The following is a 72,089-nucleotide window of genomic DNA, read 5'->3' on the forward strand; positions in this document are numbered from 1 at the left end:
ACATTAATCACATTATGCTTTGCCATCAATTTTGTATTTACATATAAGTACAATGCACATAGCCATTTTCTTTTGAATGAATTTTAGGTGCATTTAAAAAATACATTATGCTTATGGACCCTGACATTTTTAAAAGCTGTTCAAGTTGAAATCAAATTAGAACAAACCAGTTGATACTCATTTTAATCGGAACACAAATGGCTCAATGTAGGAGAAGCCAGTATTGAGTTGTTCTACTTTGTCACTGTAATGTGCATTAAATGTGCTGTCCTTCACACAGCAACACAATGCTACCATTAACAGAACATCTGCTTTGTGCTGTTTTTCAAATGTGACAGTGAGGTTTTTCTGAAGCACATACACCATAGAACTTAATTTCACCCAGTTCTCTAGATACCTTAACTAGAGGTACTGGGTATATAAGTTAAACTCTTCACAGAATGTATTTATTCATTACTTTATTATGCTTGTAGTTTCACAATATTCTGAGTGAATTAATGTATTCATTACCACCAAATGAGAACTTACTATCCCTGCTAATTAAGAGTAAAAATGTTTATTGGGTATTCATAGGAAGGGTAAGCTCCGGTACCAAAATGGTAACAATTTTTATGTATATTAAATAGAATTATGGGTGCTTAAATTCTTTTCTAGATACTCTAAGTCTTCTCTAATGGGTAAACTTCTCTACCCATTCTTTAAACGCTGGCTTGCCTTCATATTTCTTATCTCACCCTGTACTCTTTTCCTTCTCATTCATGTTCATTGCTTCCATTTTCAAATACCTGCTCGTGACTTCAGATGTGCATGTCAAGGCCAGACCTCTCCTCTAACATTCAACTTCACATATTTCTGCTTACCTGATATCTTGCCTTGAATATTTACCAAAGGTGCTTCAAACAGAACCTTTTTAAAATTGAACTCGAATTCATACTTTGAAATTACATACATTCTTATTCCAAGTTTTGGTAAATTGTACACTGGTAGAATCCCCAATCTCAGCAGGTGACGCAAGTGTGCACGCACGTGCACCTGCCAGGGATAGAAGCAGGCATTTTTGACACCATTTTCTCCTATACCATCCATCTGCAAACTGGCACGTAAGTCCTGCAAATTCTGTTCATATGTGGCCTTCTCATCTAGGCACAGTTCTCCATCTTGCAATACTGTACAAGTATCCAGAATTCTTTCTCCTACATGTTTATTTAAAGTTTATTTGAGAGGGAGGGAGGGGGGGGAGAGAGAGAGAGAGAGAGAGAGAGAATGAATGAATGAATGAGAATGAATCCCAAGCAGCCTCCAGGCTGTCAGCAGGTGCCTGACAATGGGGCTCGAACTCATGAACCATGAGATCATGACCTGAGCCGAAGTCAAGAGTCAGAGGCTTAAGTGAGTGAGCCACCCAGGTGCCCCTTCCTACATGTTTTTGTTTATTTGGTTTGTTTTGTTTTTGTCTTGTTTCTGTTAATCTGTTTTCTACATTGCAGCCACATCGATCTTTAGAAAAAGCATATCTGATCAGGTCATGCCCCCGCTTTAATACCTTCAATGGTTTTATTGTCACCTGACAAAAAACCTAGACTCCTTACTGCTCTTGCCTTTGATTTCCACACTCCAACCAAAGTGGTCTTCTTCCAGTCTGTTATGAGTGCAGCAAGCTTATTGTTCAATCAGACCCTTGAACAGGCAGGTCCCTTATGGAACAGTCTTCAAAACTTCACTTTTGTTATTCTAACTCACATTTATCCTTTTCCTAGACAAAATACTAATTCTTCAGGACAGGCTTCCCAAACTTATTGAATCAAATAATATCTTACTATTTTTATCTCCCGGTCCTTTACCTTCATAACCTTGAACAGTTTGTAATGTCTCTCTCTCTCTCTCTCTCTCTCTCTCTCTCTACTGGATTTATACTTGTCTCTGCCACTAAATGATAAGCTTCGTGAAGGCAAAGTCTGCCCATATTTTGTTCATCATTTTCAGCTCCCAGCACAACCCATAGCCTAATTCTTTACAATAAATAACTGTTGAATTAAGGATTGTGATATTTTATATTCAGAAAATATTAAAATGGGGACGAAATATATGAAGTCTGGTTGGTACTCAAAGTGCATAGAATCAGATCATATTCATTTGCTATAAGAATGCATAAATCTGACTTTGAGATTCCACTTCTGATTTGAGTAAAAAAGCAACTAATTACCTATCTGATAAAAACAACATAGTTTCTCCTAAATAAGACAGCTAAGCTAAAAGCATATTTCCTAAGGGTCTTTTCAACTGCATGCTCAAGGTAGTCCTGTCATGAAAAATGTCCTTATAATAAATATCACATTAATTGTTTTCTTATAACGACTGTAAGCCTACTTTAGAGTTGAGACCACTTTTTTAACCCTCATTTTGATTATCAGAATTTTGAATGTTACAAAGAGAAAACAAAATAAAAGGTAAAAAGAGAAAAGTATTGGATAAGGTTGATTACATACAGCACACGAAACTGAAGAAGGTAGCTTATCCACTATCAGGGAGTCTTTGCCTCTTCTGACCAGAAAAGGAACTCTTTTGACAACCCTCTCTGTCTCTCATTCATTCTAAACCTTTGCTCTTTTTATGACTTTGGTCAAGTTCCTCACTATAGTAAACAGGAACTAAATACACAAATGAAAGGGTTTTTTTTTTTTTTTTAATCTTGCAAGCTTCCCTGTCTTCGCCTGTATAATCTTATTACTAAAACCAACACCACAGGCTATGTACGATGATGCACAGAGCACATTTCCTTGCATGTCGAGGTTCCACAGTAAATAAGTAGTTCTGATTACTTTCATTTAAAAATATTTGTCTTGCTTCCCTACACTTGCCCCTCATATCTCTGTGACTCAATAGTAGACAGATGCTTTAGAGAATGGGTGGGGACACCTATGTACCCCATCCCATAACTCAGTGACACCTTAGATGTAAAAAGTAGTCTGGGAAACTAAGCTATTTACATTTTTCCAGTCACAACCACTTCTTTCTTAGGACACATCTCATTTGTCTGGTGGTAGTTGGTCATTTGTTTTTCCATCTCTTCTTCCCTGACCCCTGAGTGTATGTGCATGCACTGAGAGCCTTAGTTCTAACATGCCGCTAAGAGTGAAAATATAAAGAAAACAAATGAAAAACAAACCCCAACCTCTTAACCCATCAGATTTTAAATGCTCTAGATACCCTGGTATCCATTCAGAACTTTCAAACAGTATTTTCTTTGCAGGTAAAAATACACTCTTTTGACATACAACCAGAATAAACAAATAACCAAACTTTTATCTTTGCTTGGCAGGCATTCTTGTTTTCCTTAATTTCAAAAAGATATTTCCAATAATCCTTCTTTTAAAGATAAAATATACAGGCTTGTAGTGTTTAAACGAGCTGAACTTACATCTTTGGTAGGCATCCTTTTTTTTTTTCCTCCTTAAATCCCTATAATTTTCCATTATCAGCCAAGGAACATTTTAGCAACTACCTGGTCAGAACTTTGATGGTGATGATGATGATGATGATGATGTTGTTGTTATTTCTTTGGTAAATTACTCCTTTCCACGTGAATTAATGGCATTTCACTTTGAAATTCCTTCTATAGTACTTATGTACTTTCTGTAAATTGTAAATTTCTTTTCCCTGGGGCAATGGGGTGGCTCATTCAGTTAAGTGTCCAACTCTTAATTTGGGCTCAGGTCATATCATGGTTATGAAATTGAGCTTCTAGTCGGGCTCTGCACTGGGTATGGAGCCTGATTAAGAGTCTCTCTTTCCCTCTCTGCCCCTCCCCCACTCACATTCCCTCATGAATGAATAAATGAATACATAAACATATAAATAAAAATACATATAAATCCATAAATAAATAAAGTCATTTTCCCTTTGTAGTAAGCACCAGACACTGACAGTAAATACTTAAAACAGGCTAGTCCACCAACCTCTCAGAATAGATTCTGAAGCCTTAACAGACAAGGGTATGGTCATGTTGAGAGACATGATGAAGGTGAACTGTCATCAAAGCCCAGGTGTCCCTGTTCCAGTTAGTTTTCCATGCATCACTCCTCATTTTGTTATATGACTGCTGCTATACCTTTGAATAGTAGGATGGAAGGGTAATTTATTGCTTCTTACATTTAAAGTTACTGTGATGGAGTGAAGAATGAATGAGTTGTAAACCTTGTGGATTTGCACTTAGTGCACTGAAGACATACAAGAGGGCTTATTCATTACTGCATACTCCATTATTGGCATGGTGCTTAGCCTTATACATATTTGTTAAATAAATGACAAGCAGAAAGAGGGTAGCTGCTGAGTTGATAACACATGAGGACATTAATGATGAAACAACAGACAGCTTAAGTTCAGTGTCTGAATGCAGCCTTTCACTTAGGGAATTAGAAGCCTCAATTTTGGCTATTGTGCCACATATCCCATTTAAGCAGTTGCCTGATGGATGCTAACAGCCATCAGGCACCATTGTTCCAAAGAAAGTAAAAAAACAAAACAAAACAAAACAAACTATAGCATTAGAGACTCGAAAACCTTTTCTTCTAAATTTAGTACAGTATATGCAACTTGGGACTTCCAGCTACTGTTATGGTCAGAAATTCTATAATCATTAATTGTTCTGGGTGTGACAGGCAGAATTTTATGATTACCCCCAATAGTTCACACTCCTATATAATTTCCTTTGAATATGATTGGATGTCACTCCCATGATTAAGTTATGTCACATGGCACAGTTGACTTTAAGAAAGGAAGATTATTCTTGGTGGACCAAACCTAATTAGGTGAGCCCTCAAAAGGAGCAAGATTCCTTCTTCCTGGGGAAAGGGGTTCAAGTGCTGGGGATTCTACATAAGGGAGATTCTCTACTGATGGCTTTGAAAATGCAGAGATACCTAAGACCCATGGGCAATGAATGCAGTCGACTTCTAGGAGCTAAGAGTGGCCCCTGACAGCAGGCAAAGAAACAGAGACCCCAGCCTATAGTGACAGATTAACGCGGTTCTGCCAACAACCTGAATCTTGAAAATGGATCCTTCCCAAGAGATCTCCTGATAAGAATGCAGCCCAGCCAAGACACTTTGAGAGTGAGGATCTGAGCAGAGAACACAAATGAGCTGCACCTACACTATTGACCCATAGATCTGTGACCTAATAGATGGGCGTTATTTTAAGCCACTGACTTTGACATAGTTCGTTATGCAGCAATGAAAAACTAAGGTACTGCATATCTCAAAGGACGGATCAATACTGATTTTTAAGACTTTCTCAAAGTTTGAATCCAATAAATATTTCTAAACAACTAGTCAGTTGTAAAACTTAGAAAGTATTTTCTTATATATACTTTTATTTCATCATTCCACCAACTCAGTAAAAAGAATATCCTTCTCCACTGTATATCTCTTTTAACATAATCTCATATAGAGTAATTTTATAGCTCAAGATCACAAAGGCAGACTATGGAATAATGCCTAGAATTTAAAGGCGAAGTAGGTGAGGAGTTAAGATGGCAGAGAAATAGGGGGATCAGATTTCCCTGGTCCCTCAAACACAAATGTATTGAGGTCAGATCACTTGGAACACCCAGGAAATCAATCTGCAGAGTGGCAGAAGGATCTCCACAGGTGGAGGGAGAAAGCTTGGTGGGATCGATGGTTGGTTCAACGAACAAATCAAAGCACACCTGGTTGAAAGTCCAAATGCTCCACCACTACAAGCAAGGAGGAGCTCTGCAGAGGAATGACCAGTAGGATAGAGTGGCCAAAACACAACAACAGAGTACACACAACATACTCCAAAAACACTTTCTGAAGTGCCAGGTCTTGGAGAGTCTATGACCCCTTTTTAATATAGTAGTACTGGCAGGTGCAGGACATATAAAAGCTATTAAAACATGTAAGAGAAACCTAGCCAAAATAACAAAATAGAAGAATCCTCAAAAGAAAATTCAAGAAGAAATGACAGCCAAAGAATTGCTCAAAACAGATAAAACAATATATCTGAACAAGATAGAATAACAGTCATAAAACTAATACCTGGGCTTGAAAACATACAAGACAGCAGAGAATCTATTGCTACAGAGATCAAAGACCCAAGAAATAGTCACAATAAATTCAGAAATGCTATAAATGAGATGCAAAATAAACTAGATACAGTGACAGCAAGGATGGAAGAAGCAGAAGAGAGAATAGGTGAAACAGAAGATAAAATTATGGAAAGTGATGAAACTGATAAAAAAGAGGGAAAGGAAATTACTAGATCATAAGAGAATTAGCTAAGACTGCATAAAATGAAACAATATCCATATCATAGGAGTTCCAGAAGAACAGGAGAAAAGGTCAGAAGGTTTATTTGAACAAATTATAACTGAGAACTACCCTCATGTGGGGAAGGAAACGGGCATCCAAGTCCCAGAGGCACAGAGAACTCCCTTCAAAATCAACAAAAATAGGTCAACACCATGACATATCATAGTGAAACTGGCAAAATACAAAGGTGAAGAGAGAATTCTGAAAGTAGCTAGGGACAAAGGGGTCTTAACCTACAAGGGTAGACACATAAGGGTAGTAGCATACCTGTCCACTGAAACTTGGCAGGCCAGAAGGGAGTGGCAGGAAATATTCAATATGCTAAATAGGAAAAATAGGCAACCAAGAATATTTTATCCACCAAGGCTGTCATTTAGAATAGAAGGAGAGATAAAGGCTTTTCCAGACAAACAAAAACTAAAGGAGTTTATGACCACTAAACCAGCCCTGAAGGAGATTCTAAGGGGGGCTTTGTGAGTGGAAAGCAGTAAAGACTACAAAAGACCAGAGACATCACCACAAACGTGAAACCTACATATAACACGATGGTAATAAATCCAAATCTTTCAATAATCACTCTGAATGTAAACAGACTAAATGGCCCAATCAAAAGACATAGGGTACCAGAATGGATAAACAAACAAGATCCATCTGTATTCTGCCTACAAGAGACTCATTTTAGACCCAAGGACATCTGCAGACTGAAAGTTAGGGGGTAGAGAACCATCCATCATGTTACTGGATGGCAAAAGAAAGCCAGAGTAGGTATACTTACATCAGACAAACTAGATTTTATAACAAAGACTGTAACAAGATGAAGAAGGGCATTATATAATAATTAAGGGGTCTATCCATCAAGAAGAGCTAACAATTGTAGGGGCGCCTGAGTGGCTCAGTTGGGTAAGTGTCCAAGTTTAGCTCAGGTCATGATCTGACAGTTCTTGGGTATGAGCCCCATGTAGGGCTCTGTGCTGATAGTTCTGAGCCTGGAGCCTGCTTCACATTCTATGTTGCCCTGTGTCTCTGCCCCTCTCCTGCTCCACTCTGTCTCTCTCTCAAAAATAAATAAACATTTTTTAGAAGGTTAAAAAAATAATAAATAAAAAGAAGAGCTAACAATTGTAAATGTGTATGCCTCCAAAGTGAAAGCACCCAAATATATAAATCAATTAATCACAAACATAAACAAATGTATAGATAATAATACCATGATTGTAGGGGACTTTAATATTCCACTTACAGCATGGGCAGATCACCCAGGCAGAAAATCCATAAGAAAACAACAGCTCTAAATGATATATTGGACCAGGTGGACTTAACAGATATAATCAGAACTTTTCATACTAAAGCAGCAGAATACACATTCTTCTCGAGTACACATGGAACATTCTCCAAAATGGATCACATAATGGGTTACAAAACAAGTATAAAAAGTATAAAAAGATTCAGATTATACCATGCATATTTTCAGATGACAACACTAAGAAACTTGAAATCAACCACAAGAAAAAATTTGGAAAGCCCCCAAATACACGGAGTTTAAAGAACATCCTATTAAAGAATGAATGGTTCAACCAGGAAATTAAAGAACAAATTAAAAAATATATGGAAGCAAAGAAAAATGAAAACATGACAGTCCAAATCCTTTGGGATGCAGCAAAGGCAGGCCGAAGAGGAGAATACATTGCAATTCGTCCCTATGTCAAGCAAGAAAGGTCTCAAATATACAACCTAACTTTACACCTAAAGGAGCTAGAAAGGCAGTAGCAAAGAAAACCCAAAGCCAGCAGAAGAAGAGAAATAAACAAGATTAGAGCAGAAATAAACAATATAGAATCCACAAAACCAGTAGAACAGATCAGTGAATCCAAGAGCTGTTTTTTTAAACAATAAACAAAATTGATGAACCCCTAGCTAGACTTCTCAAAAAGAAAAGAGAGAGGATCCAAATACATAAAATCACAAATTAAAGAGGAGAGATCACAACCAACACCAAAGAAATACAAACAATTATTAGAGAATACTATGAAAAACTACATGCCAACAAACTGGACAACCTGGAAAAAATGGAAAAATTACTGTACACTCACACACTACCAAAACTCAAGCGGGAAGAAATACAAAATTTGGACAGACACATAACCAGCAAAAAATTGAATTCATTATCAAAAATCTCCCAATAAATAAGAGTCCTGGGCCAGATGGCTTCCCAGGGGAATTCTACCATATATTTAAAGCAGAGTTAACACCTATTCTTCTCAAACTGTTGCAAAAAATAGAAACAGAAGGAAAGCTTCCAGACTCATTCCATGAAGCCAGCAGTACCTTGATTTCAAAACCAGACAAAGATGGCAGTAAAATGGGGAATTACAGGCCAATATCCATGATGAACATGGATGAAAAAATTCTCAACAAGATACTAGCAAATGGAATTCAACAGTACATTAAAAGAATTATTCGCCATGATCAAGTGGGATTCATTCCTAGGCTGCAGGGATGGTTTAGTATTCAAAAATCAATCAGTGTGATACATCACCTTAATAGAAGAAAGGATAAGAACCATATGATCCTGTCCATAGATGCAGAAAAAGCATTTGACAAGATACAGCATCATTTCTAAATAAAAATCCTCAAGAAAGGCTAGACAGAACATACCTTAACATCATAAAAGCCATATATGAAAACCCCACAGCTAACATCATCCTCAGTGGGGAAAAACTGAGAGCTTTCCCCATGAGATCAAGAACACATCAAGGATGTCTACTCTCACCACTGTTGTTTAACATGGTGTTGGAAGTCCTAGCCTCAGCAGTCAGAAAACAAAGTGAAATAAAAGGCATCCAAAATGGCAAAAGAATAAGTCAGACTTCACTGTTCACAGATGACATCATACTCTACATGGAAGATCTGGAAGACTCCACCAAAAAACTGCTAGAGCTGATACAGGAATTCAGCAAAGTCATAGGATATAAAATCAATGTACAGAAATCAGTTGCATTTCTATACACCAATAAGGAAGCAACAGAAAGAGATAACAGAGAATTGATCCCATTTACAATTGCATCAAAAACCATAAGATACCTAGTAATAAACCTAACCAAAGAGGTAAAAGATCTGTATGCTGAGAACTATAGAAAGCTTATGAAAGAAATTGAAGAAGACCCAAAGGAATGGAAAAACATTGCATGCTCATGGATTGGAAGAACAAATATTGTTAAAATGTCAATACTACCCCCAAAAATCGACACATTCAGTGGAATCCCAATCAAAATAGCATCAGCATTCTTCACAGAGATAGAATAAACAATCCTAAAATTTGCGTGGAACCATAAAAGAGCACGAATAGCCAAAGTAATGTTGAAAAAGAAAACCAAAGCTGGAGGCATCACAATCCCAGACTTTAACCTGTATTACAAAGCTGTAATCATTGAGGCAGTATGGTATTGGCACAAAACCAGACCCATAGATCAATGGAATAGAACAGAGAACCCAGAAATGGCCCCACAAATGTATGGCTAACTAATCTTCAACACAGCAGGAAAGAGTATCCAACGGAGAAGACAGTCTCTTTAGCAAATGGTGCTGGGAGAACTGGACAGCCACATGAAAAAGAATGAAACTGGACCACTTTCCTACACCATACACAAAAATAAATTAAAAATGGATGAAAGACCTAAATGTGAGACAGGAAACCATCAAAATCCTAGAGGAGAAAGCAAGTAGCAACCTCTTTGACCTTGGCCACGGCAACTTCTTACTGGACATGTCTCTGAAGGCAAGGGAAATAAAAGCAAACATGAACTATTGGGACCTCCCCAAGATAAAAAGCTTCTGCACAGCAAAGGAAACAGTCAACAAAACTAAAAGGCAACCAACGGAATGGGAGAAAGTATTTGCAAAAGAAATATCAGATAAAGGGTTAGTGTCCACAATGTATAAAGAACTTCCCAACCTCTGCACCTGAAAAACAAATAATCTAGTGTAGAAATGGACAGAAGACATGAACACTTTTCCAAAGAAGACATCCAGATGGCAAACAGACACATGAAAAGATGCTCAACATTGCTCACCATCAGGGAAATACAAATCAAAACCACAGTGAGATACCACCTCACACCAGTTAGAGTAGCTAAAAATTAAGAACTCAAGCAACAACAGATGTTGGTGAGGATGTGGAGAAAGGGGAACCATCTTGCACTGTTGGTGGGAATGCAAACTTGTACAGCCCTCTGGAAAACAGTATGTAGGTTCCTCAAAAAATTAAAAATAGAATTACCCTACAACCTAGCAATTGCACTACTAGGAATTTTTCCAAAGGATACAGGAATGCTGATTCGAAGGGGCACATGCACCCCAATGTTTATAGCAGCTCTATCAACCATAGTCAAATAATGGAAAGAGTCCATCAACTGATGAATGGATTAAGAAGATGTGATATACACACACACCACATCTTCATACATATATATGTATATATGGGTATACACACAAACACACACACACACACCACATCTTCATACGTATATATGTATATATGTATACCCATATATACCCATGTACATACGTACATATGTATACCCATGTATGAAGGTGTGGTGTGTGTGTGTGTTTGTGTGTATACCACACATACACACATACAATGGAATACTACTCAGCAATGAAAGAATGAAATCTTGCCATTTGCTACAATGTGGATGGAACTGGAGGGTATTGTGTTAACCTAAATAAGTCAGTCAGAGAAACACAGATATCACATGGTTTCATTCAAATGTGGAATTTGAGAAACTTAACAGATGATCATCGGGGAAGGGAAGGAAAAATAAATAAAAACAGACTGAGGTAAACCATAAGAGACTCTTAAATACAGAAACCAAACTGAGGGTTGATGGGGGTGCAGAATATGGGTGATGGGAATTGAGGAGGGCACTCGTTGTGATGAGCACTGGGTGTTGTGTGTAAGTGATGAATCACTGGATTCTATTCCTGAAGCCAAGACTACACTGTATGTTCTCTAATGTGAATTAAAAAAAGAAAAGAAAAAATAAAATTAAATAAATACATAAATAAATAAATAAATAAATAAATAAATAAAAACAAGGCAAAGTATAATTAAATATTAATGCTCTTAGTGTGTGAGGCCAGGATCAGTATTAAACACTGAAGACTTACCAGCACTGGGGCTAGGTTAAGGCAAGTGAGGCATTTACCCTGAGCTCAAAATTTAAGCTCTGGGGTAGACCAAATTAGAATTAGTCTAAGCAGCCAACCTGGTAAAATCTTTGGAGAAGGGTATGTGCTGACTTGATCAGAGGCGCAAAAGAAAAGAATCTCATGGTGAAAAGGACCAGTTTGGATGACTACGAAAACTCTAAGACTCATACAAGTAAAACTCCTTGCGGTGAAGGTTCCAAGACTTGGGATCCTTTTCAGATGAGGATCTATAAGTGACTCATTGATTTGCACAGTCCTTCTGAGATTGTTAAACAGATTACTTCCACCAGCATTCAGCCAGGATTGAGGTTGAAGTCACCATTGCAGATGATTAAATCAACCTTTTTAATAAATTATTAGTTGTTAAAAAGAAAAAAAAAAGTAAACTGGCACACTGACAGATTAGCTACATAGAAAGAACACAGAAAGTATATTCCTGCAAAGAAAACTAGCTTTGAATAAATTACAGTAAAATTTTCTGTTTTCTAAAATTAGAACTATCTGTAGGCACAAGTATTATGTCATGTGACAAAGACTAGGGCCTGAACATGGATTATTCCAGTGCTACTCATTAATAATTATTAACTGATTAATTATTCAGCCGTTATTAATGGATGGAGTTCTCAAGCAAGATTTTTTTGTTATTTAAAATGACAAAAAATTACAATTCTGAGCTAAAGAGTTTACTGGAATTAAACAAAGAGATCTAGCTTTCTTTATCCATATATCTGTCTCGCTAGGCAGTAAAATGGGCCAACTATAAAGGCTTGCCTCAAGAAAACAAAATGGAAGATAACAGAAGGTTCTACCTTTAGATATATTTCAGCTTATCTCAGAAGAAATGACAGAATTCAAGAATTACAATTCAGCAGCCCCTAATGGATTAATGGATGACACTGACCATCCTCAGTGACTGCCAACAACACTACAAAGGAAACAACAGATGTTACGTGCCTCCTAATGGAATTAACACATTGTCACTTCAGGAGTGATTTTGCCAACAGAGACAAATCAATAAAACTTAATCTGAACAAGCTTCTCATTATAACTATTGAACATTATTGATGCTGACTGTCAAGTATATTGAGTTATTTTATCCCTTGTAATGTTGTATGTGATTGGCAATTTCTATTATAAATATCATTTCTTTACATTTGAAAACCCAAGTAAAATGAAACAATTTTTAGCAAAATATAAATCACTAAATAGGTCCATAAAGAAATAGAAAACTTTCATTGAACAATACAACCTGAAATTGTAGTCCTGATACATTTTCAGGGCAAATTTTGCTCTCAAAATGTACCATGACCAGCCAGGTTGAAAGGTCATCACACCAAATGATGAAGGAAAAGCTAATCACCACATTAGGTAAGCTCTTACAAGCCATACAAGAAGATGGGAAATTACTCAACCACTTTAACAGGCTAACTGTCCTTGATACAAAGACTAGATGGGTATGCCCCAAGGCGGGTGGGGGGCGGGGGGGAGGGAAACTCGAGTGAAGCTCACTCATATACATATTCTAAATAAATTCATAGCATATCCAATGCAGCAGCAAATTAAATGAAATAGGCTGTGTCCAAGGAATGCAAAGATCATATCACATTGAAAAAAACCTGTGAATTGGAATTCACTATGTTAACAGAAAAGAGAAAGCATTTTATCCTGTTCTGAAAGTAAAAAACCTTTGATAAAAATTCAACCCTAGTTCATGCTAGTAACTTTTAGCAAACATATTAGAATGGAATTTCCATATTGTAAAATCAACAGCACATATATGTAAAGGATGAAATGTTCAAACATTCCCAGTATGGTCAGGACAAGACAGAGAGGTGTGGTACCATTTCTACTGTTCAAGTTGAGACTCTATTGCATAGCTAATATATAGCCATATGTAGCAATACCAAAATAAGTTATGGATTATGAAAAGAGATTATCAGATATCCTAATTAAAAACTCCAAAGAAATTGGCTGTCCAATATTTAAATGTATAAGGAACTTTAGGAAGCTGATATAGATCACTACAGCAAAATCAGAAGCCGGGGTGCCTGGGTGGCTCAGTCAGTTAAGCATCCAACTCTTGACTTTGGCTCAGGTCATGATCCGAAAGTTTGTGGGTTTGAGTCCCCCATTTGGCTGTGCACTGAAAGAGTGGAGCCTACTTGGGATTCTCTTGCTCTCCCTCACCCTGCCCCCCCCCTTTCTCAAATAAATAAACTTAAAAAAATAAGTCTAGCCACACAAAATAAATAACAGGTTATGTAATGGAAAATATACCATTCAAAAGAGTAGCAATATCCAAAATATACCTAAAAAAAAAGAACTAGGAAATATATACATGATCTTTATGGAAGCAAATATAAAAAAATTTATTAACAGACTTAGGTAAAAGAAGTCTCAAATAGAGCAATATACCATGCTTATTTATGGTGAACAGAATATCCTACAGATGTCAGTTCTTCTTATTTACAGATTCCTGCCTTATAGATTTCTGCTGGCCTCCAGTTAGCAGAAGAGAGGTATCCCAGCACCAACAAGGAATCAGGGTATGACAGTGAGGAATGAGGGGAGAACCTACCAGAAAAGAAGGGGCAACAAAGAGGTTCCCCTCACACAACCTCCTCCACACCCCCCTTCAACCCACCCTCTACCTCCTCCCCAACACCCCCCCACCTCCTGCTGTCATTCTAGGAAGGTCCCTATGACAACTGCTAGGCTCTGCTCCTGCCTTACTTGTTACTGGGGGTTTCTGATGGAAATGAAAGGCTTGGTCTGAGGTGGGCTTACTAAATTCACCAGAGGGAGAAGTCCCGGCCCCTCCCTGTCAGAAGTCAGGAAAGACCCATGTCTGAGTTCAGCATAATTCCCTTGACACCAGAACTCAGGGAAGGCCCCCAACCCAGAAACCTACCCGGGCTTTTATGCTAGGGAGCCCCATGTGGGCGTGGCCGGAAGTGCTCACCCTGACTTCCGCTACACCCCGCTGCTATGGAACTTGAGGCCTAGTCTGAGCGGTGTGGTCTCACGGGTGGCCGAGGGAGGAGGCCCACGACCTGGCAGGTGTTGAGGTGAGTAACTTGTTGGAACTGAAGGGTTGCACTCCTTTCAGACCCTAGGTGCCCCAAAGAGGGCCCCGTTCTCCTCTGGTATGCCCCACCCCCACTGCCACCAACTCGTGGCACAAGCTGTTAAGACTAATGCCCTCTTACTTTCACGTTGGGAACGGTTGGGATGGGAGGACTATTCTTGAAGGGGCCACAGAGAAACAAAGGACCGGTCAGGAGCCAAGTTTAGTATTCTGAATTAGAACTGAGGTTACAAGACCCCGAGGAAGAGTGGAGATCCAGAGTCCTGCCCGCCCGTGTTTTGTGGGTTCCTAAAACAGTACCCACAAAACAGTAAGCGGAGGCAGCTTACCTCGGAGAGCAGGTAGAATATCCCTACCAATGCACTCCATCTCTTCCTCCATATTCTAGGGTGACCTCTTCATTAGCCTGCTTGCACTCCCGCCTGCTATCACCATGCCTAGAGGTCAGAAGAGTAAGCTCCGTGCCCGTGAGAGACGCCGCCAGTCCCGTGGTGAGACCCAGGGGCTGGAAGGCCCTGAGACTACTGCAGAAGCACCAGCAGGCGCAGCAGCCGTAGCAGCAGGAGAGTCCCCCTCCCCTGCCTGCCCTCTCTCTGGGGATAGAGCTCAGACTTTGTCTGCCGCTGCGACATCCAGCAGTCCTCAGGCAGCCAAGGGGCGCTCCCCTCCCGCCAGTGCTGGTGCAGCTGTTTCATGCGCCAATTCAGATGAAAGTGCCAAAAGCCAAGATGAGGGAAGCCAACAATCCTCTAAGGGCACTGAGTTCTCACGCAGAGATCCATTAAACAAGAAGGTGGTGTTGTTGGTACAGTTCCTGCTGCAGAAGTATCAAAAGAAAGAGCCAGTTACGAGGGCAGACATGCTAAAGTATGTCATCAAAAAGTACAAGTATCATTTCAGTGAGATCCTCAAGAGAGCCTCTGAGCACATGGAGCTGGCCTTTGGTATTGATGTGAAGGAAGTGGATCCCATCCGGCACTGCTATGCCCTCCTCAGCAAACTAGACCTCAGCGTCGATGGCACGATGCGTGAAGAAGAGAACACGCCCAAGACCGGCATCCTGATGATCGTGCTGGGGGTAATCTTCATGAAAGGCAACTGCGCCCGGGAGGAGGAGGTCTGGGAAGTCCTGAATCTGATGGGCGTATATTCGGATAAGAAGCACTTCATCTATGGGGAGCCAAAGAAGATCATCACTGAAGATTTGGTGCAGCTCAAGTACCTGGAGTACCGGCAGGTGCCCAACAGCGACCCTCCGCGCTATGAGTTCCTGTGGGGCCCCAGAGCCCACGCCGAGACCAGCAAGATGAGAGTCCTGGAGTTTCTAGCCAAAGTTCACGATACCATCCCCAGTGCTTTCCCAGCCTGGTATGAAGAGGCTTTGAGAGATGAGGAAGAGCGAGCCCGAGCCCGAGCCGCAGCCAGGGCTCGTATCACTGCCATGGCCAGTGCACGTGCCAGGGCCATGGCCTCCAGCTCATCCCACACAAAGTGAAGTCTCAGGCTGGTCCAAAAGGTATGTCACCATTGTAACAGTGGAGGGGCAGGGTGGGGCCGGAGAAGTGTGTATCATCTGTGTTCCTGTTGTGTATTGGTAACTTGGAATTTCACCTTCTTTTTTTTCAGGTTGTATTTCATATGTTGAAGTTTGAAGCAGTTCGTTTTCTTTGTGGAAAAAAACAGTCAACGTTCTAAATAGTGGATGGCAGTGGCCAGGGTAGGTCTGGAAAGAACACAGTGAATATCATCTTGGTGTTCTTGTTCTATATGGTAAACTTAAGAGTCCTTTATTTTTTTTTCTTTCTTTTTTTTTCCTCTTTCTTTCACTCTTTTTTTTCTTTTTATTTCAAGTGTTATTTCTTTAATAGAAAGTTTACATTATTTTCATATCTAAATTAATGATTTTGGTTGCATATTTGTTGCGGTTTAATAGGCTTCAGGGAAGGAGTTTTATTATTTAGTAAAACACATTGGGAAACCTTTCACGCTTACCAAAAAAGAACGGTAAAAGATGGTATTGTCACAGGCATTTCCTTGGAAATGCAAAACACTTTAGCAGTAAAATTACTAGGATCAAAAAATGGAGAGGATAGGAGTGAAAGCCATTTGTTCTTGGTTTTCCGCATACATTTTAGTCTCTTGTTCTGTAAGAATACAAGATGGCGTGCTTGGATTTGCTTATTAAAGAATGTAGGAGAAATAAAACGTTGAAACACTAGAATTCATGCTTGCTGGCTCATTTATTTTCCAAATACTAATTAAGCGTCTGGTCTTTGAAAGTCACAGTGCTAGAAATGGGGAAGCTGGGATATAAATATAACACTCCTGTCCTTAGAATGTGACAGTCCAGGAACAGTAATCGCATATGGAGGATGGTGAAAGACCCTCTAAGGCCTAAAGGACCACTAAGAAGGAGGAAAGAGGTTAAGAGACAGGGAGGGGTTGGGAGAGGTGGGATGGGGAGGGTGTCTAGCTAAGAGCAGTAAGACACACATTCCCTGAGGAAAGGCAGTTTGGGGCTTTAGGAAACTACAAGTTCCTTGGTGGGCCAGGCTGTTAATTTAAGCTGCCTGGTGGGCCACGGGAGGCTGTGGGGCTGGTGAGCGGGGGGCCAGCCAGCCAGATGGTTTCTCGGTGTTGAAGGACAAAACCCAGGAATGCAAAGCTGCTGTTGAGTTACTTTGGTATCATCAGTATCCCGGAGGAAAACCTCCTTCATGGGCAGAAATGGAAGGTAGCCGGTGTTCTTCCTCATGGGCAGTTGGACACACAGCACAATCTCATTGTCTTAGGCACAGCATCTCCAGGGAATATCTAATAAGGGTGGTATTACTCCGAGGTGGGATGTTGAGAACTTACTATGTTGTCTGTCTCTGCTCTGAACTGGGTGGGGAACCAGGTCCAAACGCATTTAAATGGCCTTTTAATTGGATTATCAGGAGTGTGATTTTGCCAATTCTATGGGAGGATTAGATTTTTGGTGGTGGTGTAATGAATGAAAATAGGGGTCGTTTGGATGGAAAGGCCCCTGGGTGCGAAGGCGTTGGTCCTTGACACATTCTAGGACATCTAAGTCGCATCTGGCTGGGGGAGACTCTTCCACACCCAAGTTAAGTAACACATCCTGAACCTGGGAAAAATTTTCTTTAGTTGTACTTGCTAAGCAGCATTATGGATGAATTTGATGTTATTTGTCTGAGAAAGCTGCATATTCTTTGATAACTCCTGAATTTAAAAACCTCATAAAAATAAAAATAAATTAAAAATAAAAATAAAATAGGGGTGCCTGGGTGGCTCATTTGGTCAAGCGCCCGACCTCAGCTCAGGTCTTGATCTCACAGTTTTGTGAGTTCGAGCCCCACATTGCGCTCTGTGATGACAGTGCAGAGCCTGCTTGGGATCCTCTGTCTCCCTCGCTTTCTGCCCTTCCCCTGCTTCCTCTTTCTCTCTCTCTCTCAAAAATAAATAAACATTGAAATAAATCTCCCCAGGGGGACGGTGGTATTGTCTGCAGTTCAAAAAAATTAAATCCCGTGATAATTACCATTCATTGAAGACCTCCTGTTTTCCAATTACTCTGCCAAGTGCTTCCTAAGCATTACATTTAGTCCAACAGTCCTACGAGATAGAGCTTATCAGGCATACTTTGCAGTTAAAGAACTTGTCATTTTCTCCAGTTCACATGGGTGATACTGGCAGAGCCGGGACTAGATCCCTGGTCAATTTTATTTGGAGCCCATACTTTTGGATTCCTCCAGCCTGAGGCAACCTTCCGTCCCTTCTTGTTCTATTCTTCTCACTACTCCAAGATGTATCACAGGTAATGAAAAACCAGGACACTGGCCTAAGTGCTAAAAGCAGTCCTCGTGAAGGATGGTGAATATGAGAATAAAGCACGGTTGGGGTGTTGTTTGTGGGCCTCGTTTACTGAGTCGCCTCTTGTCCCAGCCCTTTCCAGCCTTACAACATCTGTCCCCTGACTATTCCCCAGTGTGTCCTGCTGTCCTAATTGGAACCTCCTTTGCTGACCAGCTCTTCACTGTGTCTGCTCTAGGGTGCACCCAGCTTCCTGTGATACAGACAGTCCCGAATCACCTGCCCTCCACCTTAGAGCCTTCCACCTCTCTGCAGGTGTACCTGGGAGGTCCTGTCCCTCAGTGGAGCCATAGACCGTGAAGTTTATATACCTGATTACTACAGCACCGCCACCCATCCCTACAACAGTATCAAAGTATGTTCCAAATGAGCTGGTCACTACAGTCCTATTTTGTAAGAAAATACAAAGAAAATACGGGTTCTTGGGATTTAAATGAAGTTAGATTGGGGGGGGGAGGTCGGTATAAAGGACACAGATATTGTCAGTAGGATTTTGCAGGAGTGTGTTATTTTGCTGGCCACTGAACACATAAACCAATGACTGAGCTTACTTAAATGGTCAGTTACCAAAGCTTCCCCTTGTAATTTTTTAAGCATGGAAATCACTCTGCAGCAAACATCTACTGACGCTGAATTCCTCAGAACCTAGAGTTCTTCTAGCAGGAGAAAAAATGGTTTCTTGACAGACACACTAACTTTCAACAGCAAAGGCTAAAATAATTGGCCCTCTTTCTGCTGCCTCTTATCTCAGTACTTGCCCCAGAGGCAAATGCTGGGTTGTCTTTGTGCCTCACGGCATCCGTAAAAGTGTCCTGCATGTTCAGTCATGCTGAGGGTTGCCCAGACTCACAAGTGAAAGTTTTGACCATGCTGCAATAGAAAGAGAACGTTCTCATCCTACGGAGATTCTAGAATTCATTTAAAAGGTGAGTTCAGAAAGGTGCTATTGAGTGCAAAAGGTGAGCCTTCCTTACTGCGATTTTACGGGATCCTTTTGAAAATTAAATGTGATCCAGTGTTTCAAAGAACGTGCCACATAGCAGGATTGGAAAAAATTGCAGAATTGCGAGGCAAACTGGCCTCCTTAGAAACTCCAAGAGGAGGGTTGTTTTCACAACAAACTTTGATAATTGCTCTTTATCTCTTTGTTGAGCACCTACTAAGTTACAGTTTATGGGAAAGGCTGCAAGCGCTCCTGGACACCATGTCTCACTCTTCTTCCTGGGCTGACAGGGAGACTGCATCCTCACTTAGGGAGAGTCATGTGACTACTGCTGCCACTGAAATAGGACCAGAAACAGTATTTGTCACCTCCAGGCCAAGGTATTTGAGAGCCAGTGTGTCTCATCCATGCTTTCTGTTTCATTCAGCAGCCAACCTTGAGACCCTTGTTGATAAGTGGAATCATGGGAGCAGCCTGGACACCTGCCAACTCACATCAGAGTTTATGTGTATGAGAAACAAACTTTTGTTGTTGCTATGATTTTTAATTTTATTTATTAATTTAAAAAAAATTAATGTTTGTTTTTGAGAGAGAGAGACAGCATGAGCAGGAGAAGAGAGGGGCAGAGAGAGGGGGAGACACAGAATCCGAAGCAGACTCCAGGCTCAGAGCTGTCAGCACAGAGCCTGCCCCAGGGCTCAAACTCATGAACCGCGAGATCATGACCTGAGCCGAAGTCGGATGCTCAATCGACTGAGCTGCCCAGGCGCCCCTAATTTTTATTTATTTATTTATTTATGTTTATTTATTTTTGAGAGAGAGTGCGCGCACAAGCCGGGGAGAGTCAGCGAGTGGGGGTACAGAATATCTGAAGCCGGCTCTGTGCCGACAGCAGAGAGCACAATGCGGGGCTGGAACTCACGAACTGAAACGTGAGGTCATGACCTGAGCCAAAGTCGCTTCTGACTGAGCCGTTCCCAAACTTTTGTTGTTTTAAGCCCTGGCAGGTTTGCTGTTTTATCACCTATCAGTCACTTTATCTGATTAATGCACAGCTACTATCTTCGTGGTTCGGTATATTTAAATATTTTAATAACAAAGACAATAGTACATATGTTTTTGTAAAAAATTTTGACGATACAGATAAATTACAATATCCTCTTTCCTCAAAATTCAGTCCCCTCTTCAGAGGCATTCACAGTTAACAATCTGATGCGTGTCAGGTTAAAGCTCATCTGAGACTTTTTCATATGTAGATGTGCTATAAAAATACATTGAATTTTTAAGATTTGCAATTAACAGTGTACATGTCGTTTTGCCTCTTGACTTTGACTTAATAAAATGAATGCAAGATATTTCCATGACAGCAGATACAGATCCATCACCCTCTTTTCATGACTCTCTCGAATTCTTTTTTCTTTTGAAGTAGGTTTATTGGGGGGCGCCTGGGTGGGTCAGTTGGTTAAGCGTCCGACTTTGGCTCAGGTCATGATCTCACGGTTCATGGGTTCGAGCCCCACATCAGGCTCTGTGCTGACAGCTCAGAGTCTGGATCCTGCTTTGAATTCTGTGTCTTCCTCTCTCTCTGCCCCTCCCCAGCTTGTGCTCTGTCTGTCTGTCTCTCTCTCATAAATAAACATTAAAAAACTAATGAGATAGGCTTATTAGGATATACTATACAAAAACCAGCTCATACTTAAAATGTACGGTTTGATGAGGTTGGACATATGTATACAACTGTGAAATCATCATGATCAAGATAATAGACATGTCACCTCCAAAAGGTTCCTTGTGTCCCTTTGGTTGTTTTTCTAAAAGCGCTTCACATGAAATGTCTCAAAATTTTAAGTGCATAATACAGTACACCAGATCTTTAGGACTAATTCAGCCTGCGTATCTGAAACTTTGTATCAACAGAACAACTCCCCCTTAACCCTTTCTCTTGGTCCCTGGTAACCACAGTTCTATTTTCTGATTCTACAAGTATGATGATTTTAGGTACCTCGTGTAAGTGGAACCATGCAGTATTTGTCCTTCTGTGGCTGGCTTATTTCACTTAGCATAATGTCCTTCAGGTTTACCTATGTTGTTGCAAATGGCAGGATTTCCCGTTTATTTATTTATTTTTTACTTGTTAAAATGTTTGTTTATATATTCTGATCAAGAGAGAGAACGAGCGAGAGCTGGAGAGAGCACGTGAGTGAACAGGGGAGGGGCAGAAAGAGAGGGACGGAGAGAATCCCAAGCAGGCTCTGTGCTGTTGGCTCAGGGCCCTACTTGGGGCTCCATCTTACAAACCAAACCGTGAGATCATGATCTGAGCTGAAATAGTCAGATGCTTAACCAGCTGAGCCACCCAGGTGCCCCAGGATTTGCCCTTTAAAGCAGAATAAGACACTACTGTGTTGATGCAAAATGAACAAACCTTTTTTTTCTTTTTTAAGTTTCAAAGGAACAGACTTTTTTATTCAAGCCCCAGTTTGGACAGCTGCCCCAGATACACAATCTTCACGAAGAAGAGATCATTCCAGGGAAGGAACATTTGGTGCAGGGTTATATGTTTTGTTTTGTTTTGTTTTGTTTTGTTTTGTGTTGTTTTGTGTTGTTTTGTTTTACATACTTACACATCATCATGACAAAGGACATTATAGAAAGAGACTTTACCTATGTTTTCAGTACGTGCAAGGCTGTGTGAATTTAATCTTGTGGGAACCAGGGAGGTTTTTTTTTTTTTTTCTTATCTTTATGTTTGGAATGTTCTTTTCATTGTTTTAGTGAAGCAGATGTATAGTGTTCTGGCCAGAAATAGAGCTCATGCTTCAAGATTTTGCCAAGTCATTTTGACCTTGGTAAATGTTAATGTTCCTTTATTTCATCAACTCTGTGATGCATGTATATATATTTATTAAAATATATATATTTATCATATTTTCTTTATCCATTTCTCTTCAATGGACATTTAGGTTATTTCCATAACTTGGCTCTTGTGGATAGTGCTACAAGGAGCATAAGAATGCAGATAGGTCTTTGAGATCCTGATTTCCATTCTTTTGAGTCTCTATACCCAGGAATGAGATTGTTGGATCATATGATAGTTCTAGTTTTAATTTTTTGAGGAAGTTTCATGCTGTTTTCTATAGCGGCTTGCCATTTTACATTCCTGTCAACAGTGTGCAAGGGTCCAATTTCGCCACATTCTTGCCAACACTTACTTTTTTTTTTTTTTTTTAAATAACCATCGTAACTGGTATGAGGTGATATTTCATTGTGGTTTTGATTTGAATTGCCCTCATAATTAGTGATGTTGAGAATCTTTTCTTAGACTTTTTGGCCTCTTAAAGGAGAGATCGTCAGGAAGAAGATAGGAGCAATCAGGGCATTGCAAGTCTTGATTATACAAAGACATTAATCATGGGAACTCAAATCCTCATGTTCCAAGCCCTCCCCCAAAAAGAAAGAACAGGTAAGGATCATCCTACTTATGTTTGTGCAATAATTAATTTGACCATTCTCCTCCTAATGGCCGTATAAATTGTTTCCTCACGGACATATAATTGTTTCATTCGTTGCTATGATTTACAGGACTGAAATCAACATCTTTGAACGTGAAATCTGGGGCAAGTGTGCAGGCTTTCTCATAGGAAAGATGTAGCAAAGTACAAGCTTGATTAAAGCAGGTGAGTGTAAAGATTGGGACTTTTTATAAGTAATGTTGAACTTCTGTTCCAAAAATGCCATACCACTTCCTAGTCTGGCCAGTTAATGTGTGTGAATGCCTTACGTCCTCAGAGGCATTTTACTTCATCGGACTTTGCAATTGTGGTCAAACTTTGGGATAAAAGATAGTGTCTCATGATTGTTCTACTTCCTTTTTTCCAAACAGGTTGAATATAAAATTTAATTAATACAGACTGGGATTTCTGCATTAATGTCTTGAGTGCCTAGATTTTTCTAGGCATACTTTATATTTTGAAATACCAGTAAAACATTCCTCCTTTACTTTGAAAAGCAAGAACTTGACAGAATGATCAGCTGCTGAGCAGTGGAGCCAGGCAGGACACTCTTAGCTAGTGAAGGTCAGAGGTCCTAGCAATTGCCTGAGTCCATGAGACAGAGACCACGGGTAAAATCTCATTTGGAGAGCCCAGGGCAGGCTGGAGGTCAGCATTTTGGATCTGGAGTGGAGCTGAAAGTGCACAAAGAACCATAAGGAGTGGAGGTGGGAAATCTGGCTAGAGGGTCCAAGAACTTCCGTTAACAGGTTTGGCCGGTCTCTGAAATGCCACCACCAGCTGAAGTTGTGAGGTGGTCTCGATGGGCAGGTCTACATGAAAGGACTAAAGGCATGCCACACACCCCACCCTGCCTCTGAAGTCTCCTGGCCCAAAGTCAGGCAGAATATAGATGGCTTTTTCACATCACCCAGTGATGCTGCACATGCTGGATACCGGGAGGACTCCATCTCTTGGCTACTGTGGTGGTCCACTGCATCCTAGCCGGTGCTGCAGGAGACGGGCGTCTCTCCCGGTCTGCAGTGCCCTGTCCACTGAGTTTGGGGCAGTATGAGTGGGCAGGTTTGGTAAGTGCTGACAGTTGAAACAGGCCAGGAGTACCAGTGGGCAGAGGAAGGCGCCTCCCACTGCAAGGAGATGGAGATTGAGGGGAGGTGTTCTTAGGCCATTTGCCTCCATGATCCCACAGATAAAGGGCTGAGTGTGGACACGTCTGGAAAAGATGCTCCAGGAGGTATCTCCAAGTCCGTGTCCTCCGAGTGTCCTCCGTGGTTCCTGAGGTCCTGGCACACCAGAGGCCAGACGCCCCATGGCTGTATTCGGCAGCCTCTATCGCCACCAGGTATCTCTTAGGGTAAGAGGTTGACTCAGAATGCAGACACGAGTAGGGCGGATGGAGGATCTGTCACATTGGCACGGTTTATTAAATTGACCATGGGTGACAGGGATACGTGGAATCCGGAGCTCTGTCTTTATGGTTGTAATAACCTAGAGTTGATGTACTTGAAAAAAATATTTGGTGCTAGCCGTCCCCGGGTTATCACATGATCTGTAGCACAGTGCAAATCACTACCCACTGGTGTAGCATGGGGAGGATTTGTGTTTCTAAGTTGCATGTCTAGCCTAAGTGGCAACTGAGAGTAATGTACAGTGAAGGGGACAAGAAATTAGGTTTACTTGCCTGTATTAGAAATTTAATAGATGTTGTATATTCTCCTGTTAACAGTTTTTCCCCTTTTGTGACTGCTGCTTCGTCTTTTTCCACCAATTGTAACACACGTTATTCCTTGCCTCTCCTTCCACATTTGCATAAGTCTCATATCCACAGTCTTTATAGAGCTCTGCATTTTATTTTCAGTCACTGCATCTGTCAGAAGCATATTATTACCAGTTGGCCCAACCAACTGCAATCGACCCCAGAAATTGTGTCCTTTAAGGACAGAAAACTGGACACTGGTGGTCACGAATAATTGTAGAAGTTACAGCCTCCCTATTTAAAAGCTTTTCTTTTGAAATAATGTAAGGCTTACATAAAAATTGTGCAGGGAGTTCCTGTGGCTCTTACAGCAAAGTTCAGTCGAACAAAACTGTTTACATTGTGATAGTTCATTTACCAGAATTCATAAATTTACATTGATAGAGTAGTATTTAACTGCAGTCAAATCCGGATTTCACCAGACTCAAACAGGCAGTCGCTCCTTTTTGTTAGGTTTTGTTTTCTTTGGTATGGTACATAACTAAAGACACTTTTTTCACTTGTATAAATCTGTATGAATCCTACCAGAATACAGACACAGAAATTCCTAAGAAACCCAGAGAAACTCCCTATGTTCCTTCTTTTGGGGATTTATTTTGTTTATATTTTTTTTTATCATGATAAGTGTACTCTTTAATCCCCATCCTCTATTTCGTCCATCCCCCCACCCACCTCCCCTCTGGTAACCATGTGTGTTCTCTATGGTTAAGAGGCTATTTCTTGGTTTGTCTCTTTTTTTCCTTTGCTCATTTGTTTTGTTTCTAAATTCTACATGAGTGAGATCATATGGTATTTGTCTTTCTCTGACTTATTTCACTTAGCATGATACTCTAGCTCCGTCTGTGTCATTAGAGACGCAGGATTTAATTCCTTTTTATGACTGAATAATGTTCCTGTGTGTGTGTCCCACATCTTCACTTATCAGCCGACGGATGCTTGGGCTGCTTCCATAGTTTGGCTATTGTAAATAATGCTGCAGTAAACATCGGGGTGCGTGTATCCCTTTGATTTAGTATATTTATATTTTGGGGGTAAATATCCAGTAGGCTGATTATTGGACAATAGGGTAGTTCTGTTTTTTAATGTTCCTTCTTTATAATCCTTGGCAACCGCTGACCTATTCTATGTTAGTATCATTTTTTTTTAAAGTGTTAGACAAATGGAATTAAAAACTACATAATGTTATGAAATGAGCTTTTTCAGTTGGCATAATGTACTGGAGATACACCCAAGTGGAGAGGAGAAATACTATATCCCTTTTGCTTGCTGAATAGGATTCCCAGTACAACAGTTTATCCCTTTAGCCATTGAAGGAAACTGGAGTTCTCTGTAGTTGGGGCTATTACAAATACAGTTGTTATGTTCATTTGTGTATGGTGTCTTGTGTGAACATTTTATTTCTCTAGGGTAAATTTTCAGAAAGGGCTTGTTCTGTCATACAGTAAATATATGTTTAATTTTTTTCTTTAATGACCATTATATTTTTGAGAGAGAGACAGAGCACAGAATCCGAAGCAGACTCCAGGCTCTGAGCTGTCAGCACAGAGCTCTACGTGGGACTCAAACTCACGAGCCATGAGATCATGGCCTCAGCTGAAGTCAGATGATTAACCGATTGAGCCACCCAGGTGCCCCAGTCTATGTTTAACTTTATAAGAAACTAGTAAATCGATTTCCAGAGATCCTAGACCATTTTACTTTCTCACCATCAGTGAGTGACAAATCTAGGTAACTGTTCCATATCCTCATCAGCACTTGAGATTTTCAGTAATTTCTATTTTACCTATTCAAGTAGGTATGTAGTAGTATGTCATCGTGGTTTAAGATTACATTCTACCAATGGATAATGATATGTGTTTTTTCATCTCCTTGTTTACAATCCATATATTCTCTTTGGTGAATGGTGTGTTTAAGCCTTAGGCCCATTTTCTTTCTTAAGTTCATTTATTCATCTTGAAAGAGAGAGCAAGCACAGGGGAGGGGAGGAGAGAGCTGGAAAGAGAATCCCAAGGAGGCTCTGCTCTGTCAGTGCAGAGCCCAAAGCAGAGCTCGAACTCACAAATACACCTAATTTCTAATTAGATTGTTTCTTACTGTTAAATATAGAGCCCTTTTGGGAGGCGGGCGGAGGTGTGTGCGGGAAGATGCAAGTATTTGATCACGTAGGTGATTTGCAAATATTTTCCCCCGCTATGCGGCGGATGTGAGCTGTGTGTCTTAAAGATGTTCGGTTCCGTAGCCTGCAATAAATGCATATGACAACATCAACAGAGGAAAAAATTTTTAAAGCTCTGCCCCTCTATCTTCCCAGTGTGTCCGGGGATAACCAGTTCCGACTGCTTCATTGTGTGAAGGTGAGAGAGCGCCAGCGACCACTGGTATCAGTATCCACGGGGTTATGTACGCACATCTGAAACCTCCTTAGAGGTAAGTACGGCCCTTTATTATTATTTCCATGTGGTGTAAATCACGCTTAGTAAGGCTAGTATTTTCTCAGCAAACTCGTGAGATGGTGTATATATACAGATGCATGCATTCTCACTAACACACAGAATTGGTAGATACTTGTGTGTGCCGTCGCGGTGAGACTTTATAACCAAGAAGGTAGCTCTGTCGGTGTGGTTCCTGTTGCTCAAATGCAAAGCCAGTGTGCATTACCAAGTCAGACACGATGAAAATAATACAAGGAACGCTTCCTGGTGACCTTATGGGCTGTTTCTGCACACATGGAGCTAGGCTTTTGCCTGGACTTCAGAGAAGTGTATTCTGTCGAGCACTTCTATGGCCCTGTCAGCAAACTAGATGTCACTACGGGTGGCAGGTTCCATGGTGGCAGCAGTTGCCTGAGCCTGGTCTCCGGATGACTCGCCTGGCTGTGAGCTTCATGAAGGGCAGCTACTACCCCACTGAGGAGCAGATCTAGAATTCCTGAATGTAATGGGGGCGTAGGCTGGGAGGAGGCATTTCTTTGGGAGCCCAGGAAGCTCACTACCAGAGATTTGGTGCCGCAGAAGTACCTGGGGTACCGCCAGGTGCCGGCTAGAGATCCACCATGCCCCGAGCTCCTGTGGGGCCCGAGAGCCCATTTGGAGACCGGAAAGAGTCAAGTCCTGGAGGTTTGAGGAAGGCCACTTACAATGTCCACTGTTCCTTCCCACATCAATATCATGAGGCTTTCCAAAGTGGTTTCTTTAGTTTTGTAGTTTGTGGTTGAACACCGCAGTCTCGGGGTTCCCTTCCCCACACACACCCCTTCCCTTCTCTAGCAACACACCACACCACACTACCCTTTCCCTTCTGTGTCCACACACCCACAGGGCTCTGCTCTCCTTTCCCATCTTCTCCCTGCCCCTTCCTTCCGTGCACGTGCTGCAATATCCCCTCCTGTCTCTCTCCTTTCCCTCGTGTCCACACACTGACTGCACTTTCCCCTCTTTCCCACCCTCCACACACGAGCTACAGTATCCGTTCCCATCCTCCTTATCCCGTCACCACCTACACTACACATTTCCTTCTCTTCCCTTATCACACACACTGCACTCTCCCTTTTCATCTCTTCCCTTCCCTGCCTTGCCACATACACACTACCCCTGTCATTCCTTTCCTTCTCTTCCTGCACACACACAATGCACTGCCCTTTCCCTTCTCCACACAGAGATACTACATTGTACTATAGTTTCGTGTTTTCCCTCCCCTTCCCTCCCCACCAACACCACAGTGTCCCTCTCAGCACACAAACAATAGACTACCTCTCTTCTTCTCTCTTGCCATTCTCTTTGTGGTCTTTTGTTATGCAGAAGACGTTCAGTCAACTCTTAGTTCTGCCTAGGAAGGAACTGTTCTATAAATAGGTGTAGATTAGGTGTCTCCAAGGAGAAGGTGAGTTCAGAGTCTTTCTGTGTTGCCATCTTGGGCCAGAACTCTCATTGCTGGGTGTCGGGTTTAAGAGTAGGAGATCGGTAATTTCAAAAGAAACTTGGGAACTCTTCCCCCTTATTTTAGGATCTCAAACAGGATATTGCCTGCATTGAGTAGGTGTTTCTCTGGAAATTTGTTCCGCTTGAAAGGTCGCTGACTCATGGCTTCCTAATACTTTCAGTCCCTCGCTCTGTAAAATTAAAAGATGCATATGTGAATTGGCTTAGCTTATCTAAGAAAGTAGGAGAAATTAAAACTTGAATTAGTTAACATGTTCATTGGCTCATTTATTCTCTAAACAGTCACTGAACATGTGCTCTTTGGAAGACATGTAGGTATTCTTGGGTCGCTATGGATTTTGTGTCCAAGAGCAGTTGGAAGCTGTGTCAGGGTAGTATAAAAAGGATGGAAGAGATTCAATTCCAGGTGAGAGCAGCTAAGTGTCCTTCTGGACATTTGGGAAACCAGTTTTTCAGTGGAAGGGATGTTTCAACCTTAGCTATGTGGTAGGTGAGGTCAGGCTGTGGGAGACCCTCAGATTGTGTGGCTCAGCGTGGAGAGATTTAAAGAATAAAATGTAGAATGGCTCTTCATACTCTGTTTTTAAAATGTTTTTAAATGTTTATTTTGAGAGAAAGAGATAGGGACAGAGAGAATTGTAAGCAGGCTCCACTCTCAGGGCAGAGCCCAATGTAGGGCTCCATCCCACGACCATGAGATCATGACCTGAACCAAAATCAAAAGTCAGATGCTTAACTGACTGAGCTACTCAGGGACCCGCCCCCCCACCAGTTACTCTTGAATTCCGGATAAACTAGAAAGAAAGTTTCCATTGAGGGAAGAAGCAAGGTAGGTGCTATAAGTACTTGTCTCATGCATTTGATCACGGTGAGTGAAGTAATTGTTTTATATTCTCAACTGCAAATACATGCTATCTTTCATAAAAAAAGGAAAGATAAGGGGCGCCTGGCTGGTTCAGGTGGTAGAGTATGTGACTCTGGACCTCACGGTTGTGAGTTAGAGCCCCATGTTGGGCATAGAGATTACTTAGCTCCAAGGGTGGATGCAAGAACCCACAAGATGGAGGTGACAGCCAGGGAAATTATCCGTAGGCTTTGAAATCTAATAAGGAACTGACAATATTTACTCAATGGTATTTCAGAAGTGCTACTGTCCACTGCCTCTTGTACCTCCCATTTGCTTATTTCTGAACAAGAGTGTCTCCGATCCTGCCATTGCACATTGATGTGTCAGGACAGATGACCTGTCTCCTTGCTTCCTAGGTCCACAAATAGGGTTTTACTCTGCTTAATAAACTTCCTCCCAAGAGCCTCTTCATCTACAGCTACACTTAGAGATTTAGATGATGAGACTTGGATTTCGAGCTGATGTAACGGGATAAGACATTTGGGGATCTTGGGCAAGTTTCGCATAAAGTAGGGACATGAGATGTTGGGCCCCACAGGGTGGACTGTGGCAGACACAATCCCCTTATAACGAAGGCGATCAGATGTCATCCCCATGATTACATCACATTCCAAGTGTTGGGTAAATAATTAGAAACACACTATTATGCGGACTCAAAAATTTGTCTCCACAAAGTATATATAAAATAAAAGCCAATTGGACTTAGTAGGGAGAGACCTTTCTTCATAAAGAATTAACGCAAAGGTGGACAGGGAACTACAGTGGGGAGAATGTCAAGCAATAGTTAGGCAAAAAGAGTTTTCCTTTTGGAGAGAGGAGTGCACAAAGCTAGAGAGAACTGGATACAGGGAAGCAGGACAGAGGGTGGTGTGAATGGATGGAAGATCGGAGAATACTTTACCCTGAGGCCAGCCTGTTCACAAGAAGGGTTGTAGCTGGCTCTGGTGAGGGTGGGCACGGAGGGGAAGAGAAGCTTAACCAATGTTGGGCTAATAAGCATTTTGTTTCGATGGGATCAGTGTCGACAAGCACTTGAGCTAACTATTTATGAGGCCAACAACGGGATTTTTGAGGATCTGTGTCTGGCCTTGTCATAGGTAAACAAAGGAGCGCCCTGAGTCTTACCTAAGTGATATGGAGGATGGATCTTTGAAGCAAGCGGTTTCCTGGAACACAAAGAACGTGCGAACTGCCTCAATTTGACTGTTTTCCCGGATCAGAGGGCTCAGGTAACATTCAACATTATCATGTGGGAAAGAACAAAGTTTTATTAATGAATAAGTATTAAGCCGGACTAGGATGTACATCCCAGGCAAGCAGACAAAGCCAAAAAGAAATCTTACTCTTCTATATTGCCAAGCAGATACAACCCGTTATACACACGTTCTTAAGAGAAAAGATAACTAATCCCCAAGTAAGAGGACTTGATGTCTCCATTTGTCACACATATTTCTTCCTAAATGTACTTTTCTGGGATGTAAAATTGGTAAGAAGCTTCTTTAGAAAAAGTGTAAATAGAAAACCTTTTTCTTTTAAAGGCTAAAGTAAGTGCTATTTAAAAAGAGGTGGGTCAGGGCGCCTGGGTGGCTCCTTTGCTTAAACGTCTGACTCTCGGTTTTGGCTTGGTCATGATGTCACGGTTCCTGAGTTTGAGCCCCACATCCGTCTCTCTGCTGTCAGCACAGAGGCTGCTTCAGATCTCCTGCCCCTCCCCTGCTCTCTCAAAATAAATAAACTTAAAAAAAAATAAGGCAGGGGAAGTCTCATTCCCTTTTGACACAAAAAGAATAAAACTTTTTAGTTTTTAATTTACTTATCCTGATAATACCCCCCTTTGTTACCGAAAACTAGTAGAAGTACAGTTTTAGAAATCATCTCATTGCCATTTCTACCTTTCTCTGGGCAAATTGCAGCCATCTATATAGCCAACAAGTCGTTAGTAAATTATAAAGCGATGCAATTATAAGAATAAGGTAGGATAAATTCAGTACATTACTTGCCTTGGGGGAAAAACTTTAAATATATCATACTAATAGTTAATAGTTAAAGCATATTCTTGATTATCAACGTGTGAAACTTCTTCATCATACATTAATTTTACAAACTGTTGTGATGCTTTATTGCTTAAGCTTTCAAATAATTAACTATCTGAGTAGTATTTAGTAAATCCTTATAAAATATTACCCAATCCAAGCCTAAGGGGAGCAGGTGATTAATTAGCATACCTGCTGTTCTTTGTTATTAGCATAATAAAGTTAGGCCTTAGTCCCCTTGTGCAGGGACATCTACTAACCACTAACGAAGGGAACCACCACACGTGTAAAAGATCACGGCCTCTTTCCTTCCAGGACTTGATTTGATGTAGGGAAGGATAAAGAAAAGCAGGGGAGCAGGGAGGGGGGGTAGCTGAGAAAGGGAGGAGGGTTCTGTGAGAGAAAAAGTCCCTTTCATTCTCATTTCCTCTTCCATGGTTTCCAATTTTTCCTTCTGGCTATTCAACTCATATTTAACTTTCCTGTAAGAATGATATGAATTCCATACATACCAATAACTCATTTGGTTGAGATGAGGACCTTTTGAGAATCTCTGCAAATACATTAATTTATACAAATTAAAAGACGTGCCCTCGGGCCACTGCAAGAGGAGATATCTTACAGGTACACCATTCCTTATGTGACAGATTACATGTTAAAGACAACCATAGGCAACATTCCCAGCTTCTCTTATTTTCCATAATCAAAGCTAATGGTGATCCTGGGAGTTTAGAGCCCACATTATCATGCTTTTTTAATAATAAAATCTTGAATTCAGAGAGGTTGGTTTCTCTGACAAGTATTCCAAAAGAGCAGAGAGCTAGAAGGAAGACTTTATAAGTGAAGGTCTCTTACTTGAGTCTTGTGGGTCCAAAGAACTTCTGCGTATTCACTCAATTTAGGAACTTCCAGAAGTCATCCTCATTTCCAAATCTGTGGCGGTAGTTAATGAAAAACAAAATCTCCTGCCAACTCAGAAAGGCCTCTCCACAAAACATAGGAAAGAGAGAAAACAGTTTTATTATTTAATAAGCACTGAACCAGAATGTGATACCCATCACAATGCTAAAGAGATTGCTGAGACAGAAAGAGATCTCACCCTTTTATGCAGCCAGATATAACCCATTACATCCGTGATCTTAAGATAACAGTAACTATTCCTCAAGTAAGAGGACTTTACAGCACCATTTACTACACCTAGTTCATCCTAAATTCACCTGGTAATTTGGGGGTGGGGGAGAGTATCTTTGTTAGCTAAATGCCTTTATCCAAATGGAAGAAAAAAACTCATTTCTTTATGACAGAAGACAGGTGCTGAAGTTAAAATCTCAGGGAGACTGGGAGATAGGGGTGCTGTCTTACTTAATGTTTACGTTTCAAGGGACTGACTCCCACTTACTTAAGAATAAATTCCTGGGCTGTAAGTTGGCAAGAAGCTTATTCAGCTTTTAAGAGTTACAAAGATCTCAATGAAGCAGAAAAAGAATTTACAAGTTTTTTGTTTGATTTTTCAGAGAGAGAGAGCACATGTGAGCGAGAGGGAGAGAGAGAATATCTTAAGCAGGCTCCATGCTCACCATGGAGCCTGGCAGGTGGCTCGATCCCACGACCCTGTGATCACGACCTGAGCCAAAATCAAGAATCAGATGCTCAACTGATGGAGCCGCCCGGGCTTCTTGTACCAGAAAGAATGAAATTTTATTTTTTTTAATTGAGGTATAATTGACAAATATTTTATCAGTTTCAGGTGTACAACATGATTCGATATTGGTACTTTTTTCCTATTTTAAATTTTTATTCACCCTTATGTTTATCAAAGGGGGAATGGGACTCCTCTGAGTGGATATCATGTAAGACTCCATTTTGCTAGCAGAAATGTTCTTGCTTTGCTGGTGGCCCTGAAGAAAAACCCTGTCATGCCGGAAAGTACCTGTGGAGAGGGCCGGTGTGGAATGGGCCACATGTCACAAAATTGCAGGCCGGCCTCCAACCAAGAGCCGGCAACAACAACAAGAATGACGTAACCACAAAAACTTTTTAGCACCAATGCCAACAAAGCGAGTGAGCTTGGATTCATCTCTAGTTTGGTCTTCAGATGAGAACACGGCTCCAACAACACCTTTGATGCAGTCAGTGATACTTTACCACAGGGAGCACAGTTGATTTTTAGCTGGACGTCTTACACAGAGAAACTGTGAGATAATAGATTTGCGTTTATGCAGCTACATTGGTGATGGTTTGTTACGCAGCAAGAGTAGAAAATGAATACAAGAAGAGCCAACCATATTTACCTAGATATTAACTCTTTCTTTGGGTCTTTCTTCACCCCTTGTATCCCCAGGTTCTAAGCCGGAAGTGGTTACCTGCTGACAGGAAAAACTGGTTCGTGAAACATTTGAGTAAGTAAGTGGGAACCGTTTGCTCCGTGGACGTTGGAGGTACCTGGAAAGAAGAATGGAGAGCAAAGGTGAAGGCGGGCCTTGTTCTGGGCTGAGAGCTGCCTACCATCCTGAGTGTGTCAAGGAGATAACCAACACAGCATCCTCCTCCTCCACTTCCCCTTAACCTCAGACCCTGTAGACTTATTTCTGGGTGACTCTTTGCACATTGAAGGATAGACTGTCAGAATAAAGTCTTTCTCACTACAATTCCAAATACCAGCTAGACGGTGGAAAGTCCCCATTTACACACGTCTGGGGCACAACCTGCCCCGACTGGTGGGAGCACACTTGTTAGAGGAGGCGGCACTCTCGGTGAACATATCCACGGCTGTCTGCCCCCCATCACCGTGGAATCACCATCGCTCGCTGCTTCCTGACTTCCCTCGGCTCAGACTAGCCCTGATGACAACAAGGAGACAGATCTCCTCCTTGTACCCTAAGTACCGTGAACCCCGGTGTGGCTCTCGGTGTGAGGTCGCCCCTGATAAAGAGAATCTGCAGGATAACTCCACATGGGCAAACGAATGGGGAGAGGCCCAAAAAGACCCCAATAGACATTTTACCAAAGGAGACATCCAGATGGTCTACAGACACCTCAAAAGATGCTCACCATCACTAATCAATAGGGAAATGCAAATCAAAACCACAGCAAGGGATCACCTCACACCTGTTAAATGGCTGAAATCACAAGTGTTGGGGAGGATGTGGGGAAAAAGTAACCATCATGTGCTGTCGGTGGGAATGCAAAAGGGTACAGCAACTGTGGATTTACCCAAAGAAGACAAAAATACTAATTCAAGACGATATATGCAGCCCCTGCTTATTGTATTATTTACAACAGTGAAGATAAGGAAGCAACCTAAGTGTTCATCATTAGAGAAATAAATAAGGAAAATACGGGGTGCACATGCACGCGCACACACACTGTAATATGCTTATTCATAAAAAGGATGAGGGACACCTGGGTGGCTCAGTCGGTTAAGCATCTGACTCTTGATTTCGGCTCAGGTCATGATCTCATGGTTCATGAGATCAAGCCCCTCGAGGAGCTCTGCACTGACAGCACGGAACCTGCTTGGGATTCTCTCTCTCCCTCTCCCCTGCTCATGCTCTCTCTCTTTCTCTGTCTCAAATAAATAAACGTTTTCTTTTAAAAAAAGGATGTCATTTGAGACAACACGGATGGACCTAGAGAGTATTATGCTAAGTGAAATAAACTCAGACTAAGACGAATACCTTATGATTTCACTCATAAGTAGAATCTTAAAAATTCAAATACCAATGATCATATAAAAAGCAGAATCACACCTATAAATAGAACAAACGGATGGTTGCCAGAGGGGAGGAGGTGGGGGATGGGTAAAGGGGAAATAAGGGATTCCAGTTGTGGAATAAATCAATCATAGGAATAAAAGGCACAGCATACGCAATCTAGTCATTGATACTGTAATAGTGATGTCATGGGCTAGATGGTTGCTATACTTGTGGTGAGCACAGCATAATCTATAAGCTTGTCAAGTCACTAAAATGTACACCTGAATTTAATGGAACATTGTGTGACGACCACACTCAAAAGAGTGTTACAAAAAAGCAAGGGGGAGAATCCCAGGCTCCCAATTTTCTCCCCCCCATAGCAGGAGTCCTCATTCTGGTGCAGAAGGAGGTGGGACACTGCTCCCATCACATCTGCACAAGCCAGACCTGTCTCTAAGTTCCTAACAACGTCTTAGTTCTCTTCAGTGTGTCTGTCATCAGTGCTGTACTCCTGGTCACTACTGTCTTGAACGCTACTGTCCAGGTTAGGCTTTCTGAAGGTCTCAAGATTGACAGGTCGGTCGGGGACTAGCACAGAGGTAGATGGAATGAACGGGGCACTGACCCAGGGAGTCGTCTTCTGAGCCAGGGCTAAGTACCGGAGTACTACTCTCTGAAAATGAAGGCCCGGAATGGCATCCAGGCCAAATAAGCAGGACACAAGAGGGCTCAAAGAGCTGCCGTTTCTTCTCGTCCTCTCCCGCTCACACCTTCCCCAGTCTTTCTGTTACTCAAGGGCCTGCTGTCCCCAAGTCTTTTCATCTCTTTGCCTCCAAATGTCCTACTTGACCCATGCTGGTGTCTTTCTAGTTGATAGAATATACAAAATCTTTGTGCTCTTCTCACTGGGATGGTTACAATATATGGAGTGGGAGCTTTTTAATCCCCCTTAGAATTGCATTTTGTGTCCAGCATGAGGGAAGTGTTCCAGTTGTGTCAGTTTTCAGTTTGCCTTTCCAGATGTTCCACTGTCGTATCTCAGTAAAAAACCTGTTCTTTCTCTCCTCTGCAATGACAGTTTTAATAATATGAAGTGTATGTATAAGTGGGTGTTGTGGGACACTATTCAGCTCTATTGGTCTATTTGTTTATAGTGGCAAATACAGCACAAAGTTTTAATTACAGTTGTTTTAATGTTTACTTATTTTTGACAGAGACAGACTGACAGAGATAGACTGCAAGACTCTGGGAGGGACAGAGAGAGAGAGAGAGAGGGAGACACAGAATCCGAAGCAGGCTCCAGGTTCTGGACTGTCAGCACAGAGCCTGACTGGGGCTCTGTCCCACGAACCAGGAGCTCATGACCTGAGCTGAAGTTGGACACTTAACCAACTGAGCCACCAGGCGCCCCAATTACTACAGTTTTTTAAATAATTCTCAATATCTAACAGAGTAAGTCCTCATATTTTTCTATGTTTATCAAGAGCACTTGGTCATTTGAAAGTAAAGTTTAGAATCAGGTTGTCAAGTTTTGTATACAAAAATCTATATAGTTTCTTTTGGTGGGGGGGGACTGGGTATTAATATACACTGTAGAATAAATATGGGGGAGAATTAACATGTTTACTATTGAGTACTCTATGAACATGATAATCCTCTATTAGATTTTCATTAATTTCCTATATAGCAGCTGTATATGTTTCATTTTTATCATGTATTTTATATATAAATACATCTATCAGGTGCCAGGTATTTGGTACAGTAATTTAGAAGTTATAGTTTCTTAATTTCATGGTCAAACTGCTTGTCGCTGCACAGATAAAATCTATGTTTATATATTTATCTTTTACTCAAGACCTTTTACCAATACTTTTACTGATATAACAGTTTAGCTGTTGTTTTCAGATACCCTTTACTATAACATATGTTCTTTTATCATGAATGAGTGATAAATTTGATAAAACACCACTCTCTAGCCATGTAGATGTGACTTTTCCTCATCTCATCTGTCCACAAGGTATGCAGCCCTGTGTTCTCTTCTGGAACATGTCTGACTGCCATTTCCTCTGCTCACGCGACACCTGGATGCCAGGTCAGTTAAGCCAAGGACCAGCAACAGATGGAGGTGAGAGATCAGGGGGATGGAAGTGCCCAGAATTTTTCATCTTCTTCCTCTCTAATGCAGGGGGCTTCTCCTTCAGTGACTGTATTACCTTCATAGCTCCAAGGTCCTTCAATAAATGTACTTTTCTCTTTGTAACCTCTGGATAATCCCTAATACAGATGACCAATTATACTGATTTTTTTTTTCATGTGAAATCCTTTCCTTCCTAGGAAAACCTTAGGTCTAGCACATATGTGTGTGCACACAAACACACACACACTAAAAAATTCTAGGACTATAATGGAGACACTTACTGGACGTTAAAATTTTTCAAGCAGTACTCCTAAAGCTCTACAACAGTACCTGGGGAAAATAGCCCAAATAGTGCTTAGATTTGATAGAACTAAATATATTTATCAGAAAAAAATATGTAAAGCATCCAAATGACTCAAGAGTTACAAAAACAGCAGCATATTCCACCCAGATAATTAAAAGGTAGAAAATAATGAAGAGAAATGCAGAAATGATGAAATTAGGACAGCAGAGCCAACTGATGAAAGCTGGTTCTTCGCAAATATTTCCGTAACACCTTCTGTAGGTTTTGTCAATTACAAAATAAAGCAGCAGAAACAAGGGATATTACATAAAATTCTACAAAGTATACATGTAGAAGAGATTTACAGGCTGCAAGTAACACTATCAATACTTGTACCATTATTTGAGGATAATGAACAGTGGAAAAGGAAAAGAGTCTACCTAGACAATTCTTTTAGCTAACAGAAACAAAGGAATGATAGAATTAACGTCCAGCAGCCCCTAATGGATTAATCAATGAGGGTGATGCTCCTAATTGCCAACACCACCACGAAGGGGATCACAGACATCATGTATCTCATCGTGGAAGTGCACAGGGTCCCCTCTGGAGTAGTGTTACTAATAAACAAAGTTTGATCTGATTAAGCATCTTCCTGTCTCTACAGAGTATTGTTGATGCTGAGTGCCGGGTACACTGGGTTCACTATTCTCTGTACTGTGTTGTACATGTTTTTTGAATTTCAATGATAATCTGATGTTACTTTGAAGAGCATGACATAAAATTTAAAAATCCAAGAGAAATGGAATATTTTTCAGCAAAACATAAATGACTAAATAGGTCCATAAAGAAACAGAAAACTTAGCTAAAACGCAAGGTATCCCCAAAACGTTCCTGAGCCAGCCATAGTTGAAGTCTTCTTACACCAAATGGTGAAGGAGAAATGAGTAAAACTTTTATATGAACTTTGCCAAACCATACAAAAAAAGAAGGGAAATCACTCACCCACTCTAATGCGTTAGCTCTCCTTGATACAAAGACCATATCCAGATACACTGAACAAAGAGTGCCTGAGCTCGGCTCACTCCCAGAGACGAGTAACATAAACAACTTCATGGCATATACGTGCAGTACAGTGGTCAATAAAGAAGGAAGATGTGCCAAAAGGATGCAAAGATTGTATAACATCAAAAAACTGAATCAGAATTCACTACTCTAGTGGGAGGGAAAGCATCTGACAACGTGCTGGGGTAAAGAAAAAGCTTTTGATAAAAATTCGGCACAATTTCATGGTAGTAACTTTTAGTAAACTTCTAAGAATGATTTTGGATGTGAATGTATAGCAGGACACAGCCATCCACAAGAATACTAAAATAAATATGAGATGTGAATAATAAAAATAAACAGATAATAGTACCAATCTCCTCTTATAACTAAAATATCCCAAGTGGGGCGCCTGGGTGGCTTAGTCAGGTAAGCATCTGACTTCGGCTCAAGTCACGATCTCCCGGTTTGTGAGTTCGAGACTTGCGTCAGGCTCTGTGCTGACACGTGGTGCTGTAGATTCTGTCTCCCTCTCTCTCAGCCCGTCCCCACCTTGCACTCTGTCTCTCTCTCTCAAAAATCAATAAATGTTAAAACAACTTTTTTTTAAATATCCAAAGTAATAAGCAAATGCAACATTCAAATATATAAGGATCATCAAATTGCTAGTGTGTAAAAAAATCACTATAGCAAAATCAGAAGCCTGGTCACACAAAATCAACACCGAATTAGAACACAAGCCATTTACAATAGCAACAGTATCTAAAATGTACCGAAGATGAAACCTCACAACACTGCAGAAGATCTTTATGGAGGCAACTAAAAAATGTACTGATAGAGTAAGAGAAAGAAAATGTCCCCGTAGAGCTGTAAAATATGTTTATTCAGGGGAAGAGAATTTCAGAAAGATATCAATTCTCCTTAAATTATTTAAGGATTTAGTGCCTTACCTGTAGCTTCCAAAATGAAAACTGATCTCGGGCTGCTATTTCCTGTGCCCAAAATCAACCCTTGGAAAAACTAAAGGAATAAACAAAACAATATCAACAATAACAGTAAAACAATACTGAGAAAACCCTGAGGGGTACTGAGTATGTATTGAACTAGTACTTGTGTGGGAGGAGGCCCTGAAGTTCAGACAGGTTTCGAGAAGACAGAGTTGGTGGGAAGGGAAGGTTTGAAGTGTAGCCTTGATTTTTGCACTGTGCCCGGGATAGTGAATTTCTGCTGCTTCAGTGAATGAACCTGAGGCAGCTCCTCAGAGCCCATGTGCCAGGATCATGGGGTAATGTCGGGACGGCACCAAAGTTTGGGTTAGTTGATGTGGTATGAGTCAGTGAGTTCAGAGATTGTCCTAAGAACTACCTGAAATCTCTTCTGTTGGTGAGGACTGGGCCTTTATTTTTGTGGTCATCTGAATACACTATAAGGCACACATAAAATTAGAACACTTGAGATACAGTCTTTTAGCAAATTCCAGGTAAATAATTATTAACTATACTCACTGTGCTATACAGGTTTCTAGATCTTACTCATAACTGAAAGACTGTACACTTTTATCAGATCTCCCCTCTTCTGTCACCCACCCCAGCCTCTGGTAACGACCATTCTCTATTACTATGAATTATATATATCTGTTTCCTTTCTAGAATCCAAATATAATTGAAATCATTATAATATTTGTCTTTTGGTGTCTGGCCAGTTTCACTTACCGTAATATCCTACTGATTCATCCATGTTATTGAAAACGGCAGAATTTGTCACAACACACACAAAAATGGTAGCTATGGAAGGTGATATGTGGAACAATTTGTGGTCACCATTTCAGTGTATGCATCTATGAAAACATCACATTGTATGTGTGTGTGTGTGTATGCATGTATATATGCATACAAAATAACGTGTAAAAAAACCCAAAAATGTTAAAATAGAATACAAGTATCATAGTAATTATGCACAGGCCAGAATTGTATCCCAGAAGCTTTCAGAAATGGCAGTGATGTCAGTCAGGAGAAGACACAGGCAGAGCTATGAGGCTAAGAAGCAACTGACTTTCTCTGTGGGGTTCTCAATACCATGGTGGGGGTGAGAGGCTTCAGTTACAAACGGGAGCAACTCTGGGACTGAGAAGAACTCGGTGCAACATCTCTAACCTCCAACACGGGACCACAGAGGACTCTGTCCTCCCGCAGCCGTCTCTGGAAGGCCTCTGGCAGCAGTAGCCAGGAGAGGTGAGTAGCCTGCACTTCATATCCCGAGTCACAGGCAGTGATGGCATCGACCTAAAGGCACAAGAGGGACATCGACCAGCACCCAAAAGGACTCAAGGAAAGACACCGAGAGAGGATTGAGGCAGTTCCCACACGGAACACGGGCTCCCCCAAAGGCAACAACACCTGGCCATTGTCAGCTCGGGGGAGCCCCAGCCATGGCTGCTAAGCTCAGACCCCCAAACATTTCCTACTGCTGGGTGCTTAGAGGGAAACGAGACCCTTGGTCTGAGGCCCTCGGACACAGCACAGCAGAGGGAGAGTTCACAGGAGCCGCTAAGAGTGCGCGAAAGCCCGCGTGCCAGTCCTGCGGGAGGGACTCCAGCCCCCCTGGAACGCGGCCCCCCTGCCCATCCCCCCACGCCAACCCCAGAGCCCGCCCCCTCCGCTGTCGATCTGGGGGCCAGGCCCACATGACCGGAAGTGGCCCTTCCAACTTCCTCCCGGCGCTGGGCAGTGAGGCCTGGTCGGACAGCCGCTGCCTCGGCTGAACACGAGGAGGGGGGTCCCACGTCCCGTCAGGGGTCAAGGTGAGAGCAGCCCTGGCTCGACCACCGCGGGGACGTTTCCCCGACACCCCCAGCCCCGTCACCCCTGAAAAGAGGGGCCCACGCAGGCCCTGGCCCGTTCCGCCCCTGCTCCGGGGGCTCGGAGACCCCTGTCATGGCCGTTCATCCCAAGTGCCTTGGCTTCCCGCGCCGGGTGTCAGGGATTGCAGGCCTCGGCCCCAGGCTGCTGGACGCTGGCGCGGCTCAGCACAGGGAGCCATCCCTCCCAGGCCCTGTGGAGGGAAGGAGGGGACCCTCGTGAGGACTGGGGGGACTCCGTACTCCGCGACCGGGGCGACGCAGCGTCCCCGCTCCTGACCTTGGCCGGCGGGGGTGGGGTGGGGTGGGGGGGGGTAGGGTCCGGGCCCGGGCCCCGGGGACCAGAGGGAACGTGGCCTGTCCGCTCGTGTCAACCCTGCAAATGCCAGGAAAGGAAGGCCAGGCTGAGACAGCCCGCCACGTCTAAAAAATACCAGGTCTGAGGCCGGGGGGAGCTGTGTCCCGAAGCTGCAGCCAGCAGTCAGTGGGAGGGAGGGTCCCAGGTCCTACCCGGAGCCCAAGTGGGGATTCTGCGTCATTCCCAGCACCCAAGGAACCCGGGACAGAGAAGGCCTGCCACAAGTGTTCATTCAGCACCAGGTGCCCCCTGACTCCGTGGGGGGCCGAGGCGCTCCCTCCTTTCGGCCCCGTGGGTCCCTTGGAAGGTGGCGGGGTCGCCTTCAGAGCAGGAGACCGGGGTGGGGGCCTGGGTCGGGCCCACAAGTACCGTGCCGAGCCTGAATGTGAGCGGGGAGGGCCCCCAAACCCGGGACCCAGGGCTCTCCCGCGTCAGTTCGGAACCCCGCTGTCACCCGAGTGGCCCCCAGGCAGGGCTGTCTGGCTGGGGCCAAGGCTCCCCCCACGTGCCTCCACAGGGTGCTCGGCGGGGGGTGGGGGAGGTGGGGGGGGCGAGGGGGCAGGCTGACCGGGACGTCGGGAGTCCTGGGGGGTCGCACAGCGGTGCCCTCGAGGACCCTGCAGGGGCGGCCTTGGCCGAAGCCCAGGGGGACTCTCCCCGCTGAAGGCTCTCAGGGCAACTCCTGCCCCCCACCCCAGCTCTTACAGGTGTCCTCGCTGCCTGCCAGCCGGGCCCAGCGTCGTCATGCCGCGCCGCCAGAAGAACAAGCTGCGCGCCCGCCAGAAACGCCACGAGGGCCAGGGTGAGGGGCAGGGTGTGGAGGGTGCTCAGGCCGCCGCCGCCGCCGCCGCCGCAGCAGCAGCGGCAGCAGCGGCGGCGGCGGCGGCGGCGGCGGCGGCGGAGCCCCTTGGGGAGGCTTCCCCGGGGTCCCCCCGGGCGGGTGCAGCCCAGCAGCCTCAGGGTGCCCCGGCCCCCGGGGCCCCCGGGGCCCCCGGCGCAGGCGCTGCAAGCCCGCCACGTGAGCAGGGCGCCGAGGGCCCGGCCGCGCCCCCCGGCCCGGGCGCCCGCAAAGACCCCCTCAGCCGCAAGGCCGACATGCTGGTGCGGTTCCTGCTGGAGAAGCACGCCAGCAAGGAGCCCATCACGCGGGCCGCGCTGCTGAAGATCGTCAGCAGGAAGTACGAGGCGCACTGGGCCGAGATCCTCAGGCGCACCTCGGAGCGCCTGCAGCTGCTCTTCGGCCTCCAGCTCCGGGAGGGCGACGCCGGCGGCCGGGCCTACGTGCTGGTCAGCAAGCCGGGCCTGGAGGGCGACGGCGGCGACAAGGGGCTGCCCAAGAGCGGCCTGGTCATGGCGCTGCTGGGTGTGATCTTCATGAAGGGCAACCGCGCCAGCGAGGAGGAGGTGTGGGAGTTCCTCAACGTGCTGGGCGTGTACGCGGGCCGCAGGCACCCGATCTTCGGGGAGCCCAGGAAGCTCATCACCCAAGACCTGGTGCGCCAGAAGTACCTGGAGTACCGCCACGTGCCGGGCAGCAAGCCTCAGCGCTACGAGTTCCTGTGGGGCCCGAGAGCCCGCGCCCACACCAGCAAGATGGAGGTGCTGCAGGTGCTGGCCAAGATCAACGACACGGTGCCCAGCTGCTTCCCCCAGCTGTACCAGGAGGCCCTGCTGGAAGAGGCGGCGCGCGATAGCTCCGCAGGCGCAGCCAGGGTGGCCTCCGCTGGCGAGGCTGCGGGCCCTTCGGGAGCCGGGGAGCCGTCCCGGGCCCGGGTGGGCCGCTGCCGCCGAATCTAGCGAGGCGGGTGGGGCGGCTGCTCCTCCTGCTCGGGGCGGAAGGGGGCCCTTGACCTTCCAGGTAGTGCAGAGTCCGGGGGCTGGAGGGAAGTAAGTAGATATAACAGTTAAGAAATCTTCAGTTGAACATTTTAAGTAGTGGGGGGTCTAAGTGGCTTTTGTTTTAACAAAACCTATCTTCTTTTTGATCTTCACATAATTATGTTTTAGGTAAAGTTAAATACACAGATGCATATTAGCTCGAGATATTTAATGTTTTTTCAAATGTTTTTCCTTTTAAGATAAAGTTTACTTTGCTTCAAGATATGAAGGTATGACCAACATTAGGCTCACATTTTTTTTGCATTTCAAAAGGTTTTAAAGTCTCAGTTTTGCTATTTGTAAAGGAATTCAAATATATTCAGTATTTTGTTCAATATCCAGACAAGATGACATGGTACCAGAACAGGATTCAAGGAGATGTGAAAGAATCCAACAGGAAAATAGATGAGGTCACAAAGTACATGAAAAAAAAAATAAACTTTTAAAATGTTTAATGTGTTCAATTATTTGTTTGCCTTGTTGCTTTTAGTCTTGGTTTTCTAGTATTAAAAGATATCTGCCCTGGAATATCATAGCTTATTAAAGAATATTTGTTGAAGAACAGTGTTTATTTTCTAGTATCTACTGGATTAATTTTAAAATATTACTTGGGATTTGGTAATTTGGGGTTTCAAAATAATCACATGATCACTATCAATCAGTAAAGATCCAGTATTCCCCAATAAATATGCCAAGTGCTTTACAATATATTGTGTATATTCCAACATTCTGACAAGACAGGGTTTGCCAGACTCCTTTTACAGATAAATGACTTGCAAGATATCAAGTACATAAGGCTGGCAATTAACAGAGTTATGGATGGTCTCAGGGACATAAAATGCTTGGCCTAACAGGGGAGGCCCCATTCAGCAGAGGGGCCTAGCAGGACAATTTTCCTGCCAGGCAACTATTGGCTATTTTGGTGTTCTCTATGGTACAGTGCATCATCTCTGACATATGCTGGATCAAAGCAAACAAAAATATTACAAAGAAGTGGGTGGTATCATCTGGTACCAAAATGTTCAGAGTAATAATGGTCATTCGTAAGAGACCCAATATTTGCCCATCACTGTACTGAGTGCTTCACACACATTACAGACAGTTCCAACAGTCCTGCAGGCTGGATCTTATCCAACACACTTAACAGAGGAAGGACTCAAAATATTCTCAAGTTCAGGTGGCTGATGAAGTGACAGAACAGGGAGTAGAGCCTGGTCTGATTGCTCTGGAGCCCACACTGTGCCACTCCTCCCTCAGGGCCTGCCCCCTTAGGCTCCTCTTATTCCACAATGACTCACAGGCAGTAAGAAGACTTTGTAGCCAAACATCAGAAGCAGGCCTAAGGAAGGAAGGTGAGTAGGAGAATAAACCACAATTTAGGGATTGTCTGTGGGCTTCATTTACTAGGATTCTGCTCTCCCTCACCCCAGGGTTTCTTGAGAGCTGACTCGGCCCAAGGTGCCAGCTTTTGTTCAGTTCCAGCATTTTGCCACATTAGAATGTCCTCCTGGGTCATTCCTAGTGTGACCCGCTGTCCAACTCTGAAAGCTGACCTGCTGGCAGTTCTTCGCCATCTTTTTCTCTAAAGGACGTTCCTTGTGGCCAACGTAAAGCCGGTCCAGAATCACCTGCCTTCCTCCTGACTTACAACATTCCAACTTCTGGGTGCCTGGGTGGCTCAGTCGGTTGAGCGTCCGGCCTCGGCTCAAGTCAAGATCTCACAGTTTAGGAGCTGGAGCCCCGCGTCGGGCCCTATGCTGACAGCTCACAGCCTGGAGCCTGCTTTGGATTCTGTGTCTCCCTCTCTCTCTGACCCTTCCCCACTCAGGCTCTGTCTCCCTCTCTCGAAAATAAATTTAAAAAAATTAAACAAAAAAAACCCCAATCAAACCCAGAACCTCTCTGATAGCCACAGAGCCTGTCATACAAAAGGTGATTATAGACAGGTTTAGACACATCCATGTAAAAGATCACTTTAGCCACTGAAGTTTAGAACCTCTGTGTCTCTTCACTCTCAAAACAGGCCCTAAGTGGGCTCGTGAGTAGAGTTTGCTTTCGCACAGCTACTGGTTTGGGGATATGATCCTACAGGTAGAAAAGGTTTTTGAAAGCATCCTGATATATGCAGTATATCTTTAATGGTGTGTTATTTGAGACTGGCCTCTGAACAAATACACTGATGAGCGAGCTTAACTAAGTGGTCAATAACGAAAGCCACCCTAGCAATTTGGGCATGAGGAAAGACCATGGATTTCACTATGCAGCAAACACCTACCATGGCAGAATTCCTCAGGACCCAGAGTATTTCTAGGAGAGGAAAATGGTTTCCTGGTAGACTGAACAGCACTGATTAAAATAATCCGTCCTCCTTCTGCTGCCTCTTATCTCAGTGCTTGCCCCAGAGGAATATCCTGGTTTTCCCTTGTGCCTAACAGTACTTGTAAAGTGTTTGGCACATTCAGTCATGCTGAGGGTTGCCCAGACTCACAAGTTAAGGTTTTGACCAAACGTCAATGAAAAGAGAACATTCTTTTCCTATTGAGAATCCGGAACTTACGGTTAGTCCAGAAAGAAGCATTTGAGAGAGGCTGGTCCTTCCCTGCTGAAGCTTTACAGGATCCTCTTGATAACGTGATGTGATCTTGTACTGTGAATTCCAAGGCAGATTTAGCCTCGCCAGAAACTCCACCAGGAATGGAGGGGATTGGTCTCATAATAAATTCTAATAACTGCTCCTTTGCAGGATAGCTACTATGTAAGCTTATGGGAGAGACTACAACCACTCAACCACAGGTGTTTTGCCCTCCTCTTTGGCACACTGGTAGGCTATATTGCCCAGTTCACTTGTACTTAGGGTCACATGACTACGCTTGCCACTGAGATGTAACTAGAAGCATTTTTTTGTCACTGCCTGGTCTAGACATTTGACAGACAGTATCCCACCTCCACGCTCTGTTCTTCCCCTCTACGGCAAATGCTAAGATTCTCTATTTAGATGATGGAAGGAGCCTGAATCCCTAGGTCAGGTGATAGTACAAAGCCCCTTCCAACCCACATCCAGAAAGGAGCCTTCATTCCATGAAGCCATTCAGATTTCATGTGTGTCTGTCACATCAGCTAGCGGTTCCTTTAACACACAGCTGCTATTTCTGTTAGGCTTGTTTAAATATCTCAGTTACCAAGATAACAGTGCATAGGTTCTTGCAGCAAAATAATACAAACAATACAGAGAAATCACAATTGCCTGCTTTACATCATGCCTAGTAAATTCAGCAACATCCTCCATGGAGAATAAAATTAGCCTGTAGCAGCTACTATGCTAAAAATGATCGTATGATTCTTTTGCCCTCCCAGGACTTTTTTTTTTTTTTTCTTCCGAGAAAGCATGCACAGGCATGAGTGGGGAAGGGGCACAGGGGGAGGGGGAGAGAGGGAGAGAGAGAATGAGAATCTTAAGCAGGCTCCATGCTCAGTGTGGAACCCGATGTGGGGCTCCATCACGTGACCCTGGGATCACGACCCAAGCTGAAATCAAGAGATGGACGCTTACCCAACTGAGCCATCTAGGCGCCCCTATTTATTCTGTAACTGGAAGTTTGTACCTTTTGAACACCTTTACCACCACTTCTGGCCTCTGCAACCACCAGTCTGTCCTCTGTATGTATTCATTTGGGACCGTTTTCGTGGTGGAGTTGTTTTCTTTAATGATTCTCACATGTAAGTGAGATCATATGGTATTCGTCTTTCTCCGAATTATTTCACGTAGTGTAATGCCCTCAAGGACTATCCATGTTGTTGCAAACGACAAGATTTCCTTTATTTTATGAGTGTGTAATATTTTACATATATTACATTGTATTTATCCATTCATCCGTCAGTGGACACTTAGGTGGCTTCCATGTCTCAGTTATTGAACATGGGAGTCCAGAGATCATTTTGAGTTAATGTTTTCATTTCCTTTAGATATGTAGATGTACTATAAACATATACTGTGATTTTAACATACACTTATCTTTACTTCTGTCATTCCTGCAAAAATGTGTGTTTTTAGCTCAGACATTGCACTCAGTACCACAAAGTTCATTTGTGTTTCTCTTTATCTTATGTGTCTCTGTTTAACATGTTTTATTTGTACTCTTGTTTCTCAGAAAAAATGGAATACAGTTATGACTCTTCTGATGTCACTGTCTACTCTTTCTATTAGCCATATAGTTTCTGGATAAATGTTGAGGGATTAGTTTTTATTCTCACTAGTGGACATATTCCCGGCTTTTTTGCATGCCTGGCAGTTTCTGACTGGATGCCAAACATTGTGAATTTGGCCTTGTTCACACTTATCAAGTACAAGTGTGCTGAATATTGTTTTTTCAATACCTACATATTCTAGAACTTTATTCTGTAACTCAGGTAAGTTTCTTAGAAACACTTATATGTTTTCCATTTTTGCTCTAAAGGTTAGGTACTTCCAAAGCAACATAAATCTACGACTAATCCTGCTTTATGACAGAAACAACTCTCTACGTCCTCTCTCTGATGCCCTGGGCGTGATACAGTTTTCCCTTCTGACTTGTGGGAGCAGGAAGCAGCCCATGTGGACTCAGAAATTCTTTCTCTGTGTGGCTCTCTCACTCTGGTACTTTGTCCTGTGAACTCTAGCCTCCTGGTTCTCCCCTGGCCCTCAGTCTCTTCTTCTCAACTCCTCAACTGCCAAGTTTTCACTTGAACTACCAGTCTGTGCGCTATGGGCTCGAGGCAGCAAGCTGGTGCAATTCTAGGCTCACCTTCTTTCTTTTCAATCTCTTGGGAGTCACTGTCTTTCCTGGCCTGATGGCCATGGTATTGAAAATGGTTGTCATATATATTTTGGCACTTTTTCCTGTTTTCTTGGTTGTTTCTGGCAGGTGGCCAGATCCATCTCCTAGTATTTCATCTTCTCCAAAAACATAAGTAGTAGAGTCCAAATTTAAAAACTACATTTGTGTGACAAACAAGTGCCTTCAAACTCCAAGCCATCAACATTTAAAACACATTAGGGGGCGCCTGGGTGGCTCAGTCGGTTGGGCGGCTGACTCCGGCTCAGGTCACGATCTCGTAGTCCGTGAGTTCGAGCCCCGCGTCGGGCTCTGTGCTGACAGCTCAGAGCCTAGAGCCTGTTTCGGATTCTGTGTCTCCCTCTCTCTCTGACCCTCCCCCGTTCATGCTCTGTCTCTCTCTGTCTCAAAAATAAATAAACGTAAAAAAAAAAATTAAAAAAAATAAAATAAAATAAAAATAAAACACATTAGAATAGAATTTGAATAGAAAGACTGTGGAACACACGCCCGTGTGTGTGTGTGTGTGTGTGTGTGTGTGTGTGTGTGTGTATTCATAGAGACACATTTACATACATATAACTAGTAGAGTATAAACATTAAACATGCATGGCAAAATAACAAAAATGTTCCTCTCCTTCTGTGGAAAGGTACATGATTACTGTATTATTTATGGCTTCCATATTTTCCAACACTGATAAAACACACATGCATTTCCGTTATGTTTATAAAATACTATTAAATATTCAAAATATGATTCATATACCGACATTAGTCAGGGTTCTCCAGAGAAACTGAACCAATAGGAAGTGTGTGTATGTGTGTGTGTATGTATATACATCTCTGTGTATCTATCTATGCATCTATGTATCTATCGGGTTTTATTATAAGTAACTGGCTCACGTGATTATGGAGGCTGGCAAGTGCCAAGATCTGCAGGAGGAGTCGACAAGCCAGAGACCCAGGGTCGCAGAAGGTGCAGTTCCAGCATAAAGACCACCAGACGGAGCCCCGGAAGAGCTGACATTTCAGTTCGAGTCTAAAGATGGGAAAAAAAACCAATGCCCCATCTCAGAAACATCAGGCAGGAGGAATTCTCTTTCATACTTTGTTCTATTCAGGCCTTCAAGTGATTATATGAGGAGTACCCTCATTAGGAAGGACAATCTGCTTTACTCAGTCAACAAATTTTAATGTTAATCTCATCCCACAATGCTCTCACAAAAGCACCCAGAATCATGTTTGACCACGGCACGCCATGGCCCAGGTAAACCGAAACATACATCTAACCATCACGACACCAAAACTAAACACACATTCTCTGATGTAACCTTTCAATAATTAGGAAAAAAGTTAAAATCCAAGTATTAGGCTATGTCCATTCAAACAACTTAACAGACTCCCTCCAGAAAGTTTTAAGTTATATCTTAGGAGCAGAAATTATATATATATCTTACACAAATCTTCCCGGACATGATCGGATTCAGTTACTATTTTCAGTATTTACAGGAATGACTGTATACAACTAACAGGGCAACAACAAATAACATTGATTGCTTTCAGTATTACACATGTTGTGTTTCTATCTTTGTTATCCAGGCTTATATAAAGAAATTGTGCTACTTAAAAATACGTAATATTTTCAGTGCTGCCATCAATTCCAAGAAGTAACTGAAAAATGTACTTACTTTTTTGCTTAGAGACTTTCATGAGAACAATGTCAGTAAAGTATATTTTCCATCACAGACTATGATTTAAGACCATGCTTCCTAAGTTAACATGTGAGTATCTTTCACAAAGTAAACACTATGTAAAGAGAAGTGAGATTCATGACTTACTTGACTCTTCTCCTCTACTTTCAACGTTGTCACCTTCTGAGTGGTTAGTTACACACCACATACCTGCTCTGGTTGTGACATTCTTCTGCTACAAAGTTTGCATTCAAAAATTGTCCTGGTAACAAAGGCATTAACGATTTTTTTCACATTGATATAATTTCATATTATTTTATGCCTAAGTTTCTCCCCATTGTACTATGTGCTCCATGTTATTTTCTTTTCCTTTATTAAAGAATTATATTCTCTCTTCTCCAGTGAACATGTTTTATTTCCTAGCTTTTGAACCATGGCTTTCTTCCCAGAACTCATCAATTCCTAAGTTTTACGGCATGCTTTTGATCCAAAGTTGATTCTGCAGATTTTCCATTACACAAGGCATATAAATATCAGTTTACTGTGCAATTCTCATACTATTTTACTTTTTCTTTTTACAAATTTGCCTGTATTCTCCAAAAACGGTAAAAAAGAATGAAGAGACACCAGTATTTTCCCTAATACCATTATATATTTAAACCAGCTTCTCATAATTGCAAATGAAACTCTTCCTTCTCTTTCCAATTTATCATCTTGTTTCTTTAGTATGCCTTTGCTGCAGATCTAAATATGTTGCCCCATTCTCACTTTTAAAAAAAAGTTTATTTATTTATCTTGAGAGAGACAGAGCGTATGTGTGTGTGTGAGCCAGGGAGGGGCAGAGAAAGAGAGAAAGGGAGAGAGAATCCCAAGAAGGCTCCACACTGCCAGCGCAGAGCCCAACGATGGCTCGAACTCACAAACCATGAAATCAGGACTCGAACTCACGAACTGTGAGATCATGACCTTAGCCAAAATCAAGCACTGGGTGCTTAACCGAATAAGCCACCCAGGCAACCCACCCCTTTCTTTCTTTTAAGTAGTTACACATTCCTACTGGATCACATAGCAGTTATTATTTTACATGATTATAACATACGTTCTGTCATTTTTGCCCTCCTTGTAACTTCTGTGTTATATAGTCCTTGTTGAACATGGGGAGAATCCTTACTTTTGCCGTACTGAAAATAATGTCTGTTCAATATTCTGTTTTGTCAATTTCTCAGACTGACTTTAGATTTTCAGATTCCATGTCCCTGAAAACCCATCTCTCACAAAGTTCCTAACTCATCTTCATTTTATTCTGATTTGAACATCAAGGTATGACAATCCTCCTACTATCTAAAACTGCATCTTTTATATCTGTATTCCTCTAAAAAAATGTTTCTATGTCATTTTATTACACATTTTAATTTTCCTTTGTAACACTGCTTGATTTATTCATCAATATAATTCAGTCCTATTAGTCCCAGGAACAATTTAAGGATGTAACAATTTACATAAATTGTCAAACTCACAAAATCGCGAGATCATGACTCGAGGTGAAATCAAGAATCAGACACCCAGGCACCCCTACATTTTTTTAATGAGAAATGCCAAGCTGAATTCAACAAGGAGACAGTATATAAAATGTTCATTATGTACCCCTGTTTGTTTGGGTCCTAGGTTTGGTCCTATCCTTTCTAATATCTGATGTGAAAAGGAGATACAAAAATATTTATTAGTAATTTATAAGGCCCATAAAACGATAATTCAAATCATTATCTGGTACAGCTCTTTTTAATACTACCAAAGTGAAGGAAAGAGAAACAGAAAAAGAGAGAGATCCATTTCCCTTGGTTCCTTAAACATACGAGGAGGAAACCCATAGGGACACGTACACCGCTTTGGCCTCCTCCTCCCAGGGAGTGCAGCAAGCCTCCCGGCTCTCCCCCAGAAGCATGGCTCACACCCACCGGTGGCTTCGGTGGCTCAGAGGAACGCACGGACTGTGTACCTTACCAGCCAGTCTGTCTCCCAAGTGACATTCCTCCCACTCTGCCGAGCTTTTGAGGAGACTCTCCTCATCTCCTAGGCTCCCCTGCCTTCACTTTTCCTTTGCCTGTATCCTCCCACGTTGGCCCCATCCTTCCTCCTGTGGGAGAGCTCTTCCTGACAAGTGTCCTGACGGGACACAATCCTTCCTGCCCTACAGTTTCCTAACTGAGGGCACTTAGGCTAGCTTCATCTTTCTTGTGTCCAGAAGGAGGAAATGCATCCCAAAAAAAGGTTATGTGGCTGTGGAAAAAGGAGATGTAAAACCCCATCTGTGTTACGGTAATGGCCGTGACTTTATGAATTAGATAGTTAAGAAAATGGATTCTAAAGCATCCACACAGGCTTCACAGGATCTACTGTAAAATGTAAATCCTCTTTCCCTGTTCGAGGTGTCACTGCTGAGTGAAGAGATCTCTTGAGGGACTGAGAATGTGGCATCCAGGGCTGGCGAGAGCCAACATAGTAACAGTGCTGCTCCAGAAAAGGTGCAGGTGGTAAGTTTGTCTCTATTTTTCTCTACATTTTTAAAAACGTTTATTTATTTTTGAGAGAGCGAGACACAGAGTGCGAGCAGGGGAGGGGCAGAGAGAGAGAGAGAGAGAGAGAAACACAGAATCCGAAGAAGGCTCCAGGCTCTGAGCTGTCAGCACAGAGGCTGACATGGGGCTTGAACTCACGAAAGTGAGTTCATGACCTGAGCCGAGGTCGGTCGCTTAACCGACTGAGCCACCCAGGGTCCCCCCTCCTCTTTTTTTTTTTTTTTTTTTTGGAAGTTGGTATATTCTGCCTTTAGCAGATACTCTAATTTTTTTACCTTTCCCACCTCTTGAAGCTCAGAGATGATTCCCTGCCTCTCTTTCTATGTTAACACACACAATGTTATCATATCGGGCTGCCTTTGTGGGGCTCTGCATTTTGCTTTGAATCAGTGGCTCCATCACAAGCATATTCTCATCAGGTGGCCAGTTAATTGCACTGAGGCCTGTAAATGTTGTCCTGTGAGGGGAGAACTGGACACTGGTGGACACCAGTCAGTGTACCATGAGTTACAGCCCTTGTACTTCAAGCCTTTCGTATAAAATCATTTTAGACTCACCAAGAAGTTGTAAAAAATAGTACAAATTGAGTTCTCGGGGCACCCGCGTAGCTCAGTTGGTTAAGTGTCTGACTCTTGATTTCAGCTCAGATCATGATCCCAGGGTCATGCGGGTCATGGGATTGAGCCCTGTGTCAGGGTCCACGCTGAGAGTAGAGCCTGCATAGAATTCTGTCTCTGTCTGCTCCTCTCCCCCACCTGTGCTCTCTTAAATACATACATACATACATAAGTTCTCGTGTTCCTTTTCCCCAGCTTTAGCCTGATATATGAGTTTACGGAGAGTAGTACATTTATCAGGGCCCTGAATGGGGCATCTAGCCGGTCAGTGAATAGATGGTGCCACTCTTGATCTTGGGGTTGTGAGTGTGAGCCCCATGTTAGGTGCAGAGATTACTTATAAAAAGACTTAGGAAATAACATTGCTGCCCAAGATTATTAACTAAATTGTAATCTAATTCAGATTGCCAATTTTAACATGCACCTATTTGACAGGGGAGGAGAGTTCCCTAAGTTTTTTTTCCACATGTATTTTTCATTTTTTTAATGCTTATTTTTGAGAGAGAGAGAGAGAGAGAGAGAGAGAGAGACAGACAGAGTGCAAGAAGGAGAGGGGCATAGAGGGAGACACAGAATCCAAAAAAGGCTCCAGGCTCTGAGCCATCAGCATAGAGCACGATGCGGTGCTCAAACTCTTGAACCATGAGATCGTGACCTGAACTGAAATTGCACGCTTAAGTGACTGAGCCAGCCAGGTGCCTGCCACTCGCATGTATCGCTTCATATAACCACTACCACAATCAGGATGCAGAACTGCTCTGCCACCATATCAAATGTCTCCAACACTCTCCATTTGAAGTCTTGCCTTTCCCCAGACCTTAAACCCTGACAACCATGGATCTATTCTCCATCACTACAGTTTTGCCATTTTGAGAAGATTCTATAAATGGGATTTTACAGTATGTAAGATTTCATATTCAGGTCGGATTTTTTGCTCAGCAGAATAGTATCAAGATCCATTCAGGATGTTTCATGTATCATTGATTGGTTCTCTTTTTAATGCTAAGGATTCCATTGTATTGATGTACTTCAGTCTTTTATACATTCACCAATTGAAGGATAGTTGGGTTATCTTAAATCCTGGGCAGCTACAAATAAAGCTGCTATGTACATTTGTCTGGGATGCTTTGGCATTTCTTTTCTTTAAATTCCTAGGAAAAGTCTGCTTGGTCGTACGGTAAGCGTGTATTTAACTACAAAAAAACCGACAAACTGATTTGTAGAGATCCTGGATCATTTTACTTTCTCACCATCCATGGACGAGCAATCCAACTGGTTGCAATCCTCACTACTGCTTGGTATTTTCGGGGGTTTCTACTTTCACTGTTATAGTAGGCGTGTCGCTGCAGGTCAGTGTTGCATGAATTCATATTTCCTTAATGGACACTCATGGTGAACATATCAGCATGGGCCTATTTTCCATTCACTGGTCCTCTTTTGTGAAATGTTTTCAAGTTCCACACACATTTTCTAATTGGACTCTTTTTTTATTATTGCCACTTGGCATAGTCTTTCTTGTTTCATCTGGGTACAAGTCTTTTGTCAGGTGATTTGCAAACATGCACAAATCTTCTTGTTTATGGCTTTTGTTACCTGTCTTTATTTTTTTAAGTTTATTTATTTATTTTGAGAGAGATAGAGACCATGGGAGGAGCAAAGAGAGGAGGAGAGAGAGAGAATCCCAATCAGGCTCCACACTGTCAGCACAGAGCCTGATATGAGGCTCAAACACATGAACCGTGAGATCAAGACATGAGCCAAAATCAAGAGTCAGACGCTTAACTGACCAATCCCCCCAGGTGTCCCTGTTACCTGTTTTTAAGTGCCTCTTGTAAAGCAAAAGGTTTTACTTTTGATGAAGTACAAGTGATCAATGCCTTCTTTAGGGATCTAAAGTTAGGTGCAAAAACACTTGACTGTGGGGCGGAGGGGCATGCCGTACGCTGTGCTTGCTCTGAGCCTGCAACAGGAGGTAGAGGATAAGATCAGATCAAGAAAAGGTTTTAAAGCAAAAATGAACTATTGGGACCTCATGAAGATAAAAGGCTTCTACACAGCAAAGGAAACAATCAACAAAACTAAAAGGCAACCGACGGAATGGGAGAAGATATTTGCAAATGACATATCAGATGAAGGGCTAGTATCCAAAATCTATAAAGAACTCACCAAATTCCACACCCAAAAAACAAATAATCCAGTGAAGAAATGGGCAGAAGACACGATATTCAGATGGCCAACAGGCACATGAAAAGATGCTCGATGTCACTCCTCGTTAGGGAAATACAAATCAAAACCACACTGAGATATCACCTCACGAACAAATCAGGAGACTATAGTTGCTGGAGAGGATGTGGAGAAACGGGAACCCTCTTGCACTGTTGGTGGGAATGCAAACTGGTGCAGCTGCTCTGGAAAACAGTGTGGAGGTTCCTCCAAAAATTAAGAATAGACCTACCCTATGACCCAGCAGTAGCACTGCTAGGAATTGACCCAAGGGATACAGGAGTGCTGATGCATAGGGGCACCTGTACCCCAATGTTTATAGCAGCACTCTCAACAAGAGCCAAATTATGGAAAGAGCCTACATGTCCACCAACTGATGAATGGATAAAGACATTGTGGGTTATATACACAATGGAATACTACGTGGCAATGAGAAAGAATGAAATCTGGCCTTTTGTAGCAACGTGGATGGAACTGGAGAGTGTTAGGCTAAGTGAAATAAGCCATACAGAGAAAGACAGATACCATATGTTTTCACTCTTATGTGGATCCTGAGAAACTTAACAGAAGACCATGGGGGCGGGGGAGGGGGAAAAAAAAGTTAGAAAGGGGGGGAGCCAAATCATAAGAGACTCTTAAAAACTGAGAATAAACTGAGAGTTGATAGGGGGTAGGGGAGAGGGGAAAGTGGACGCTGGGCATGGAGGAGGGCACCTGTTGGGATGATCACTGGGTGTTGTATGGAAACCAATTTGACAATAAATTTCATATTTCAAAAACAAGGTTTTAAAGTTCTGCTCTCTCTTCTTCCCAGTGAGCCTTGGAACACTGAATTTCCACTGCTACACTAAAGGAATCAGAGACAGCACCTCAGCCTGTACATACCATGGGTTCAGGTAGTGGAGACCCTCTGACTCCAGAGAATATAACAAACACATGAAAACTCTTTAGGAGCACCTGGGTGGCTCAGTTGGTCAAGAGTCCGACTTCAGCTCAGGTCATGACCTCACAGTTTGTGGGTTCAAGCCCCACATTGGGCTCTGCACTGGCAGCATGGAGCCTGCTTCAGATCCTCTGTCTCTGCCTCTTCCCAGTTTGTGTGCTCGCTCTCTCTCTCTCTCAAAAATAAATGAACATTAAAAAAATAACATCTGCGAACTCTTTAAATACAAAAATTTTTAATTATCATTTTAATAAAGTATAAAGAATGGATGAAAAACAGAATAGTTATTATCACAGTGAATCACATGGTAAGACTAAATAGTTTTTCGTGGAATTTTTGAGATGATGTCTATGTATATAGGAACACAAAATCACTCACATACATAGTTGGTAGACTTTCTTAGTATTCTGTATATAACTTACTATAATTGAGGGTCAAACAGAGCCACTGTGCTTGACATTGCAGCGCTAAACAATGTCAAACCATCAAGAGCTCACAGAATCATCTGGTTTGGCACTTTTCCTTTATAAAGGAAGTTTTTTTTTAGACAGAGGATATGTAGAGACACCAAGTCTGGTTGCTGAAGAGAAGGGACAGGTAACTCTGTTTATTTTCTGACAGCCTGCTATGGCCTGAATGTTTGTGTCACCTCCAACATTCCTACATTGAAACCTATGTGATTAGGTCACGAGGGAGGAGCTCTAGTGAAAAGGCACCAGAGAGATCCCTCACCATGTGAAGATGCAGTGAGAAGTCAGCAGCCCGCAATCCAGAAGATAGCCTTCACCAAGCCAACCATACTGTCATCCTGACCCTAGACACCCACCCCTCAGAACTGAAAAGTCTCTGTTGTTTATAAGCTACCCAGTCTGGTATATTGTTATAGCAGCCCGAATGGACTAGGACACAGCCTGTCACCTGTCCTGGGCACTATGCCTTTTGTTGCAGGTTCTTTATCTCTAGCCTGGGATCCTACCTATTATTTACAAAGGGTCCACTTGAGCAAAATCTCAGAGCTTGTAGAGAGTGGTAGTCAAGGAGCAGTAATCACATATGAGGATCTGCATGATGGAGGACTCAAGTGACCACAAACCTCAGAGCATAGGGACACCTGGGTGGCCCAGTTGGTTAAGCACCCAACTCTTGGTTGTGGCTCAGAGGTCATGGTTTGTAGGGGTGAGCCCCACATCTGGCTCTGCCCTGACAGTGCAGAGCCTGCTTGGGATTCTATCTCCCTTTCTCTGCACCTTCCCTGCTCTCTCGCTCTCTCTCTCCAAATAAATAAATAAACGTTTAAACAAAACACAACAAAACACCTCAGAGCATAAGCACTACTACATCCTTGCCTCTGCTTTCAGACCTGAGAGGTACCAGCCAGCTGTACTCAGCTTTGGCTGAGGTGGTACTCAGGATCTGGAGGGACGTCAGGGCGCGGCAGTAAGACAAGAAGCATCATCCATTTCCTCTGCCCCTCTTTTCTGGGTATTGCCACAAGTTGCCTGCCATTAGGAAAGAGAGCAATCTCCAGGCCTCTGACATTCCCGCAACCACCACCCACAGTACCGCTGATGCGTCACGTAGCAGAACTGAAAATGATACGAAGCACTTCATAAGCCCCATCTGCCACAGAGAACTCACGCAGAGACCCTTAAACCAAGAAGTCAGCTTAGTTGATTCAGTTCCTTTTGCTCATATAGAAAATTAAAGAGCCCATCCCAGAAAGCACACATGCTGAAAAAAGGTTGACAAAAAGCACAGGGACCATTTTCCTGGGATCCTCTGGAGAGCCTCCAATGCATGGTGTTGGTCTTTGCCCTTGACTTGAAGGATTCTGACCCAACTAAGCGATGCCCTTGTTAGCACACTGGATTTCACCCGTGATGGGAATTAGAGTGCTACCAGGGGTTGCCAAAGGCTGGTCTCCTGATGACCTTCCTAGGCATGACCTTTGTGAAGAGCAACTGCACCAATGAGGAGGAGATCTGAGAATTCCTGAATATTATATAGATATATGCTTGGAGAAAGCCCTTCATCTGCAGAGAAGCCAGAAAACTCATGACTAGACATTTAATACAAGAAAGAAACTTGGAGGTTCAAGCATGCTCCTGATAGTGATCCCACATGCTGTGAATTCCTGTGGGGCCCAAGAGCTCAAAGAAATCAACAAGATGAAAGCCCTGAAATCTCTGACCAAAGACAATGATATGGTTCCATTTCTGCTACGCCAATACCAACTCTTTGGGAGATGGGGAAGGAAGAGCCTGAGCCAGAGCTTCCGATGGTACTGCCAGGGCTCGGGCAGGGCCCAGGGTCATGGCCAGAAGCTTTTCTACCCCTACTGAAGTCTTGGGGCAGACTCTTCACTTCCTGATTGAATAGGTCCTTCCTCCTCCGACGTAGAGAAGAACTGCTGTCGGGCAGGAGGGAACACATAGATCACCATCATACTCCTGTTTTACTGGGTAACTTGGAGGGTTTTCTGCCTTCTTTCCACCCTTCCTTCCTTCCTTTTAGTCTTCCTTTCTATCCTTCTTTCTTCCCACTTAGTTTCTCAACATTGTTCCTTTCAACAGAAAATTTATCCAGCTTCAGAATGTAAGCTTATGAATCACTACTTTGACCACACATTTACCATTGTGCATCAAGTTGAGGAGTAGGAGCTATGCTGTTTTGTATAACAAACTGGTAAATTTTCCATCTTATTTGGTGATTTAAACAGAATAATATGGCAATTGAGCAATTGCTTCTTTGGAAATATGAACGAACTGAACAGTACAACTGTCATGCTAAAGAAACAGAGAGAAAGCAAAAAATGAATGCTCAACTCTTGAATTCCCTAAACATTCAATTTGTTCTGAAAATTTAAACATACACATACCTACACACACACACACACACACACACACTGACTCAGCTTATTCAAGAATGCAGGAGAAATTAAATTTCACTAAATTAGATAATATGTTCATCGACTCATTCATTCCCTCACCGTTAAGCGAATACCTGCTTTTTGGAAAACACCACGCTATTTCTGGGGATGCTAGGATTTCTGTGATAAGAGCAAGTGGAAACTGGTGGGGTATTACGGGAGTGCACAAGGATAATTTAAAAGAAGAAAATAGAAGGTGGGAACGTAAGCAAGAGCAATTAAGAGTAAATTTCCTGAGATAAGTCTGTTCAGGAGTTCAGTAACTGCCATTCTCCGGTTACTGAAGTTCAAGTTTCATCCTGTGGTCCAAGAGGTAAAGGCTATGGGAGTGGTGGACTGGTGCCAAAACCTCAAATGATGTGTCTCTGAGGTGAGAGACGAAAGCAAAGTAGCTCTTAGCAGTTACACGTGATTCCCTGAGAAACTGGGAGAATGTTTCAATTTTGGAGCATTGTGGGTAGGCATTGTGTACCTGTCCCACCGCATGTCAGAACCATGTGCAAAGTTTAAGTGTGGACTTCAGCTCAGGTCATGATCTTGCGGTCCTTGAGTCTGAGCCCTGCGTGGGGCTCTGTGCTCACGGCTCAGAGTCTGGAGCCTGTTTCGGATTCTGTGTCTCCCTCTCTCTCTGCCCCTCCCTCATTTGTGCACTCTCTCAAAATAAATAAACACTAAAAAATGTAAGATTGGAATTTGGAGGTGATGTCCCTGGATCAGGCCTTTGAGGATCTTAGAAGGGTGAGAAGTATTTGGTATCAGGAAGGGACATGAAACAATGGGGCCTACCGGGCAGATTGTGGCAGAAAGAACTGTTCAGGGGGCCCATGATTCCCTGCCTCCTCGTAGCCATGCATTTGGGTACTCATACCCTGGTATCTGAGGAAGAGATTCTGACAAAAGCGTTAGGATGTCAGTCTCATAATCACATTACGTTACATGTCAAAGGTATGACAACACTCGTCTGATAACAGACATTGCATAAGACAGCACTTTACTATCAGATATGCTCTTGCTATCTTGCTTGCCTTGAAGAAGGAATCTGCCATGTTTCAAAAGGCCTGTGGCGAAAGCAAAGTGGCAGAATTGCAGGCTAGGTTTAGGTACCGAGGTTAGTCTCCATATAATAGTCAGCCAAAACAACAACAACAAAAAGCCCTCTAAGTCCCAAAGATGAAAGGAAATTAATTCTGGCCAACAAAATGAGCTTGAGAGTGGATATTTCGTGGTCACTTGCCATTTCCAGTCTAACATGCAAGGAATCACTTGGTTACACCCCTCCTCCCAATAGGAAAACCTATGAACAAAGTGAATATTGGCAACTCATCTTAGATCCATCAGAGAACTGAGGTCACAAGGCTAATGGCCGTCCCCACCAAAGTGGAGAGAGAAACCAGTTGAAACAGAATCACAGCTCACAGGAGCCTAAGTCCAGGAGCAGAAAGCAGTACTGGAGCTGGTACCAGGAACGGAACCCTTAAAGTGTATTTCACAAACTGCTGGAGACTCGCTGGAGACTCGCCTCGAGTTAAAAACTCTAGGCACGTATGGGGTGCCTGGGTGGCTCGGTCGGTTAAGCATCTGTCTTTGGCCCAGGTCACGACCTCACAGTTCGACTTTGGCTCAGGTCATGACCTCACGGTTCGTGAGTTCGAGCCTCACATCAGGCTCTGTGCTGACAGCTCGGAGCCTGGAGCCTGCTTCGGACTCTGTGTCTCCCTCTCTCTCTGCACCTCTCCCGCTCACACTCTGTCTTTCTCTCTCTCAAAAAATAAATAAACATTAAAAAATTAAAGAAAAAAAGCTCTAGGTGGGCCTAGTCTAATAGGGACCCCTAAACTTTTCTAAGTTTTACTTCTAGGAGCCCTAGCAGGTTCTTAGAGTGACAAGAAAAGTCAGGTAAAAATGTCACTGTACTTCCAGCAGGGGAAAGGAAAAAGTAGTCATCCTCAAGACTGCCCAAAGCCTTCATAAGAAGGCTTGCCTACAGAGAAATTATTACCAGAGCCTAATCGAGCAGAGTTTTATCCAGAGCCTTAACAATGTAGGGGAGAGGAAATGCCAACCCTAGCCCCTCTAGCCTTCCAAGAGGAGGAAGGGAAATACCAGAAATAGGCCCTCTTCACTTCCAGTTTCACTGAAGGACTGAAAAAACTGAGAAGCACTTGCGAAGTCACAGCCCAGGGGCACAGGCTCACGACAGAACTGAGAACGAATCATCAGATCATGGAACACTCCCCCATGTTCCAGACATTACTACCACATCAGCACAGCTCCTATACAGTCACAAAGGAATGCAAGGGAAATAATTGTACATGTCCCATCTTCTTTAAGAAAAACAGAGGTGATAAGGGGCGCCTGGGTGGCTCGGTCCGTTAAGCCTCTGACTCTTGGTTTCGGCTCAGGTCATGATCTCGTGGTTTCATGGTTCGAGCCCTGGGTCAGGCTCTGCACTAGCAGTGTGGGGCCTGCTTGGGATACTCTCCCTCTCCCTCTGTCTCTGCCCTCCTCCTCTTGCACTGTCTCCGTCTCTCTCAAAGTAAATAAATAAATAACTTTAAAAAATAAAACAAAAACTTTAAAAAAAGAAAAGAAAACAGAGAAGATGAAAAGAAGGACACCAGAGAAAATTTTGTTTCTGACAAGTGCAGCTATAGCAAACAGTAAACACTGCTTAACTCCAAGCCAGAAAAATCATAATATCTTTCACCTAGTACATTACATCTAGCTTTCAACAACAACAAAATTGTAAGTCATACTAAAAACAAGAAACAGGGGCGCCTGGGTGGCTCAGTCGGTTAAGCGGCCGACTTCAGCTCAGGTCATGATCTCGCGGTCCGTGAGGGCTGTGAGTTCGAGCCCCGCGTCGGGCTCTGTGCTGACAGCTCAGAGCCTGGAGCCTGTTTCAGATTCTGTGTCTCCCTCTCTCTGACCCTCCCCCGTTCATGCTCTGTCTCTCTCTGTCTCAAAAATAAATAAATGTTAAAATAAAAATTATTTATTTTAAATAAACGTTAAAAAAATTTTTTTTTAAATAAATAATTTTTATTTTAACATTTATTTATTTTTGAGACAGAGAGAGACAGAGCATGAACAGGGGAGGGTCACAGAGAGAAGGAGACACAGAATCTGAAACAGGCTCCAGGCTCTGAGCTGTCAGCACAGAGCCCGACGCGGGGCTCGAACCCACAGACGGTGAGATCATGACCTGAGCTGAGGTCAGACGCTTAACTGACTGAGCCACCCAGGCGCCCCCCCAAAAAAATTTAAAAACAAAAAACAAAAACAGAGTTTGAAGAGGGAGAGCAAACATCAGATCCAGAATCAAATATGGCAGACATTTTGGCATTATCGTATCAGGAATTTATATTTTTTTATATTTTTAAATTTTTTGATTTTTGAGACAGATAAAGACAGGGCACGAGCAGGGGAGGGGCAGAGAGAGAGGGAGACACAGAATCCTAAGCGGGATCCAGGCTCCCAGCTGTCAGCACAGAGCCCAACATGGGGCTCAAACTCCCGAACTGTGAGATCATGACCTGAGCCGAAGTCAGATGCTTAAACAACCAAGCCACCCAGATGCCCCATAATATCAGGAATTTAAAATAACTATGATTAATATGCTGTGGGCTATAATGGAAAAAGGGAAATGACATGTAAGAATAAATTGAGGGTAATGTAAGCAGAGAGATGTAATCACTAAGAATCATAAGACAATGCTAGAAATCAAAAACAATACCAGAGAAATGAAGAAAGCCTTTGAAAGATTCATCAAAAGCCTGGACATGGCTGAATAAAAACATGAATGAATTTGAAAACATGTCAAGAGAAACTTCCAGATGAAATGCAAAGAGAAAAAAGAATGAAAAAGATGGAAGAGAAAAGCCCAACACTGCGGGCAATGACAAAAGGTATAATATTTATGTAAAGGGAACACTAGGAGGAGAAGGAGAGAAAGAAACAGAATATATGAAATAAAACTGAGAATTTTCCAGAATTAGCAACAGTCACGAAACCACAGATATGAAAAGCTCAGAGAACGCCAAGCAGTATGATTAACAAAAACTACATCTAGACATATCATATTCAAACTGTAGAAAACCAACCAAAAGAGAAATTCTGGGGGGAAAAAAGCCAGAGAAAAAGACACCTTACCTACAGAGACACAAGGATAAAGACTGCATTGGCCTTCTCTTCACAAGCCAGGCAAGCAAGAACAGAGTTGAATTAAAGCTTGAAAGAGTTGAAAAAGATAAACAAAACTCAACCTAGAATTCTATATTGAGAAAGAATCTCCTCAAGTGAAAGAGAATAAAAGATAGTCACAGACAAACACAAACTGAGGAAATCTGTCACCAGTAGACCTCCTTTGCAAAAAAATGTTTTAAAAAGTTCTTCAAAGAGAAGAAACATGATATAGCTCAGAAACTCCGACCTGTACAGAGACAAGAAGAATGTCAGAGAAGGAATAAATAAAGGCAAAATCATATTTTAATTTGATCTAATAGATAAGAGCTCAAATTAGTAACAGAAACAATCTATTTAGCAATTATGATTGATTTAGCGATCAGAAGCAGGCATCAAGCTCCATGCTGTCAGCACAGAGCCCGACGTAGGGCTCATACTCACAAGCCAGGAGATCATGACCTGAGCCGAAGTTGGACGTTTAACCGACTAAGCCACCAGGCACCCTTAGCAATAATTAATTTAGAAGTCAGTGGTCTAGGGATGCCAGGGTTTAACCGTTTAACCGACTAAGCCACCAGGCACCCTTAGCAATAATTAATTTAGAAGTCAGTGGTCTAGGGACGCCAGGGTGGCTCAGTCGGTTAAGCGTCCAACTTCGGCTCAGGTCATGATCTCACGGCTTTTGAGTTCGAGCCTGCGTCGGGCTCTGTGCTGACAGCTCAGAGCCTGGAGCCTGCTTTGCATTCTCTGTCTCCCTTTCTCTCTGCCCCTTCCCCACTCGCCCTGTCTCTCTCAAAAATAAATAAACATTAAAAAATAAAAGTCAGTGGTCTAAATATACTACTTAAAAGACAAATTCTTGGAGGAGATTAAACAAAAAAAAACAAGACCGTATTACATAGTGTCCACAAGAAATCCACCTTCAATATAAAGATACTGACAGATTAAAGAAAGTAAAGAGATGGAACAAGATATGCCTTTCTAGGAAAAACAAACAAAAGCTACAGTAACTATTTTTATTTCAGATGAAGCAGAATTCAGATCAAGGAAAATTACCAGGGATAAAGAGAGGTACATCACCATAAAGGAATCAGTTCTCCAAAATAAATTACTACCTTTAATGTGTATGCACCAAAAAACACAGTGTCAAAATACATGAGAAAAAAAAAAAAACACTGATGAGACAAATCCACGAATATAGGTAAGAGACTTCAACACACATATCTCAGTAAGTGACAAATGCAGCAGCCAGAAAATTCTTAGTAGTATAGTTAAACTGAAGAGCACCATCAGTGAAGGTCTAAACAGCAGAAAACACACTTTTTTCCAAGCTCACATGGAACAAACATCAAGAAAGACCATACTCTGCAGCATAAAACACCACCAAATGTAAAGAACAGAAATGATACAAGTATGCTATAGGACCACAAAAGAAACTGGAAATCAGTAACAGAAAAATAGCACAAACCTTCAAGTACATGGAGATTAAACAACATTCTTCTAAATAAAAGATGGCTCAGAGGACTCCCAAGAGAAAATTTTTTTTAATGTGAACTACATGAAATGAAAATACATATATCAAAACCTGGGGGCACCTGGGTGGCTCAGTCGGTTAAGCATCGACTTTGGCTCAGGTTATGCTCTCACAGCTCGTGAGTTCGAGTCCTGCGTCGGGCTCTGTGCTGACAGCTCAGAGCCTGGAGCCTGCTTCCAATTCTGTGTCTTCCTCTCTTTGTGCCCCTGCTCCTCTCTGCCCCTCCCACGCTCTGTCTCTCTTTCTCTCAAAAATAAGTAAACATTAAAAAAAAAAAACAAAACCCTGTGGAATGCAGCAAAAGCAGTGTTTGGAAGGACATTTGTAGCACTGAATGCATACATAAGAAGTAAGAAAGATCTAATCTAATAACCTAAACTTCCACCTTGGAAAAGCAGAAAAAGAACACCACATTAAAATCCTAAGTACAAGTAAAGAAATAATAAATATTAGAGCAGAACTCAATGACAATAAAAGTATCAGTAGAGAAAAAACAAAAGCAAAAGCCGATTCTTTGAAAATGTCAATAAAATTGATGAACTTCTAACCAGGTTAAATAAGAAAAGAAAGGCACAAAAAGTATCCAAAATTAAAGAAGAGACCATTGCTAGTGATTTCGGAGACACTAAAAGGAAAATAAAGAAATGTTAAGAACAACTTTATGCTCACAATTTATAAATTGGGTGAAAGAGACCAAATCCAGACAAAATCTACCAAACAGTCACAAGGAAAAACAGATCCTCTGACTAGAACCATCTCTATTAAAGAAATTCCATCAATAATTAATAACCTTCTAGAAGAGAAAACAACCATCCCAGAGGGTCTCATTTTCTTTAGGAGGAAATGATACCCATTTTCTACAAATCAGCAAATAAAAAGATGCTTAGCACAATAATGAATTTGGAAATTGGGAATTAAAGAGATACCACAACACACCTATTAATTAGAACGGCTAAATCTAAAACCCAGAAAAACCCAAATGCTGGAAAGGATGAAGAGCAACAGCGACTCTCATTAGGGGCTGGTGGGAACGCAAAAGCGGCAGAGCCGCATGGAAAGGCAGTTTAACAATCTTACAAAAGTCAACATACTTTTGTCATACAATGGAGCAAATGCACTCCTTAGTGTGTAACCACGAGTTGAAAAATTATGTTCATACAGAAACCCGCACACAAATGTTTACTGCAGCATTATTCATAAATGACAAAAGATGAAAGCAGTCAGGATGTCCTTCAGCAGGTGAATGGATAAACAAATTGTGGTACATCCAGACAGTAGAAGATTGTTCAGCGATATAAATCAGTGAACTTTCAAGCTATGAAAAGACATGGAGGAAGGCTAAATGCATGCTGGCTAAGTGAAAGTAGCCTATGTGAAAAGGTTACATACTATATTATTTCAAATGCATGGCATTCTGGTAAAGGTGAACCTATGGAGACATTAGAAAAGATGAGGGATTCAGGGGGATGGAGGGAGGGCGAATAAGTGGAGCACAGGGGATTTATAGTGCAGGGGAACCACTCTGTGTAATACTATACGGAATACTACAATGATGGCTACATAAGTCAATACCCATAGCATGTACAACACAGGGGCGCCTGCGTGGCTCAGTCAGTTAAGTGTCCAATTTTGGCTCAGGTCGTGATCTCACAGTTCTTGAGTTCCAGCCCTGCACCGGGTTCTCTGCTGTCAGCGCAGAACCTGCTTTGGATCCTCTGTCCCTTCCCTTCTTGCACTCTCTCTCACGTGCATATGTGTGTGTGTGTGTGTGTGTGTGTGTGTGCGCGTGCGTGCACATGTGGATGCACTCTCCCGCAAAAATAAACATTAAACAAAAAAGCATATACAACATCAACACACAAAGAGCGAACCCTAATGTATGCTCTCCACTTTAGCTACTAATAATGTAGCAATATTGGCTTATTAACTGTAACAAACACACCAGGCTAATGCAAGACAAGATGTAAATAACAGGAGACACTGTGTAAGGGGCTGAGCCGGTATATGGGAACTCTGTACTTCTGTCCAATTTTTCTGTAAACCTGAAATAGCATGAAAAATATAAAGCTTCTGAATAAACAAACATCCTCTCAGAGTTATGTACTCAGAATACTTTCTGTTTTCCTGGATAATCTGTTGCAGTTCACCAATTATTTTTATTGATTTTTCTCACACCAAACCTTACTTTCACTTTCAGGGGGAAAAAACCCAACTCTTTTACTACAGTTAAATTTATTCAAATTTCTTCTATCATTAATAAGTAAAATATAACAAAGCCTACCACCCCATGAACTCTGCAACTTGAAACTTCCTCTAAATAACTCTGTTTCAGTTTTAGTGCCTGTAAGCATAAACACATACACATACCCAAAATATCATAAAGGCATTAAGAGAGAGAGTCAACTTGTAAAAAAAAAAAAATGTGAGCACTGAAAATAAAGCTCTACAGTACTCTACTGCTGGAAACAGTCCAAGTGGTACTTACGGGTGATATTTATTGTATTAATTAGATTGATGACAAAAATGTTTACAACATCCAAACGACTGAACAGCATATTCAACGCAAAGAAGGAAAGGTAGGAAACAATACAGATGAGTGCAAAAGTGATCAATTAGAAGACAGAAGACCCAAGTAATGAAAGCTAGTACTTTGAAAGGGTTTACCTAACCATCTTTATAAGTATTACAATCATCAGTGAAAGAAGCAGTTATATGTGATATTAGGTAAATAAAACCAGGCAAAATTAAGGTGCAGAACAGTTATAGCAATTATAAAATACCACAATAAGTATTACCAAGATCTCAAGATAAATAAATGATGGACAAAGAAGTTCTACCTAGAGAATTTCAGATTTAAAAGAACTCAGGAATTACAGAATGAGAAAATTCCCATCCTGCCGCCTCTAACAGATTCATGGATAAAGATGATGACTGATAACATTACCATCAAGGAAAAAACAGACATCAGCTATCTCCTAATGGAAGCGCACAATTTTACCTCTGGAGTGTGCCTGACAATAAACAAACACCTAAACTTTAATGCAAACAAGATTCTACCTCTAATATTGAGAATTGCTGCTGCTGAATGTTTGGTAATTGCATTCATTCCTCTGTTCTCCATACTATTGTTATCTGTTTGAGAATTCCTATAATAAAACGCTTCTATAAATATAAACATGATGTAAGTATCATGTCTTTAATATAAAAAGTGATATACAGGGAGATCCCATTTTATGGTCATTCTCGGATACTGTGTTGTTTTTTTTTTTTTTACAAAATGAAGGTGTGTGCCAACCCTGTGGAAAGCAAGACTATCGGTGCCATTTTTTCAACAGAATTTCCTCACTTCTTATTTCTGTGTCACATTTTGGTAATTCTCGCAATATTTCATAATTTTTCATTATTTTTATATGTGTTAAGGTAGTGTGATCAATGATCTTTGAGGGACTACTGTAATTATTTTGAGGCGCCAAGAATCACAGCCATATAAGATGACAAACTTAATAATTGCTGTGTGTGTGTTCTGACTGTGCCATCAACCAGCCGTTCCCCCCATCTCTCATCTCATCCAGCCGGCCTATTCTGAGATACAGTAGTATTAAAATTAGGCCAATTAGTAACCCCACAATGGCTTCTAAGTGTTTAAGCGAAGGGAATTTCCAAGTCTTCCACTTTAAATCGAAAGCTAGAAATTGTTAAGCTTAGTGAAGAAGGCACGTCAAAAGCCAAGAAAGGCCAAAAGCTAAGGCTCTTGCACCAAACAGTCAAATTTTACATGTAAAGGAGAAGTCCTTGAAGAAAATTATAAGTACTACTACAGTGAACACACAATAGTAAAACATGGAAAGTTTCAGTGATCTGGATAAAAGACCAAACCTGTCACATTGTACATACCCTTATGCCAAAGCCTAATCCAGAGCAAGGTCCTAACTCTATTCACCTCTCTGAAGGCTGAGAGAGGTGAGGAAGCTGCACAAGAAAAAATCTGAAGCTATCAGAAGTTGGTTCAAGAGATTTAAGTCAAGAAGCTATCTCCACAACATCAAAGTGCAAGGAAAAGCGGCAAGTGCTAATGTAGAAGCTAGAGTAAGTTATTCTCAAGATCTAGCTAAGATAATTCACCAAGGTGACTACACTAAACATAGATTTTCAGTGCAGATCAAACAGTCCTTTCTTGGAAGAAGACGCCATCCAGGACTTTCACAGCTACAGCAACAAACTCAAGGCCTGGCTTCAAAGCTTCAAAAGACAGGCCAACTCTCTTTTTAGGGACTAGGGCAGCTGGTGACGTTAAGTTAAAACCAAAGCCCATTTTTCCCTTCCAAGAATCCTAGGACCCTTAAGGATTATGCTAAAGATACTCTGTCCGTGCTCTTTAAACAGAAAAACAATGCCTGGATGACAGCACACCTGTTTACAACATGACATATGCAACATTTTAAGCTCAATGTTGAGATCTACTGCTCTTAAAAAAAAAAAAAAAGATTCCCTTCAAGATATACTGCTCATTGACAATGCAACTGGTCACTCGAGAACGCCAATGGAGATGTATAATGGGATTAATGTTGTTTTCATGCCTGCTAACACAAGATCCATTCTGCAGCCCATGGATCAAGGAGTTATTTTCAAACTTCAAGTCTTATGACTTAAGAAATACATTTCCTAAGACTATAGCTGCTATAGCTAGTGATCCCCCTGATGGATCTGGGCAAAGTCAACTGAAAACCTTCTAGATGGGACAGCTGGGTTGCCAGAGTCCAGCTCCAGCAGATCCAAGGATTCCTGAAGGATGAACGGCGTTGGTGAAAATAAAATAAAATTAAAATAAAAAACTGGAAAATAAAAAACTAAAACTAAAACTAAAATAAAAATGGACCCAGACAACAGCATGTGTTGAACTGGCCGATTTATTGCAGCAAACGTGGCATTATATATGCTAGTGATTTCCTTGTAGCATACGTCATCTATGTTTTTCTAACATTATCTAATTTTGAAAATGCTCCTATGTATAAACAACCTTTAAGAAATAACATGGTGATTTTCCCCTAACTTTCCTGCATACCCTTTGATTATAGATTAATTTCTTACATTATTCCATTATGCACCTGCGTTTATCTATAATCTACAAAGCATGTGCTTTGCCGTTCTCGTGAAAGGCCCTCCGTTTCTCAACACCTCAAGTGGAACAGTTACAGGGACGTGACCTCCTGACCACATGGGGCCAGAAGAACAATGTGTTCGCCTCGTCCGAGGTGCCAGGAAGGGGCCGAAAAGGCCTTAGAAACCCATGCCTCACACATTCTCAGACAATGCACCTAGGAACCAATGAACCATTCTGTAGCTTAACCGACTAGGTTCAGTCATCATCTGGAATGCCTCCAGGGGGCCAGGTGGGCCTAGGGGTTGAAGTCACCCGTGCCCAGAGATACAACCCTTAGTTGCCGGAGTGGGGCTTTCAAATCCATATGACTCTCCTTTACAGGCCCTCTTTGCTGGCAAAGGCATGAGGCTATCCTTCCTGTAAGGAGAGGAGTCTCCATGAGGGATGGCAAGGGCTAAACGTAAGGCCGCACAATTTCTGGCGGAACCTTATTTTCTTCCCTAATGGTTCTTTTCCCAGGGGGCCTGCCGAGGGCCATTCCCCGACAGACAATACCCCAGGTAGTTTTAAGGCCGAACTACCTAAAAGCGGGAGGACAAGAAGCTTCGCTGTCGGCGGGCCGCCCTGCAGTCACCAATCCGTCCACAGCCCGGGGCCTTCCACTCAGGCTGGGTAGCTCGGCTTCTATCACTGGACGGCTCAGTGGGTTAAGCAACTGACTTCGGCTCAGGTCATGATCTTGTGGTTTGTGAGTTCAAGTCCCGTGTCAGGCTTTGTGCTGATGGCTTGGAACCTGGAACCTGCTTTGAATTCTGTGTCTCCCGCTCTCTCTGCCCCTCCCCCACTCGTGCTCTGTCTCTCTTTCTTTCAAAAAATAAACATTTAAAAAATTAAAAAAAAAAACCTTCTGGAAAGGATTCATCATTCTAGATATCATTAGGAACATTTATGATTCATGAAAAAAGGTAAAAATGACCACATTAACAGGAGTTTGGAAAAAGTTACTCCAATCCTAATGGATGACTATGAGAATTTCAAGACTTCAGTGGAGGAAGCAATTGCAGATGTGGTGAAAATAGAATGGGACTAGGAAAAAGTGGAACCTGAAGATATGACTGAAACGTTCCAATCTCATGGTAAAACATTAATGGATGAGGAGTTGCTTTCTGTGGGTGAGCAACGTGGTTTCATGAGATGAAATCTATTCCTGAAGATACTATCAAACAGCATCACATGCTACAGAGAAACTGTGTGTGAAAGGAAGAGTCCACACATGTGACGAACTTCACTGTGGTCTTATGTTAAGATATTGCCACAGTCACCCTAACCTTTAAAACCACAACCCTGATCAGTCAGCAGTCATCAACACTGAGGCAAGACCCTCGAGCAACAAAAAGATTATGACTGCTGAAAGCTCAGATGATGGTTAGCCATCATTAGCAATAACGTACTTCTTAATGAAGATACGTACTTTTTAAAGACAAAATGTATTACACATTTAACAGACTACAACAAAGTGTAACATAACTTTGATATGCACTGGGAAACCAAAGAATTCACTGGACTCTCTCCGTTGCAGTGTCTGCTTTACTGGAGTAGTCTGGAGCCAAGCCACAATATCTCCAAGGTATGCC

General features: G+C 42.3%; 2 protein-coding genes, 2 long non-coding RNA genes and 1 other non-coding gene across 5 annotated transcripts; 4 read left to right on the forward strand and 1 right to left on the reverse strand.

Annotated features, from left to right (window-relative positions):
• The first annotated feature begins 14,431 nt into the window (after positions 1–14,431).
• Positions 14,432–16,839, forward strand: LOC125932343 (melanoma-associated antigen B18-like). The gene is made up of 3 exons (XM_049644878.1): positions 14,432–14,611; positions 15,020–16,147; positions 16,258–16,839. Exon 2 carries the CDS (start codon positions 15,065–15,067, stop codon positions 16,124–16,126), a length of 1,062 nt encoding a protein of 353 aa, XP_049500835.1. The 5' UTR covers positions 14,432–14,611; positions 15,020–15,064; the 3' UTR covers positions 16,127–16,147; positions 16,258–16,839.
• Positions 16,840–20,909: 4,070 nt separating this feature from the next.
• LOC125931567 (uncharacterized) lies at positions 20,910–25,385 on the forward strand. The gene is made up of 3 exons (XR_007460463.1): positions 20,910–22,913; positions 23,033–23,127; positions 24,152–25,385. It is a non-coding gene; the product is annotated as an uncharacterized LOC125931567 (long non-coding RNA).
• On the reverse strand, positions 22,807–22,935 carry LOC125932461 (U8 small nucleolar RNA). The gene has a single exon (XR_007460622.1). It is a non-coding gene; the product is annotated as a U8 small nucleolar RNA (small nucleolar RNA).
• A 120-nt stretch (positions 25,386–25,505) lies between the features above and the next one.
• On the forward strand, positions 25,506–30,786 carry LOC125932344 (uncharacterized). Its single transcript, XR_007460579.1, has 3 exons — positions 25,506–26,346; positions 27,030–27,145; positions 30,661–30,786. It is a non-coding gene; the product is annotated as an uncharacterized LOC125932344 (long non-coding RNA).
• A 10,668-nt stretch (positions 30,787–41,454) lies between these two features.
• On the forward strand, positions 41,455–44,443 carry LOC125931568 (melanoma-associated antigen B17-like). The gene is made up of 2 exons (XM_049643630.1): positions 41,455–41,552; positions 42,675–44,443. The coding sequence occupies exon 2, from the start codon at positions 42,712–42,714 to the stop codon at positions 43,762–43,764; it is 1,053 nt and encodes a 350-aa protein (XP_049499587.1). The 5' UTR covers positions 41,455–41,552; positions 42,675–42,711; the 3' UTR covers positions 43,765–44,443.
• Positions 44,444–72,089: the final 27,646 nt, after the last annotated feature.

Source organism: Panthera uncia, chromosome X, assembly GCF_023721935.1.
Source record: "Panthera uncia isolate 11264 chromosome X, Puncia_PCG_1.0, whole genome shotgun sequence".
NCBI classification, from domain to species: Eukaryota; Metazoa; Chordata; class Mammalia; order Carnivora; family Felidae; genus Panthera; species Panthera uncia.

Bases quoted from the DNA above. Each gene is read 5' to 3' on its own strand.
- LOC125932343 (XM_049644878.1), top strand. From the start codon at position 15,065: ATGCCTAGAGGTCAGAAGAGTAAGCTCCGTGCCCGTGAGAGACGCCGC.
- LOC125931568 (XM_049643630.1), top strand. From the start codon at position 42,712: ATGCCGCGCCGCCAGAAGAACAAGCTGCGCGCCCGCCAGAAACGCCAC.